The following is a 72,089-nucleotide window of genomic DNA, read 5'->3' on the forward strand; positions in this document are numbered from 1 at the left end:
CCTAAGGAGAGGGACACGTAGAGTCGTAGGATACAGCCGGTGGATGTGATGGTCTTGGCTGGTCCCCTCAGGTTCCACAACAGCTGGGGCACGATGCTGGTAGTGAAGGCAAGGTCAAGAAAGGAGAGATTAGTGAGGAAGATGTACATAGGTGTGTGGAGTTTGGAATCCAGATGGGAGACCATGATGATGGCTGTGTTGCCCACAGGGTCAGAAGATAGGATATCAAAACTACCACGAAAAGGATGATTTCCAACTGGGGCTGGTCTGAGAATCCAAGCAAATAAAACCTCCCCCATGGGTTTCATTGTTTTCTTCCATCAGTCTTCAAAGGTAAAAGAGGAAAATAGAAATTCAATCTAGGGAATTATCATTATTACTATTTACCCACAACATTTGAGAGAAAATCTTAGGTAAGATTCTTAACCAGTGAAATTACACAAAAAAGAAAAGATAATTATTAAAAGACATTTAGGAATTTCTTTTAATGCAAAGGCATTTTTGTGTCATTTCTTGGTCACATTAACTATTTGACACCTCCTCTTTTTTTCATGAACTCTCTCTTCCCCCTAATTGTCAAAAGTTATTATTAAAGACAATCTACTTAAGAAAAGCTTCCATGTGGTTGCAGTGACAAAAATCTGACTAACATACCACTCAAACCTGATAATAACAACGTAGAGGAGGAAAAGTTCATTTTGAGCCTATGGTTTCAGAAATTCAGGCCACAGTCAGCCAACTCCATGTTTCTAGGCTTGAGGTGAGATGGAACATCATGGAAGAAGGGCATGGTGGAGGAAACATGCTACTTCATGGTGTCTGGGATGCAGGGAGAGAGAGAGAGGAGCCAGGGGGACAAGGTATAATCCTCAAGAGCACATCAACAGAGACCCACCTCCAGCCATACCCCTCATACCTACAGTTACACCCAGTACAATGGACCTTTCAGTGATTCATTCATAAAATAGATTAGGCTACATTTCTAATAATCTAATCATTTCACCTCTAAATGTTCCTGTATTACCACAGGAGATTTTGGAAAACTCCTCATATCCAAACCATAACAGTGGCTATTTAAGTGGGAGGGGAGTAACAGGTGCATGTTGAGACTAATTTTAAGCTATCATTGAATGGATTTTTAGTTATCATTGTTCATAATAATAGAAATTGCAATACAGGAAAATAGTGGATAACAGTGAAGAATTTGGTCAGGAAAATAACTGGAATGTATTTTGTGTCTTTTTTTGTCTCACAGACAAGGTGATTGATGATAATTTTTCTTACATTTAATTATCTGATATGAGTGACATAGGGTTAGACTCAGGTGTCAATATAGAAGGAAACTAAATAAAGCTACATTTTCTTTAATAACATACTTAGGAGTGCTTACATAAAATCTTTTACCTCTTAAATGTGATAAAAAATAGGTCCTATATACATATGAAAAAACACAGGTACAAAATCTCAAATGTGCACTCATTTGTTGAGACAGATAACCATGAGATATTTTTGATAAAAATAAGGGGAAACTATAACCAATTCCTTTAAATACAAGGTGCTGGCATTTAAAAAAAATCATGAGACAGCAAATCATATCTTGTTCAACTCACTTTACATTGCTCTGCTCAATAAATAAAAGGAGATTGGATCATAATGCAATCCTCCATGCCTCTTCACTTACTGTTTTTTATGATGTTATCGTTTGTGCTCCCAAATTTTCTGCTTTCATGGTACCATCTTCTTGAATCATTTACTTTTAGGAATAATGAAGGATTTTTTTTATTCAGATGTGTTTATATTCAAACAGTAAAATTGTGTCTGGAATACAGGGGGAATAATGTCTTAATGCTTTAAATTCTGGACCTAAATGTTTAGATATGCATTGCTAATAAAGAATTCTACTCAGAAAGCCTGAATGATATGCTATATAGGATCTCACATTCTGTATATTCCTAATGCTACTTAACATAAACTGATAATTTGTATCATATTGGTATGTTTTTAGTTTTAGATACTAAAGTAACTAATTCAGAAGTTTAAACAAATGCTTAGCTCTAATAGAAGCATAAGCTTTTCCTTTTGCCTTAAGAAAATAACATAATGTACATATTTTTAAAAACTTTAGACTCATCTTAAATTTGAACTCTTTTAGAATGTAATGTTCTCCTAAATATGAGTTTATTCATAACAATAAATCCAGGCATTGGCAATTTTCTAGTATTTTAAAATCACATAATTTGATAGGATGTTTAGAAGCAACTTTAAAGATAAAATTTTATTTTGTTTCCTTTTTAAGATTTTAAATGCAGAATGAAGTATGTAACACATCTGTTGAAATTAATAGAAGAATTCAAAAGTGGTGTTAAAACCAACTGAATTTATAATCTGATTATATAATATTAAGAACATTTCTGTTTGTGCAATACATATTCCACATTATTTACAGTGAATCTGGTTTTAAAGCTATACTGAAGTACTATTGATAAATATAAATTAAATATATTCATAATATACATTATGTTTGGTTCATGTAGCCATTGTAATATGATTACCACAAAACAGCAATTTAATTTTAATTTTATATAGAGAAATAACGTTTTTGTATGTGCTTATGAGTCTACAAGAATCTTAAATATGTAGGAATAATATAATTATGCCTCTCACGTTTTACTATTACAATACTGAAAATTGTTAAACCATTGGGATTATAAGTAATTTTTCAAGAAGAGCTTTCCACTTGTACACATCAATTACTCTATCTGTTATTCTGATTAGGTGATTAGGTTGAAGAGTAACTATTTTATCCAGTCTTGTGAGAACCTGCTCATACCTCTGAAATGGGATGTTGTGGCGAGCCGCTTCTGCGGACTGTGGTCGCCATTACAAGATGGCGCTGGCCTTGTGGTGGTCTGTGATAAACAACTCCTTCTTTGGGAGAGTTGGCACATGGTTCTTTGACACCCTACGAGAAAGCTCCACGTGGCAGCTTCGCATTGGGTGTTTGGATACTTTATTAAGGCTGGGAGGGGCTTCTGGGAGATTAGAAGAACTCTCGAGAGCTTGAATAAACAGCTGTAAGAAGATTCCCGGTGTTGCGTCTTCCTTGCGGGCAAGGGGGTCGCGACAAGTGGTGCCGAAACCCGGGAAAATCAAAACTTGCAAGTCGTCAGAGGTGGTGCACTGAACAGTCCCGGTAAGTGGGACCCCACAGTCCCGGTGAGTGGGACCCGATAGTCCCGGTGGGCGGGACCTGATAGTCCCGGTTAGTGGGACCCGCGACCAAAGCGGAATCAGCTCCTCTACTAAGAAAGAGAGAGCCTCATATTTTATTGCAGCTGCACTGTGTACTTTCACTTTTGTTTTCTGTGTTTCTTTTGTTGCTGTGTCCTGTTTTATTTGGCTACTGTCTGAAAAGATCAGCACTCCAGGCGCTAGACACTCCCTTACTAGTTTTTCACACAAATATGTAACAAGGCCTCTGGCCTTGAGCTGGGCTTCACAGTGCTGAGTACATTTCTAAGATAAGGGAGTTACTAACTGGGCTCCATGGTAACAGCTGGCAGGAGGAGGAACTGGAAAGGGAGATAGAGGAACTGGAGGGTCGAATGAAGAAGTCAAGATTTAAAGCATCTACGGCCCCGATCCCTGTTGCGCTCCCTCCTTATAACCCCGATTGGAACGAGGACAACCCCAGAAGGCAGGGGGGGTGTTCAGTGGCAGCCTAAGATATCCCAAACTTTTCCAGTAATTGAAAACCTGGATGCCGATGGACAGCCGGCCAGAGTGTATGTTTCTTTAGCCTTTAAGGACATTAAACAACTAAAGGAGGCAATTACTAATTACAGACCCCATGCCCCCTTTACATTGACTCTCTTCGAGTTTTTCTCTGCCAATCAGCTGACACCTAGTGACTGGCAACAACTTTGCAGGGCTGTATTGTCCGGAGGGATTTTTTTTGTTGTTGTTGTTGTTGTTGTTGTGGAAAAGTGAAAATCAAGAGAGGTGTCGTGAGCTAGCCTGAGTCAATCAGGACGCCGGCTTCCCACAGTGTAACCTTGAAATTTTAACAGGCTCAGGACAATATGCTATCATAAATCAGCAAATTAATTATGGTCCTGGGGTCTACGCTCAGATAGCTACAGCAGCGAGCGTAATTCCAAGTTTGATGCTCAGGGACGCCCACTGCAGCCGGGAAACGGGAACAGGGGCCCACCCCGGGCCCCGGAAGCCAGAGTGTACGGGGCGGTCCAGAGACAGAACAAGCTGCTACCGCAGTAAGATCTTGGCCAGGCGGGGAAAAATGCAGACAAAATCAAACAAAATGCAATCGGCTAGGAAACCTTGGGGAACTTTTGCCTCCAAAATGAGCAGCGGACTCCATGTTGCTTGCATCACCATGGTAACCATGGGGTGCCTAGCCAGAAGAGCGGCTTCCTGGTCCCACCTCCCACACTTTTGGGGGCTGCCGATTGGTTCTTCCACAGTCACTCAGACAGGACTTCTAGTCCCGCCTTCCAGCCACTGACCTGTTTTGCTGTGTTTCAGATTTCTACCGGAGCTACTCAGAGCCTATATTTTTGAAACATGCCTGCCTATCAATGCTAACAAAAGATATCTTTTTCAGACAAAATTTAATTCCACAGCTTTCTATGTTACAGTCCTAAATTTAAGCTAGTTCCAAGTTAAATAACCTGACTTTTCTCTGTAGTTGTGTTACTAAATAATGTTCTATTGATGAGAGATATCAAATATGCTTCTTTATATTTTACTTTTAATTTTGGAAGTTATGAGGATGCATTTGCTTGCCACAGGAACAAGCCGGCAAGGTTCCTGTGATGACCAAAAAATCCTTATTCTAATTGCTAACTATAAAAATAAAAATGTATACTCAAGGATCTTATTTCAGTACATCAAGTGACGTCACATAGAAGAGTGCACTCCTAGTTAAAAATAAATTAACATGGATCCAAATATTTTAAGACCACGTGGTTACATAAAGTTAATACAATTATAAGTTAAGTTCTTATTCTTAGTATATATTTTTTTTAGATATTTACATCGCCTATATTTGTTAATCTATAAATTAATTAGCACATGCCTAATTGATTAATTAATATATATTTGCCTAATTGTTTTTCTTCAACAGAAAACCCATAATTTATGTTTTATATTTACATTTATCAGATACTCTGCCTTTTCAGTTACAGATATTTGAGATAAATGTGTTTACTGTAAATTTGCTTTTAAGTGAAAATGCAATCACGTAGTTTCTCCTTCTCAAAGTTACTGTTTAAACTCATAAGATGATAAATTATTATAATTCTTTCTACAAAATATCTAAGGGTTTTAACTATATTTTCATTGATATTTCTTATCAAAGTATAATAATTTGTTTATGGATCCTAAGGTTTTCAGAAATTGTTCCACAGTGTATTTTTTTTAAAGAACAAGATGTTCCAACAAAGACAAAGCACACATGGATCCTAAGAAGAAGAAAGAAATCATCTTTGGGTAAAATAAGGTCTTTCTATTCATTTCCCTAAGTAAAAAGATTTTTATATTGTTATCTAAACAAAAAAGAGAGAAAAAATTTCATATACTAAACTGACTATAATTAACTTAAAGATATTTCAGTTTATTTTCCTAATTTAACCATACTAATGTGAGCTAAAATTTTGTCCATATTTTGACATGACAAACACCTATTGGAATGTGAGTTTATTTCTTTACAGAAAGATCCTTGTTGCCTAACAATTCTTACTGTTTAAGATAGGGATTAATTTTGGTAAATAAATTCACATTGTTGATTAAACATTAAGTATATTAAACTACTAACTTAAACCCCTGTATGACCTTTTGAGAGGAGGCCCCTCACCCACCTCCCTGCGAAAACCTACTCCAAAAGCCTTGAAGGCACTCAGGTTAATAGAAACAGCCTTACAAGAGATGCAGGTTACCCAGATAGATTATTCTATACCCCTATCATTTATAATCCTGCCATCAAAATTAACTCCTACTGGAGTGTTTTGACAGACTAGTCCCATCTATTGGGTCCATTTACCTGCTTCTAACTCTCGGGTGATAACTCCCTTTTATGAACTGGTGATAAATCTGCTCTGGAAAGCCAAATATTTGGGTGATGCACTATTTAAAAAGACTCTTGACATTCTCATTCAACCTTATACCCAAGATATGATTTTAAAATTACAACAAAAACATGATCTTTGGTGTCTTTTTCTTTGTACTTTCAAAGGTAAAATTGATAATCACTTTCCCCGACATAAACTTCTAGAAGGCCTTAAGAGATGTCCTATCATTTTTCCTAAAATTATTAAAAGAGAGCCTATTTCGGGAGCTCAAACTGTTTATACAGACGGAGCAAAAAGGGGGGTTTGCTGTTGTTTTTGATGGATCTCAAGTAATTTGACACCCTGTTCCTAAACTGTCTGCCCAAAGATCAGAAGTTGAGGCTCTAATTATGGCCCTTAAACTATACAATTCCATCCCACTTAATGTGTATACTGATAGTCTCTATGTTGCTAAGTTAGCCTCAGTTATTAAAACAGCCCCTTATATTGGCAGGCAATCCACTATCATGGAACAATTACAAACGGTTCAGCTCCTTGTTTGGGCTAGACGAGATCCTTTATTCATTGGACATATCCGAGGACACTCGGAGCTTCCTGGGCCTCTGGCGGAAGGTAATGCTAAAGCAGATGCTGCCACTCATAATATGGGCCTAGTATACACTATAACCAAGTATGATGAGGCCTCACAACTCCATGCTAAATTCCATCTAAATTCACAATCTTTACGCTTCCGCACAGGATGCTCGCGTGATCAAGCTTTACAAATTGTCTCCCTGTGCCCAGTATGTGCTCCATTTCTTCATTTCCCCAGTTTGGGTGTTAATCCTAGAGGCTTACACCCCAATGATATCTGACAAACTGATGTTACCCACTTCCCTAGTTTTGGTAAGCTGTCTTTTGTACATGTTTCTATTGATACATACTTTGGCTATATCTTTGTTACATTACACACTGGAGAAAAGGCCAAAGATGTTATTGGACATCTCTTAACAGCTTTCTCTTGCATGGGCAGTCCACGTTGTCTCAAAACAGACAATGGACCCACATATATAAGCCAAACAATTCAACGGTTCTGCACCCAATGGGAGATTGAACACAAAACAGGCATTCCTTATAACCCCCAGGGACAAGCAATTGTGGAACGAGCCCATCAACATTTAAAACTTTATCTACAAAAAATTACGGAGGGGGAAATATATAGATGCTGCCAGGGACCACAAACGTTATTATCCATAACCTTGTTCACTTTGAATTTAGAAGGATTCCTATCCCCCTTGTCGGTTCTGATCATGGTATTTATGCCCGGGACGACAACGTACTTGGAAGTGTGGAGGACCTGAGGCCTATTATTGTGCCTCGTGGGGATGTGAAACCCCTAGTAATGGGTATTGACTTAAGAATTCACCTAGGAATGACTATGCCCATTTCTGGCAAACAAATATTACTATTCAGTTTACTTCCAATGGAAGACAACAACCAGATTGGACTTAAGGATATCTCTGGGGGCTGAGTATTTACACCCCCGGACAGTACAATCCTGGCCTGCTTTTTCGGCTCAAATTGACCACAGAACAGCCTACTGGAAGTCTAATAGGACCTAATCAGGTGCTCGGAGACCAAAAGGCCTCATCTAGACCCAAACAGCCCATAGCCCCAACATTAAAACCTTCCCCCAGTGGTCAAACAATAACTATGGGCTATCAAATACCCCTGAGCCCATACACCCTGGAACTGGAGATCGCCTTCTTAATTTGGTCCAAGGAGCCTTCTTCGCTCTCAATGCCACTAATCCTAACAGGACCCAAGATTGCTGGCTATGCTTGACCTCCAGGCCGCCCTATTATGAGGGGGTAACGATACTGTCTAATTTATCCTCTAATACCACTGCAGATCCTAAATGTTATTCTCTGCCCAGCTGTAAGTTAACTATCACGGAGGTCATGGGACAAGGGGTTTGCTTGGGAAAGGTACCGCTTTCACACCAACATCTCTACAACATCACCCGACCAATAAATCAATCTCAATCTGATTATTTGTGGGGTCCCAAAGGGTCCTATTTTGCTTGCAATACTGGGTTAACTCCCTGTGTTTCCATGGCAGTCTTAAATACAACTACTGATTTCTGTGTGTTGGTACAACTATGGCCGAGGATATCTTATCATGGGTCAGACTACACCCTGGGACACCTTGAGGGACATACTCGGCTCCCCAGAGAACCCATAACTATGACTATTGCCCTCCTACTGGGCATAGGCAGAATAGCAACCGGAATAGGAACAGGGACAGCCACCTATGTCCAGGGAGGTCAATTACTAAATCTACAAATGGCTATGAATGAGGATTTAACAGCCATGGCCAAATCAATTACCGCCTTGGAAAAGTCCCTCACCTCCCTCTCAAAAGTTGTGTTACAAAATAGGAGGGGACTAGATTTATTGTTCGTAAGGGAAGGAGAACTATGTATAGCTTTATAGGAACAGTGTTATGCTTATGCAGATCACACTGGGGTAATCCTAAAACTATAGAAAAGGTCACGGAAAGATTGGCTAAAAGACAAAAGGAGTTTGAAGCACAACAAGGATGGTTTGAACAATGGTTTAAAAATACCCCATGGCTGACTCCTTTGATGTCCACTGTAATGGGACCGCTTTTCGGTCTCCTTCTTGTAGCTGCTGTAGGCCCCTGCCTTGTCAAGAGAATGACACAATTTATTAAAGACCAAATTAACATTCTGACTTCTAAGCCAATACAGGTCCATTATCAACGCCTACAAACCAAAGATGATCTTACTGAAGTTTGTCTCCGACCAATTCGAAGATGATTTTTCTACAATGATTCCTGCTTCATGCCTTTCTCCTTTTGCCCCCTTTTCTTCCTTATTTTTATTATTCCTCTCCTCTGACTCTATGCCCTGTTGAACCGGAACCAATTAAAGACCTAATAATGACTGGCTGAGTAGATACCATTAAACGCCTTGGCAACAACGAGCTGATCTTGTAGTACCCAGAGACGGGCAACTTTCACGCTTGCACTGCAACCTAAGACAGGGGAATGGGGCCTCCCCAAAGACGGGTAAGCAATGTAAGGGCAGTGAACGACCTAAGACAGGGGCTACTTGATTCCCTTTGACGTGCTATAAACAGAAGGAAAAAACTGCTGGCAGTGGATTCCCCCCGGCCCCCAGGGCTTGGATCCAGCCCTGATTTGTATGCACGTCAAGGAGGCCAGCTCACAGGGCCTTAACAGCTTTGTGGTGTCTGTTTTCATATTCAGCCAATAACGGTCATGTGGGAACGTCCTGACCTGCTTGGGTCTGATGAGGTTCCTGGTTGAAGGCTTCGTATGAGTAATGGCGATTCACCTCTACTCTTGCCTGTTTTGTTTTTAGTAAACGAAAGGGGGAACTGTGGCGAGCCGCTTCTGCGGACTGTGGTCGCCATTACAAGATGGCGCTGGCCTTGTGGTGGTCTGTGATAAACAACTCCTTCTTTGGGAGAGTTGGCACATGGTTCTTTGACACCCTACGAGAAAGCTCCACGTGGCAGCTTCGCATTGGGTGTTTGGATACTTTATTAAGGCTGGGAGGGGCTTCTGGGAGATTAGAAGAACTCTCGAGAGCTTGAATAAACAGCTGTAAGAAGATTCCCGGTGTTGCGTCTTCCTTGCGGGCAAGGGGGTCGCGACAGGATGTGTAGGAATTTGCATTCTCCACAGTTCAAGTCTGACTTGTGGCTTGAATGGAGTCACTGAACAGGATCTAGAAAGGAGAGTGGTCAGAAATGTGTGTGTGTTTGTGTGTGTGTGTGTGTGTGTTTGTGTGTGTTAAAACCAAAATAGAATTATAAAAACCTATCTTTTCAAATCTTATATTAAGAAAGACTGAAGTACTATTTGGAAAATTATTGTTTAGAGAAAAATCCTTTGTCTTTTTTTAAAAAAAATCAAGAAATTTATTCTCTCCACCTTTTTTCCTGATTGTTCTTTTTGTATGAACACATTTATTTTTAATGAATATACAGAGGGAGAGACACAGTAACTCAATCAGGAAAGTAGCTAACTGTATTGGTGCTGACGAGTGTGACAGGAGACAGCTCAGAATGGGAAAGACATGGTGATGCAAGACATTTAGAGGATTAATTACATCCCTTTCACACTTATTGGCATGTAGAGAATATTGCTGGTGGTATGACTTGAGCATAATAGGGATTTTCTCCTGGAGTGAATATCACTGCCCTACACCCAGGTGAAAGTAAATATGGCTTAAGTAATTTTCCCTGGAGAAACATAGATTAGAATAAGTGAAAAATACACAGGATACAGATTCTCTAAAGACCATTGAGATCTATATTTTTTAATTTCTAATTATCATGGAGTTGATTAGCGTTCAGAACTTTGCTCTCTCAAGAGAGACACATAAAGGAAGGCATTTCTTGCAAGAACATTTTTTTTTTTGTTTTTCCTGACAGACAATATCATGGGAAAATCCTCTTACCATATTCAGACCTCTTACCCATACCTGATCTTTAGTTCATTGCTATGGGTGCTGCTATGGGTGCTGTGGATGAAGTCTATGTCATTGCTATTGGAAGATAACTACATAATTGGGTAAATGAGTCGTATCTCCTTTGTAGGCCAGTTACTTTCACTAACAAGTATAAATAGTGTTTCAGCATCAGAAAATATTAACCATAAGATCATTGCCTCAATAACATTTCATTATAAGGGTATACAAAATTATTTGAATAAATCCCACATTTAGAGTCACTAGATTTGCATATAATTTCACTGTACATTATAAATTATTCCCATAAAATATTTCTTATAATTAAGTATATGCATATTTTATTGTATATTTAATAAGGGAACTTATGTGTTATCTGCCTCAAGAAAACTTTTCAAATACCAACTCTACGTGCATATTTATGCAAGTATTATTTCACTTAATTTTATCCTTATTCCTTGATATTCTTAGTTTAAAGTAAAATCTTTATCTGTTTTATTCTTTAATATATATTTGTTAAACTGGAATGTCAGATATCTAATGCTGTCATTATTTTGGTGGATTATTATTTGATCCACTGAATAATACATTTCCTCACTAATTTGAAATACCAGTTGTATGGCATGTTGTTATTTCAGATATTTGTATTTTTATTACAAAGCTTATGAATTTTTCATTATGTATTTTCAGGGATACACACAATGATTACATCTATGGATACAAATTTTATGTTATTTTTGTTACTGTTGCCATTTTATGATTTAATTTTTTGAGGAGTACTGGGGATTAAACCTTGGGATGATTAATCATGGCCACTTTTTATATTATTTGTTTATTTTTATTAATTATTTTAAAAATAAATGACAACATAATGCATTACAGTTCTTGTTACACATAAAGACCACAATTTTTCATATCTCTGTTTGTATAAAAGTATGTTCACACCAATCCGTGTCTTCATACATGTACTTTGGATAATGATATTCATCACTTTGCATTATTATTGCTAAACCCCTGCCCCTCCCTTTCCCTCTCACCCCTCTGCCCTATCTATAGAGTTTGTCTATTCCTCCCATGCGCCCGCTCCCTACCCCATATAGTGTCAGAGAAAACATTCACCATTTTTTTTTGGGGGGGGGATTTGGCTAACTTCAATTGGCATTGTCTTCTCCAACACCATCCATTTACCTACAAATGCCATGATTTTATTCTCTTTTATTGCTGAGTAACATTCCATTGTGCATTTTTGCCACATTTTTTATCCACTCATCTATTGAAGGGCATCTAGTTTGGTTCCACAATTTAGATATTGTGCATTGTGCTGCTATAAATATTGATGTGCCTGTGTCCCTGAAGTATGCTGTTTTTATGACATTTGGGTCTATACTTAGGAGAGGGTTACCTTTGTCAAATGGAGGTTTCATTCCCAGTTTTTCAAGGAATCTCCATACTGTTTTCCATATTGGCTGCACCAATTTGCAGTCCCACCAGCAGTGTGTGAGTGTGCCTTTCCCCTACATCCTTGCCAACATTATTGTTGTTTGTCTTCATAATAACTGCCATTCTGACTGGAGGCATATGGTATCTCAGAGTAGTTAGGATTTGCATTTCTTTAATTGCTAGAGATGATGAACATTTTTTCATATATTTGTTGATTGATTCTATACCTTCTTCTGATAAGTATCTGTTCAGGTCCTTGGCCCATTTATTGATTGGTTTATTTCTTTTTTTGGTGCTTAGATTTTTGAGTTCTTTATAAACCCTAGAGATTAGTGCTCTATCTGATGTGTGAGAGGTAAAGATTTTCTCTCAAGATGTAGGCTCCCAATGCACCTCAAATATTGTTTCTTTTGCTGAGGAGAAACTTTTTCATTTAAGTTCATCTCATTTTGATTCTTGGTTTTAATTATTGCACTATAGGATTCTTATTAAAGATGTTGGGGCATAATCCCACATGATGAAGATTAGGGCCTACCTTTTCTTCTATTAGATGCAGAGTCTCTGCTTTAATTCCTAGGACCTTGACCCACTATGAGTTGAGTTTTGTGCATGGTGAGAGATAAGGGTTTAATTTTATTTTGTTGCAAATAGATTCCCAGTTTTCCCAGCACCATTTGTTGAAGAGGCTATCTTTTCTCCAATGCATGTTTTTTTTTTTTTTTTGCATCTTTGTGTAATATAAGATAGTTGTAATTTTGTGGGTTAGTCTCTGTATCCTCTCTTATGTACCATTTGTCTACTACTCTGTTTTGGTGCCAATACCATGCTGTTTTTGTTACTATTGCTCTGTAGTATAGTTTAAAGTCTAGTGTAGCGATGTCAGACTTCACTCTTCCTGCTAAGGATTTCTTTAGCTATTCTGGATCTCTTATTTTTCCATATGAATTTCATGATCACTTTTTCTATTTCTATGAGGAATGTCATTGGAATTTTGATCAGAATTGCATTAAATCTGAATATTGCTTTTGGAAGTATGGTCATTTTGATAATATTAATTCTGTCTATCCAAGAGCAAGGTAGATATTCCCATCTTCTAAGGTCTTCTTTGATTTTTTTCTCTTTAGGGTTCTGTAGTTTTTATTGTATAGATTGATCACTTCTTTCATTAAGGTGATTCCAAAGTATTTTTTTTTTGAGGTTATTGTGAATGAGGTAGTTTTCCTCATTTTCTTCTCAGAGGATTTGTCACTGATATACAGAAATGCCTTTGATTTATAGGTGTTGATTTTATATCCTGCTACTTTGCTGAATTCATTTACTAGCTCTAGAAGTTTTCTGGTGGAGTTGTTTGGGTCTTCTAGTTATAGAATCATATCATCAGCAAATAGTGAGAACTTAAGTTCTTCTTTTTCTATACATATTCCTTTGATTCCTTTCATCTGTCTGATTGCTCTGGCCAGTGTTTCCAGAACTATGTTGAATAGAAGTTGTGAAAGAGGGCATCCCTGTCTTGTTCTGTTTTTTAGTGGGAATGCCTTTAGTGTTTTCAAAATTTAGATTGATGTTGGCCTGAGGCTTAGTGTAGATAGCCTTTACGATGTTGAAATATTTTCCTGTTATCCCTTAGTTTTTCTAGTGTTTTGAACATAAAGGGGTTCTGTATTTTGTCAAATGCTTTTTATGCATCTATTGAAATGATCATATGATTCTTATTTTTAAGTCTATTAATGTGATGAGTTACATTTATTGATTTCCATATGTTGAAGCAACCTTGCATCCCTGAGATGAATCCCACTTGATCATGGGACACAATCATTTTGATATGTTTTTGTATTTGATTTTCCAGAATTTTATTAAGAATTTTTGCATCTATGTTCATGAGAGATATTGGTCTGAGAATTTATTTCTTTATGTGTCTTTGCCTGGTTTGGGGATCAGGGTGATATTGGCTTCATAGAATGTGTTTGTAAGTGATGCCTCTTTTTCTATTCCTGAAATAAATTGAAGAGTATTGGTATTAGTTCTTCTTTAAAGGTCTTGTAGAACTCGACTGTGTACCAATCTGGTACTGGGCTTTTCTTGGTTCATAAACATTGATTTTGGTCTGTTTAAATTGTGTATATGTTCCTGATTCAATCTGGGCAAATCATATGACTTAAGAAATTTGTTGATGATTTCATTCTCTACTATTTTATTGTAGTGTAAGATTTCAAAATAATTTCTAATTATCCTCTGTATTTCTGTAGTGTCTGTTGTGATATTACCTTTTTCATCAAGTATGCTGGTAATTTGTGTTTTCTCTCTCCTACTCTTTATTAGCATAGCTAAGGGGTGTCAATTTTATTTAATTTTTTAAAGAACCAGCTTTTTGTTTTGTCAATTTTTTTAATTGTTTCTTTTGTTTTGATTTCATTGACTTCAGCTCTAATTTTAATTATTTCTTGCCTTATACTTTTGCTGTTGATTTGTTCTTCTTTTTCTAGGGCTTTGTGATATAGTGTGAGTTCATCACTTTGTTGACGTTTTCTTCTTTTAAGGAATGAACTCCATACAATGAATTTTCCTCTTAGTCCTGCTTTCATAGTGTCCCAGAGATTTTGATATGTTGTATCTATGTTATCATTTACTTGTATGAATTTTTTAATCTCCTCCTTGATGTCTTCTGTAACCCTTGTTCATTCACTAGCATATTGTTTACTCTCCAGGTGATGGAGAAATTTTTTATTTTTTGTCAATGATTTCCTACTTCATTCCATTATGATCTGATAAAATTCATGGTAGTATCTCAAATATTTTGTATTTGTTATGAGTTGCTTTGTGGCATATTATATGGTCTATTTTAGAGAAGTATCCAATTCTGCTGAGAAGATACTGTATCCATTTGATGCAGGTTGAAATATTCTATATATGTCAGTTAAGTCTAAGTTATTGATTGTATTATTGAGTTTTATATTTTCTTTATTCAACTTTTGTTTCAAAGATCTACCCAGTGGTGAGAGAGTTTTGTTACATCACATTGTGTTGTGATCAACTTGACTCTTGCACCTGAGAAGAGTTTGTTTGATGAACACAGCTGCACCATTGTTTGGAGCATATATATTTATGATTGTTATGTCTTGTTGGTGTATGGTTCCCTTGAGCAGTATGTAATGTCCATCTTGATCACTTTTGATTAACTTTGGCTTGAAGTCTACTTTATTTGATATGAGGATGGAAACCCCTGCTTGCTTCCTCAGTCAATGTATGTAGTATGATTTTTCCCAACCTTTCACCTTTAGTCTGTGTATGTCTTTTCCTATCAGATGAGTCTCCTGTAGGCAGCCTATTGTTTGGTCTTTATTTTTCTTTAATCCAATCTGCTAACCTATGTCTTTTGATTGGTGAGTTTAAGCCATTAACATTCAGGGTTATTATTGAGATATGGTTTGTAATCCTAGCCACGATTGTTTATTTTTGTTACTTAACTTGACTTGGTTTTCTTCTTTGATTAGTTTTTCCTTTAGGATACTACCTCCATCTGTTGCATTACATTGTTGTTTTTTGTTTCCTCTTCATGGAATATTTTGCCAAGGATATTTTGTTGTGCCAGTTTTTTAGCTATGAATACTTTTAACTTTTGTTTATCATGGAAATTTTTTATTTCATCTTCAAATCTAAAGGTTAATGTTGCTGGATACAAGATTCTTGGTTGGCATCCATTTTCTTTCAGAGCTTGATATATGTTACTCCAGGATCTTCCAGCTTTTATGGTCTGTGATGAAAAATATGCCATTATCCTAATTGGTTTCCCCCTATATTTAATCTGATTCCTTTCTCTGGTGGCTTTTAAAATTCTTTCCTTATTCTGTATGTTGGTCATTTTTATGATAATGTCCCTTGGCATGGACCTGTTGTGATTTTATACATTCAGCATCCTGTAGTCTTCATGGATTTGGATTTCCAATTCATTCTTCATGTTTGGAAAGTTTTCTGATAGTATTTCATTGAATAGATTGCTCATTCCTTTGGTCTTTCATGCCTTCCTCTACCCCAATAACTCTTAATTTTGGTCTTTTTATGCCATCCCATATTTCTTGAATGTTCTTCTCATGGTTTCTAACCATTTTCACTGTATAGTCTATGTTCTTTTCAAGATTATATATTTTGTCTTCATTGTCTGATGTCCTATCTTCCAAGTGGTCTACTCTGATTGTGATGTTTTCATTTGAGTTTTTAATTTGGTTTATCATTTCTTTTATTTCAAGGATTTCTGTTTATTATTATTATTATTATTATTATTATTATTATTCATTTTTTATAACCTCTATCTCCCTGTTGAGATGATCTTTTGCTTTTTGGATTTGTTTATGTAGCTCCTTGTCAAAGTAATCTTTCAACTGTTTGAATTTGCTGTACTATGTCTTCTTTGAATTCACAGGACATTATAACCATGTATATCCTGAAATTTTTCCTTGTAATTTTTTTATGCTGTAGCTGCCAATGATTCTAATGATGTGTTGTCTTGATTTTTTTTCTGGTACTTTCTTCTCTTGCCTTTTTATGTTGCTCATGTGTCTTCCTTTCTAGCTCTGTGGGTTGGTGTATTATTGTTTTTACCCTATGGATTTGTAGTGCTCTTATAAGGTTCCACGATCCCTCCTTTGTGGGGAAGGACAATGTTAACAGATCTGAATGTAAGGAATATATCAAATATGAACAATTTGTTGTTATTAATACATTTACAGTTTAGTCTCAATGTCTATAAATATTGGATTCAATTATTATCTAAAATATAATCAGTAATTTCATAAAAAGTTTTACAGTTTCTGGTAGTGGACAATGAACTGGTGATAGGGCATAGGATGATATACTAAGGGGAAAAGATGTGATGGTATAGAGTTAACATATCTTAGGAAACATGAAAGAGAAATCTAATGAAGAAGGTTGGGAGCAGGGGAATAGACAGGAAGTAATTTAGGGTAGACAAGTACATGGGAAGACAGTAGAGTACATAAATCAAACACACATATGTATTTAGAAAATTACAGGATTTAAAAGTAGTAAAATTTGGAGTTGGAAAGAAAAATTAAAAAAAGAGAAAGAAAGAGAGAAGAAGGAAAGAAGAAAAAAGAGAGAAGAAGAGAAAAACAGGGCATATGCAACTTCTGTCTATTATACTATTCAGATGACTCAGTCCTCAAAGTCCTATTTCATGCAGAGTTCTTAGTTTCATATATGTTGGGGATGTGAGGGCTGGAGGATACAAAGATAGAAGAGGAAGAAAAAAACTCAAAAGAAATTACCAGGGTTGTTTCTAGTTTTAGAGATCCATTTCTTTCCTGCTTGTCATCCAGTAGGTGGGGTTGTCTGTTTTAAGCTGATATCTCTGCCTTCAGGGTGGTGTAGGTAACCAGGGTGAGAAGACTGGACTTAATGTAGAGCATCTGGGAGTGGGGAGTGCTGCCCACCAGTCACAGCAGGAAAATTGCACCTCACAGGTCTCTCTTGGGGGCTGCTTCTCTGACTTGAGAGTCCAGTATCATCTCCCTCTCATGTCTGGAGATTTCCCAGATCCTGGTCTCTCTGTTATTCTCCAAACTTTAGAGCCATCTTCTCTCTGACTTAGCAGTTCCCAACTGTGAACCTCTCACCCCCAGGCTCACATCAAGTGGGCAGTGCCCTGGTTGCAATGCACACCTGAACAATTGAGAGCTGTTTTTGTGTTGGGTGGTCACTGTGCCAAGTTATCACCACTGGGGAGAGAGGGGAGTTGGGAACCAGGTACCTGGCCAGATGGAGATCTAATCTGAGAGCTGCACTCACCAAATATGGTGAGAAATGTTATCCAAGATGGAGTGGGTCTGATTCCAACTCTGGGGTATCTGGTGAGGTGGGGGGAGTTGGACGATGGCCTTGTGCTGTGGGTAAGTAGCAGCTGTGTGACCTACTTGGGAGCAGAGCTGTCTGGAGTTCTGCAGAGGTGCTGATATGTGATTCTGCTAAGCTGCTTGAGAGCTGTGTTTGGGCTAGAACTGCAGGCTTTCAGTCTGGAGTCCTGAGTCCTACTGGAATGCTGAGGCTCTGATTCCTGTGCTTCCTGTGCAGGTGTTGCAGTGCTGGTGAATTCTGATAAAATCCACTGTATAGGGGTCCTCTCACACTCTCTGTGATGCTGTATTTTGACTAGGTGAGACCTGGGTCACAGAGCAACACAGGATGCTGCCTCTCTGGTGCTTTTTCTTCTCCTTATTCATATTTTAAAGTAACCTTAAATAGCACCTAAATAATACCTAATGTGACTATGAGCTTTAAAATACGAAGAAAAAATGTTTTAACCTCTTTTCTACATAGAGCATCTCTTGTCTTTGCATAAAAATCCAGTCAAGATGTGTTCTGTCTTAAAGCAAAATTCCCATACAAACAGATGTTAAGGTTTATTTGGGTTCAATAATGAGTGAACCAGCAAAGTATAAAATAACAGGAGATCAGGGTTTAAACGTAAAGGGATATAGATAAAGAAAGGGTTTGCCAAAAGGGGTTTATTAATTTTATAACTCTTAGGGTTATTTCCTGTACCAAGTAATAAAATTATCATATCTTATTAATTTCTACAAGTAAAACTTCAGTTTATAGATCTGTAATCTAAGGGTTGATATGCAAACTAAACCACAAGGCAAAATTTGACCTCTTGCCTATTTGTATAAATAAAATTTTGTTGAAACTTAAGACACTCTGAATTACTTTCTGTGGCTATTTTTATGCTATAATTAGTTTATTCATTGCTATAGAGATTGTTGTGGCCACAATACCTAGCATATTAAATATCTGGCCCTTTACAGAGAATGTTTTCTGACTTGTGTTATATATTAAAAAGTATTCATGAAACATACCAACAAATACGAGGTATAGACCTTGTTTGGGTCTTGATCTGAACAAACCAAAGATAAAAGTTCATTTTAAGACACTTAGGAAAATCTCAAGTTGAACTGATAAGGAATATTGAGAAAATATTGTTAATTTTTGTTTTAAAATGTTTATGATTTAAATAATATTATACATGGGGTTTACTTCTTTTAAAAATACAGCAAAAAATGTTACAGAAAGTAGATAAGTCACAATTAGCAAGATAGTGATAAATTGTTAATGTAAAGTTGCTGCATATGTGGCTGATCTTGTTAATCTATCTGCATTTCTCTATGTTTGAAGTTTTTATGTATTAAGAACACTTAATTAATGTACTATATGTTATTGATTTCTATCCTGATTTCACTTTTTTACATATTTATTTTTTAGTTGTAGATAGATAGCATGAATTTATTTCACTTATTTATTTTTATGTGGTGTTGAGGATTAAACCCAGTGCCTCACGTATGCAAGGCGAGTGCACTACCACTTGAGCCAAATTCCCAGCCCCTTATTTCACTTTTGTCAGGAAAAATGCTCTATGCTTCAAGATTTTGAAAGCATTCTTTCTTGATTTATTATTCAATATATGGTCAACTTTTTGTGAAATTTGTGTATGATTGAAAGAAAAATTTTTATGTATTTGTTGGTGTCAATACAACCTCTATATTTATTAGGTAATTTTTGTTAATTGTGCTATTCCAACTTGCTATTTCTTTGTTTATGGTTGTATAAGTTTTCTGTCAATTATTCTTCCAATACAGGTATGATTTCATCTATTTCTCTTTTATTTGTCTTACTTTACTTCATATTTTGAAATTATGTATATAATTAGGATTATTTTAAAATCCCAATTAGCTAACTATTTCAACATTATGAATTTCCCTTCTTAATCCTAGTAAGTTTTTTCCTTAATATGTATTTTGTTTGGTATTAATATGATGGTTTTCTTTTGTATTATGTTCACAGGGTACGTCTTTTTCTTATTGTTCACATTCTCATATGTAGTATTTACCTTAGTATTTTTAAATATACTCTGAAAATATTTTTATTTCTTCAGATAATTAATAACATTTAACATTTATTTAATTATTGTTATATTTGGGTTTATAGCTATTATTCTTTTTGTTTTCAATTAATCCAGTATTTTGTTAATCTTTCATTCTTCTGAATTTATGTCTTTATAATTAATGAGGTATTATTTTAATATGATATTTTTATTTCCTATTTGCTCATTGTAAATACATTATTTTACTCTTCTTTTAGTGATTATGTCAGGAATCACAAGGTCCCTCTATTATTGTATAATTTAAGTTAATGCTTTAACAATTTGTTTTTATAGGAAATAACTTTGAGTAATATCCAGGTTCTACCAAGTGAAATAATCAAAATACAAACAAGTATCTTTAGTAGTCTGCCCTTTTCATAAGAAAAACAGTAATAAAATATGTGTAGTGTCTTATTTGGGCAAAAGAAACATGAGAAGGAGAAACCAGAAACTGATTAGTGATTCCATGCAAGAAATGGGTAGAAAGGGATGAAATAGACAGGAGAACTGGAGCAAGTTAAGAAGGTTTAAGAGGTGATGTTTTTCTGAATATATCTTTCTGCATAGTTTTAACTCTTAGAAACATAGTCATGTTTGGCATACTTCCACAAATGAATGAGTAACTAAAACCACTTAGGATGTGAGTGGGGCCTAAATGGGATATGTTATAATAAAATTTAAAAATATATAAATAAAATAAAATAACTATACTTAAAGGATGAGGAAAAAAGAGCTAAGATATGTACCCCTGGAAAATTGTATTTCTCTAAAATTTATATATTGAAGATCTAACCACCACTATCTTGGAATGTGACTGCATTGGGAGAATTTTAAAAGAGGGAAGTAAGATTAGATGAGGCCATGGGGGGGCTCTCTAATCCATTACCACTGATGTTTGTTCTTATAAAATGAGGAGATTAGGATATATAATAGTACAGCGGGAAAGCCAAGTAAAGACACAGGGAGGAGGAGACAAAAATCTACAAGTCAGGAAGACATGTCTCAGCCCAAATAAACCTGCTAGTTCCTTAATCTCAGACTTCTAGTCTTTAGAGTTGTGAGATGATAACTTATGTTTAAGTTTAAAAACTTGAAAAAAGTAATGTGGATATTGCAAAGCTAAAGATAATTTTTAAATCTACAAAAATCCTTTTCTCTAGTTCATATCTGCTTCTCAATGAGTTAAGATTAACTACTCTGAAACTACTTTGCTTACCAAAATTAAAAATAAATGAGAAAATAAGAAAAGAAAGAATGATGGCAACAAGAATGAGAAACACTGGGATGAACCTTGTGATATTGAATTTCACTGGTACTGGTATGATTTCGTGGTTTCAGATTTGTGTGTATGTGTATGTGTGTATATAAAATTCATATGAAACATGTATTCACATCACATATATCTACTGAGAAAGAGAAATGAAATGGCATACATGTGTGTGTGTGCATGGGTTAGCATGTCATATATATTTCCTGTTTCTCTCTGCTAAACAGGTATAGAAACAATGACACTCAGTGACAAACAGTGCATCTAGTGCCTAGATATTTGGTTTCTGTGCACCATTCTCTAATAAAAGGTACCAGGATTTGTTTGAGAAGTCTTAGACTCCAGGGATAAAGCAGAAAAAGATGAGATAATCCTAGAAAATATGGGGTACTAGAAAGTAAAGAAGAGTTTGAGAAACAATGGGGCATATTGAAAGGACACAGAAGTCAACATGAAGGAGCTCCCCATGGCCAATGTTGAAACAATTTGAGCAAGAAAAAAAATAATGATACTATTGTGTTATAACTCACAAAATAAAACAAACATTTGAGTCCATATTTAAAGAGCATCCCAATTAACAATGGATAGGGAATGAAGGAAACATTACCATTAGGCTAAAACCAAGATAGTTGTTACAGCAAGACTCACCAACAGATGCTAAATATCTGGGTGACATTTTGAGGAGAATAGTTTCAAAGTTTGAAAGTACTTCTCATTTTGGATAATGTCGGAACCACCCTCCGAAAGAAGTAGTGAAGCACACTAGACCAGTTAGTGTCTCCAGGGCTGAGCAAGATGATGAGTGTCGAGACCCAGCCCACCACCCAGCCTGGCCAAGAATCACACTGAGTCAGGAGTTGAGTCAACCATAGAGGTGCCGCAATCTCAATTTTATTGTGTCAGGGACAAGGTTATATAGTGATAGGAGGGGGTAAGAATAGACAGCAGCGAGAACTAATAAGGGGCAATTACATACTATCACTAAGGGGCCTAGGCAGATTTCAGATTAAACCATTAGGCGGGGCTAAAGTCAAAAAAGCCTGTTTGTGGGCTTTTAGCCTGCTCATGCCAATCCAGGCAGGTTACATATACAGAAATGCTCTGGAAGAACCCATGAGGCCACCTCAGCCAACACCCAATAATGACCGCGGTCCCAAGGGAGGTAAGAGGTCCCAACAGGATAAATACCAAGGAGTGAAATAGTTGGGTCATATATGGTGTTTCTATTCCTAGTCTTTTGAAGAATCTCCATGCTCCTTTCCACAGTGGTTATGATAATTTGCAGTCCCACTAAAATCAGCCTACTAAAGTGAAACAACCACATCAAAGCTCATAGCAGTGCAATTCACAATACCCAAGTTATGGAACCATCCCAGGTGTGCAGCAACAGATAAATGGGTAAAGAAAATGTGATATATATATATATATATATATATATATATATATATATATATATATATACATACACACACACACACACACACACACACACACAATATGAAGTTTACTCAGCCATAAAGAAAAAATACAATTCAATTATAGAATTTTCTGCTAAATGAATGGAAATGGAGAACATAATGCTAAGTGAAGTAAGTCAGTTGTCAAATATTTTCTTTCATATGCATAAGCTAGAGAAAAGTTATGGGGGAAAGGTGGGGGAATTCCATAAAAGTAGAAGGGAGATAATTGGAGTAAAGGAAAGGGATTGAGAGAAAAGGAGGAGAGATAGGAAAAGGAACAGTGGTATAAAATTGACCAAGTCAAGGCTGGAGATATGATTCAATTTGCAGAGTGTTTGCCTTGCATGCACAAAGCCCTGGGTTCTAATCCTCAGTACTACATACAAAAAGGAAAAAATGATCAAGTCATGCCATACACATACATGTAAAAAGCAATAAGTAAGTAGAAGGAAGACCAGTAGAAGAAGGGGAATAAGGGATAGAGGAAGGGAAGAAAAGAGAAAGTACTCGAGACTTAAATGGAGCAAATGATATTCCACGCATGTATGATTATTCAAAATGAATCCCAATATTATGCATAATAATAAATGCCCTAATTAAAACATTTAAGAAGTATTTCTCCTAAGTCATTTATCAGTTACAAATGGAAAAATAGTAAGCTTTCAAACCTGAAGATACCTCCCTAATCACATGGTTAAGAATAACACACTTGGAGTGGGGATGTGGCTCAAGTGGTAGCGCAATCGCCTGGCATGCGTGCGGCCCAGGTTTGATCTTCAGCACCACATACAAAGATGCTGTGTCTGCCGATAACTAAAAAATAAATATTAAAATCTCTCTCTCTCTCTATCTATCTATCTCTCTTTAAAAAAAAAAAAAGAATAACACACTCTACAAAGATATGAGAAGGGTCCAACATCACTTCTGTGGTTTTTATGCCAAAAATGCATAAGATTAACATAATCATGATAAAGCACTAGGTAAATCCAAAGTAAGGGATATTCCATGAAACAATTGACCAATGTTTTTCAAAAATACTAAGATCATGAAAGACAAAATTTAAAAAAAAAAATAGCTAATGAACTGTTATAGAGTGACAGGGAAGACAAACTGAAAATAAATTGGTATTCCAGATTGAATTCTAGAATGGAAAAAAGAAAGTATTAATTTAAAAAATAGTGAAATTCTAATTCTGTAATGCTGTACCTGTGTCAGTTTCCTGATACTAAGAATTACTATGATGGATATTTATAATGTTAACATTTGCTAGATGACAGTTACATGGAAATTCAATTATTTCTGTGAATTTCCTATAAATTTTAATAAATTTCTATAATAACAAGTTTAAAACAGCATAGAAACAATAAGGCTCTGCCTATATAATTAATTCTGCTTAGGGCCTGAATACATGCACAGGGAAGGCTTCCACTTTGTTTATAATGTTTTATTTATCAATACAGATGTTAGTAACAAGAATATTTTCCTTTTGTGGAATTATACTGAGTTCTACATATAACAGTTGTGTTTTGAAATACTATATTACAAAGTTAACTAAAGACTTGCCATCTTCCAGTATTTCATCAAAATGATAGTCACAGAGGGAAAGAGAGGTAGCTGATACATGTTCTCTAGGCCTATTAAAAATCATGGAGTTGTTCCTTTGGTCACATGTGTGTGAATCTATAAGATAGATAGAAACCATGGGAATGTGTGCTCCAAATCTTACCACTACAAAATTGGAATAGTCTACAGTGTTACCCAGCATGCTATTGGTACTGTAATAAACAAACAATTAAGGACAAGATTATTTCCAGGAGAATTAATGATTGTTGAAAATAGTAAGCACTCTAAGAGTCAAGATAGCTTCCAGAAAATGTGGAAAAAAACAATGATTAGATAAAGGAGGAAACAAAAGAAAACGGTACCTGAGTCCAACTGCATCTTCAGCCTGCCCTGCCAGAAGGAGCATATGTTGTGAAACACAGTGGGAAGGAGCCTGGGCTGCTGGAACAAAGTCCCTATTAACTTATGGCATAATAGGTGTAAAACAAATGGACTGAAAAAAAGTTAGATAAAATGTTTACTAAAAGTACAATGAATGCATTAAAATTATTAAGAGCTTTCATTTTCTTGTGGATATGAGAATATAATTTATAGTGGATTTTATATGTATTGTTTGAAGGTTTAAGATTTTCCATTATTCAGATAATTGTAGTGCTTATTAAATACTTGACTATCCTAATCCATCAATAAAATTTAAATTTAAATAAGAGTAGTAAAGATTACTAATGTCAATTGAATTATATTTTAAAATTTAAATTTAAATAAGAGTAGTAAAGATTACTAATGTCAATTGAATTATATTTTATGAACAGAGAAATGCAAGGTTTACAAAGATAGTGCCTAAGTTACCTTATTAATGTCATCTAACTACATCCTAGTCTTCTTTTGCAATCTGTTTTAAATACAGTGTCTTCTAACTACAACCTAGTCTTCTTTTGCAATGTGTTTTAATACTATCCACTCTATTTATTATATTCCCTAGAATTACCTGTCTGTACTTAAATTATTCTTCAGCCTTAATCTCTGTTAAAATTATTTATTTTTAATAAAAGAACACCAAATAATAACATGCTTCAAGTATAAAAATTTAATAAGAATCAGAATAAAACTTTGCAAGTAAATATTATGAATATTTGGAAAATAAGTTGAATTTAAAAAGATAGATTACCAAATTTTAAATATCTCATTAGAAGTGTTAAAATCTTGAAGAGAAATCGTCTCACAAATTCTAAAAAAATTATTCTATAAATAAAAATTGTACATAAACAACAAACATCTTTGTAAAACTATGTTTACTTTTAAGTTTTCAGACTTATTGACAATACTTTATATTTAACCAAAAGAGATTGTTATTTTATGTTGACAAGATATGGATGAGAGTTATGTTCAACTTGGTTTCCAAAAGCTGTACCAGAGAGTGACTCTAAGAACCACATGTCTCTTAATTACAACCAAGGAGTCCTAAGGCTGGAGGGAAGACAAACCTTAAAAATAAGTGATCAGTTTCCTTTGACTCTGGCAGCAACCTAGGGCATCACAGGGTGACTTTCAGGCTTTGTTCTTTATCCCAACCCAACGACTTTGGAAGTCGGAGGCCATCTTTTCCTCAGCTGTCAGTCTCCACTTAGATCAGAATCTAAAGTATTTCTTAGAAGCTTGGAGCATCATCCTCTTGGCTGTCTCACCCTGATTCTAGAACATAAGAAAAAATAGGAATATTATCCCAGATTCCTGAATCCTGCTTAGTGTCTGGGTTTTATGTTCTCACCTCACAACTATTGTCCTGTCCATTCTTCAGTGCCCCATGCAAAATGTCCCAATTAACTGAGTCTTATCTGCAGATCCCCCATTGACATACATCACCCACCACCCCATCTCTGACCATGAGGTCACCCTGATGTGCTGGGCTCTGGGGTTCTACCCTGCGGAGATCACCCTGACTTGGCAATGGGATGGGGAGGACCAAACCCAGGAAATGGAGCTTGTGGAGACCAGGCCTGTAGGGGATGGAAAATTCCAGAAATGGGCAGCTGTAGTGGTATCTTCTGGAGAAGAGCAGAGATACACGTGCCATGTGCAGCATGAGGGTTTGCCTGAGCCCCTCATCCTGAGATGGGGTAAGGAGGGATGAGGGCACAGGGTCTGTGGTCAGGAAAACAGGAGCCGTTCTTTGGAGACCCTCAGCAGGGTCAGGGCTTAAAACTGAGAGCCAGGGTCATTTATCTTCCCTTCCTTTCCCAGAGAGGTCTCCCCAGGTCTCCATCACCTTTGTGGTAATGGTTGCTGGCCTGGTTCTCCTTGGAGCTGTTGCTGCTGTTATGATGTGGAGGAAGAAGAACTCAGGTAGGGTAAGGGTGAGGTCTGAGTTTTCTTTCCCAGTGGGGAATTCCAAGCCCCAAGTACTTTTTCTTGACTTTTTAACTAAGAAGGGTTTGACCTACAAAAGACATGATACTGAAAGCCATAATCTCAAATATTTAAATCTCCAAAAGATTAAAACTCCCAAAATATAAGTCTGAGGAAAAAAAGTAATTCACTGAAAGACATTTATTTGCATTTTCAAAAGGGATTTATTTTAGAGACATGACAGAACATGTCAGAAACTACTTTACACCATAAAATATGCAATAAAATATTTTTGTATGAAAAAATGTTCAGCTATACTAACAACAGTTGCACAGGTATAATAATTATAAGCAGATGAACCATATTCCTAAATAGGTGAACAAGCAAAATGTGTGAATATCTATCACTATAGTTAGTAACTGTGTATCCCAGCTTTATACCTACTACTGTATACTGAAATACCGTATTAGACAACCTAAATCTTTTGACAAGGTAAATCAGAATGCACAAGAAATCAACATCAAATATGCAGTTATCAAAAAGAAAGTCAAAATCTTGAGAAGTTTTTGTCTTTCACAAATATAGATATGTAAAAAAGACATTTCTTCATTTATCAAGAAAGTTTCAGTGTTTTTACATACATGTTACAATGCTTACACACAGCCAACATTCTGATAATGTACTTTCACAGTCACATTTGCAAAAACCATAAAATAAATTGAGACTCTCTGAAAGCCTTATACAGTTTATACCTCCATTATTAGATGTTGTAAAGATGAAATAAAAAACAGGAAAAAAATTTTAAATAATGCTGATAATTTTAAATAGTGGGGGAAAACTAAGAAGAACTTGAAATATGAAGAAAGTATATTACAGGGATAGAAAACAATAATTAATGGACATAGTTCATAAAAACTGGTACACTTTCATAATCATTAACTATATTCTGAAGTCTCGTATCATAATGAGTAGTGGCTCTTTTTTTTTTCTTTTAAGCTGTGGCTTTTCTTGGAGAATATGTTCACATTCGTTTTTTATGTGGCAATACTGCTTTTAAATTCTTCCAAAATTTGATATACACTGATATAATAATTACTTATTAATTTTTGCAATCTGCTGTGCCACACTTCTGTAGTGTTTGGGGTGTGTGGAAACCCATCTGTATGCACTCAAAAACACCATAAACTGAGCAGAAGCAATACTGGTGATTGAACACCATTAAATAAATGTCTTCCTCTGCACATAATTATCAGTAACATCACTGGCTCCTTCAGACAAAAACATCTTTAATTCATTAAAAGCTTCTGCAATTTCATCAGCTGAAGAGATGCCAATGTAGACAAATGACACACTCTTTTTTTTTTTTTTTTTTTTTTAGAGAGTGAGAGAGGGGGGAGAGAGAGAGAGAGAGAGAGAGAGAGAGAGAGAGAGAGAGAGAGAGAGAGAATTTTTAATATTTATTTTTTAGTTCTCGGTGGACACAACATCTTTGTTGGTATGTGGTGCTGAGAATCGAACCCGGGCCGCACGCATGCCAGGCGAGCGCGCTACCGCTTGAGCCACATCCCCAGCCCAATGACACACTCTTATACACATTTTTGTTGTAGCTTGTATTGCTTGGCCAATTCCCCAGAATTTGGCTTTCTACCCCTCTAATATAAGTAGCCTTTTTCCCACAAAGAAATTTACAGTGGGAAATCAGCTTTCAGCATTTCAACATTTGGGATTTTAATTGTTGAGAGTTATGATTTTTGAGATTTTAGACTTTAGAGACTTTAATATTTCAGAATTCAACACATAAGTTTCTAGCATTCAGGATTGTGACTTTCAGAATATGATCAGCACAGACTGGGAAGTACCATCCATGTACAAAGACTTACCCAGCTTGGAGCCTGTTTACTGATGTTTACATTACCGTAAAGCAATGTGAAGATGAAGGACAAATTTATCACCCGGTTATTGTAGTGACGCAGACCTGTTTCCCAAAAGCCAGAGGTCAGAAGAGAAAGCCCTGCTGAGGTCAGACTTTCAGGAGGACAACTGGTTCAGTTCCTGCACATCTCCTGTCCTCATGCCTTCTGATCCTTCCCTGGGTCTGCAATTACAGTTCTGAAAACTTCCCTAGGTCTAGGATTTGCACATCCTGTACCCTTTTGGCCTTGCCTCCTCTAGGCCTCTCACAGGATTTTTTTTTTTTCTTTTTAAAGGTAGAAAAAGAGAGAGTTATGCTCAGCCTGCCTGTAAGTTTAAAGGGGTTGATCCTAAGACCTTTGGGATAGTGTATTTGGGAGTCCATGGGGGAGTTAACCCACTCCATAATCTCTCCTTTAGCCATATCTCCTGTGGGATCTGATAAGTCACTCACAATTTGAAGAGGTGAGTCACTGGAAAGCATGAAGAGGGAAAGAAGGTGGGGCAAAGAGGACATGACTGGGCTACAGGGACTCTCTAAATTTTAACCTTTCAGAATGTTGCCACTTATAGGTACTGATCTGATTTGTTCATGATTACTTTATTCTACAGCACAAGACAGCTGTCATGGGTAGAATTGAACCATACAAGATTTATTCACATCTCTCCATCCTGATGATGGTTTCAAGAGCTCCTGATTTCTCATTGTGCAGTTCACATCTGACTATATTTATGTGTCTCTGTTCCTATCAGCATAAGTAAGGAAATAAGAACAGCTCATCCCTGAGAATCAAGACCCCTGCCCCACACTGATCTGTGTTCTCTTCCCCTGTAGACTTTCCTGTTCTAGCAGACACAGGGCTGGGATGACACTGTGTGGACAAGTGCATGGAGTACTGCATACATGGCATATGCTAGGCACGTAAGTGACAATTCGCTTACCCTATAGGCACAGCCCTGGGTGTGAAGCTGCAGTTGCAGTCCCTGTGCTTGCTCCAGGGTCTGCTCTTTGATTGTTCGCTGCACGGACAGTTGGCCAGAAATTGTATTGGTGGCTGTCTGTAATCTACTTAGCTACTTCCTGAGTATATATACATGGTAACTGCTGCAATAAAATCAGACCTGCTTCCTGCTTGTCTCTGGAGGTCTTGATTAGCGACTCCACAGCCACACTCTCCTCTACCCTGTTCAGTGGACCTCCTCACTGGATGAGAGAGAGCCCATGCATGCTTCTACCCCTGTCTTAGCTTTACGGTGTGCTGTGCTGCCACTTCTTACTTCCCTGTTGAAAATGAGAATCTGAATATGGATTTGTTCTGTAAATTCCAGCTATGAAGTGTGGTTGATGGGTTCAATAAAGGAGAGGAACATTCTCCTTTGAAAGAGGAAATAAAATCTGAAAACTTTGAGAATACATGTTACTTGTTGTACTGAGTCCATTAAATGTAGGGGCAAGAGAAGGCTGTCAAAACCCAAGTGTGGACCAGGCTATGTCCTTAATTTAGTCTGTTATGGGCTTAGATATGGTTGCTTCCTGGCTGGGTCATCTTCATCTCCTTTGTCCTTGTCCCTCATTAGAACATTATTCCACCAGGACCTGTGATTATAAGGATACAGAGTTTTGTCCTGTGTCTGGTACCAGAGGCAGTGAGGGATTTATGTGGCTGGCTCAATCTTGGCTCAAGCCTAAGCCCTGACCTTAAGTCTCCATCTTTTATGTGTTTTCGTTTTATATAGGGGACTATGCCTGTTCTTGTTATTTGTAGAAGTTTTGATCTCATTCTCCTATGAGTGTGCCTATCTCTATAGCAAGAGGAAGCACTTTGTCATTGGAGGGGCCCAGGACAGCTCTTGCACAAAGTCTCTGGTGACAAGTGGTGAATTTTCAGACTCCTCCATCTTGTGACTTCCTTCAGGAGTAGTTTCTGGGTTGTATTTTTCATCTTTTTCTCAATATTTTAAGGGAACCCGATTCTAAAATTAGCAGAGAGAATGGATTTTATAATATCTCATCTTAATATATTTTTAATATCTCAAATTCCTATTAGTTTTCTGTCTTTTCTGATCACCTCTCCTTTTTTCCTGTCTTTAGCTATAACTAGCCTCGCCCTTGTTTCAATTCAACCTGTGCATTTATAAAGCAGAGTCTAATTTAGATTTTTTTTTGTTTGGAATATAAGATGTATAAGTCAAGAACTGTGCTATTTTGAAGAGAAAAATGCAGTCCTATGCTGTAGAGTGTGAGAAGGGTGATATGAAATAGCGGGAAGAAGGGAGTGAAGGAGGAGGGAGGGCAGCACTTGTAAGAATAGCCTAGTTGGTCCTGACCTCAGTGTGAAAATGAAGGACATTCACTACAGCTGCCTCAGAGCAGTGTTTGCTCCTCTGAGACTCCATAAATAAAGATAGTGTCTCTAGAATAAGGAGGTGTTCTACAGGAGTCATTCATTCAACTGTCATTTATTGAGCATAGGCTATATGATATGCTATATTTTCATCTATAATGCAGCAGGAACTAAAAAAGAGTTTAAAACTTCCAATGTTTTAGAACATGGGTTCTGGTGGGAAGAGGCAGATTTAATAAATATGATTAAATAAATGCTCTGATTAAACAAATAAGAACACTGTTCAGGTTAGGAGATTGTAATTGTTATAGGGAAGGTGATCCTGAGTGTGGGTGTATGGAGCCTGGGAAGATGGCTATTTTACAGGACTGGCAGAGTGATCATCACTGGCAAGGTGGCCTTTGAGGATATTTGAAAGACATGAAGGAATTTGTCAAAGAGTCTAAAGGAAGCTTTTCCTAAGCCAGAGGAGATTTGGGGGATTCCTTACATGCTGATACCCCTAGGGTAGGATCCTGTCTGTGTGTTCTGGGGAGAACAAAGAATCTAGTGTGTCCTGAACATAATCATTGAAAAATTAGATGTATGGCCAGATCCTGGAGGTATGGCCAGCTTCTAGGTCTGGAGGATACTGAAAAAGTTCTGTTACCACCTCAAGAAGGGAGTCACAGACATTCCTGTGCACAGCGATCCCCTGAGTGTCACCTTGACACATGGTCTAAGGTACAGCAGGAGATTGCTATGTATGGCAAGGTGTTACTGATGCTGCTGGTCTGCAAATCATACTTGCAGGAGCAAGAATATAGAAAAGGTTTACCCAGTTATGTTTCTCCCCTGTAAGACTTATTAAATAAGTAAATCCTAGAATCTAGAATCAATATTCTGACACAGTGGGTGTGTAGAGAGACCTGAGAATTGTTTAATAAGCTTTACTCCAGCAATCCTGGTATTCAGATGGGAATTACTGAATTCAGTGATCAGAATGGCTAGAGTGGAGATTCCACATTTAAATGTTATTTTTTCCTGGGAAAGAATAAGGAATAAATGTTTTGCCAATTATGAGACATGTTGTTGAGAGAAAAATGCCATTTTCTCTACAGGGGTGCAGCCAAGTGGAAAATACAGAAAGAAGCTCTCAGCTTAGGATAATGTAAATCTCTAATTTTGCTGTCCCAAACCATTTCCCAGATTGATCTCTCACTCACAGCTTGCAATAAAGAATAGAATGCTGGTTTTTCCCATTTAAACATAAAGGATTTTATATATGTAATATTGCAATTCATTTTATTTTGGAAAATTCCACAGAACCAACTGGCCTTAAGGCTACACAACTAGAAACAGATCCATAATACCACTCTAGGTCAAGTCCCATTTAGGCTTCACCATCCCTACTGCCAGACACAGATGCCACTACTCACACCACTGACATCTTGATGCTGGACACTGGAATTGCAGGTGGGACTACTTTCCTTCTGCTCCTGAAAACTAGGAATCACTATTGCCATTCACACTACCCTTGCTAAATCATTCTGCACAGTCCCAGCCTCTCTGTGTTATCAGGTTGAGGGACAGAGTTCAGCATGTGGTCATCTGACCAGTGGAATTAAAGCTTCATGTAGTATCTACTTGCAAGAATGTTTAAGAAAGTGAGTTGCATCCCTTATGGAGGGAAGAGGTATTTGCCTCCTTACCAAGACTCTCTAAGTTTGAAGTTTCCCTAAGGTAGAAAGAGAGTCTAGGAGCTAGAGGTAAAAGAATGAGGGATGGAAAAAAATGGTAAATTAAGGGCTGGGGTGCAACTAGTGGTAGAGTGCATGCTTAGCATGAACAAGGCCCTGGGTTCAATTCCCTGTATGAAAAAAATAAAAAGGATAAATAGAAGACAAATTAGGATTTAAAAAAAAACAGGTCTGTAAAATACCAGAGGATCTATCCACTGACGTTTTGTGTTAATTTTTATGTTTTGTTGTACTTGCACATATTTATAAGGAGAGTTGCCAGAAATTTGTAAGTTTTCATATGACTTCCAATAAAAGTCTAAAGCACTGTCCTAATGTTGAGATGTTATGCTACTCAAATGTGTATCCACAGCTGAAGACCAAACTGTTTTTATATGAGGAAAAAAAGTAGAGGTCAGACAAAGTAAAGGGAAAAGGTGACTACAGTTATCCATTGCCCTTCCTGGATAGTGTTTCCAGAACACAGTGCAGGAAGGAGGATCCCTAAATATCCCAGGTGTCTCACTGAGTTAAAGGTATAGAGTTTATAAATTTGGAGAGGCTAAGATAGCCAGAATATGCAAAATAAAGACACATAGAAAAAAAATGAAAATAAAAAGCAATAGTAATCCTCAGATAGCACATCTAAGGTTCTCAGCTCATCAGTGAATGAAACTACTCAAAGATAGAGAAAAAAAATAGTAATTCAAAAGAATTACAGGGGATGATGGTATCTAAAGATTCATAGGGTTGGAAATAGTGCCAGTTACCACTAAAATACTGAAAAGCTTTGTAATTTGCTAGCATTGGATAGAGTATTCATAAGGTCTTCTTTTAGTAGTGGTGGTTACTTAGTCCTAAACTAAATACTTTCTAACTTTACCCCCCCAAAAAAAGTGTTAAAAGTAAGTCACAAATGAGTCAAATAACTCCTAATTAGCCTCATTTGTCTCAGTAATAAAAGTTCAAGAATACTCATGAAATTCAAGAATGTTTAGCAACAAAACTTGTAAAGTTATAATGTCAGGCATTGATGCCCAACTAGCACAAAAAGAAAATACTGTGGATAAGACAGAGAAAAGTAATCAATCTAAATTATTCTACTACTGACACAGAAGTTAAAATAAGCAGACAATGACATTAAAACAGTATTCTACATATTCAGAAAGTTGCAAAAGAGACATGAAAGGTATATTGGCTTATACAGAGGGGAGTGAAAGGAGGGGCTGTAAGGGTGGGAAGGACAGTGGAATGAATTGGACATTAACCCTATGTACATATATGATTACACGACCAGTGTAATTTTTCATCATGTACAACCAAAAGAATAAAAAGTCACACTCCATTTGTGTATGATGTTTCAAATGCATTCCATTGTTATGTATAAATAATTAGAACAAGTTTTTTAAACAAAAGTGTCTGAGATATAAAATATACTAGATGTGATATAGGATTAATGGTAGATTCTGTATTGCAGAAGATCAGGAATCTTGAAAACTTAGAAATATTCCAAAACTACATAAAGTAAAAATCTATTACAATATATTGTACAATTTCAACAACCCAAAGAAAAATAGTTAGAGCTATGGAGAAGAACATCACTGTATCACAATTAAATTAAGTTAGTATAATAATTATATTCCAGATTTATACTTCCTGATAAGACAGGACATATATGATAAGTCAAAGAACAACCACTAAGAAAACTATAATGAAATATTATTAAAGGAGTTATCATATTACAATAATAAACATCCATTTAACATATGCATAATCAGTAAAGAAAAATATAGAGAAAAAGACATGAGAAACTGTGGTAGCTTTTCATTACTATGACAAAATTTCTGAGGAAAAAAAAACATCTTAAGGAAAGACTTATGATGACTATAGTTTATAATTATATATTGCATATTTCAAAATTGTTGAATAAATTTCACTTTTCTTACTAGAAAAAAAATGTTAAACATTTAAAGTGATAATAGTGGATGTCAGGTGGCAGGTTAGAAGAAGGTTGCATTTCCAGTTGCTACATAGCACAGGAATCAAATAGCCAGAGGACTGATTCTCAGAAAGGTGGGTATGAGAGATATTGCACTAAATTTCAATATTGAATCATCAAAACCTCTTATGGACTCAGAAATTCAGGTACATTGAAAAATGACAAGGAAGAATATGTTATAGTCAAGCCAACGGCAGCAGTGACAGTAATGCTATTTCACCACAGAGGGGAGAAATAACAGAGAAAGAAACAAAACAGAAAGATTTAGCATGAAAAAAACCTGTAGATAAGAAAAGCAGCCCCAACTTTTCTCATCCAGAGGTAGCAGAGTGAACTGGTGTTTGAAATCTGCTCTTTATTTTACAGCTGACAAGGCTGCAGGAGCCCAGAGATTCTAGCCTTGGGGCCTCATGTGATCCAATGAACAGGGCTGAGAATCAGAACAGGTGGGCATAAAAACACTCAGGGACTAATTCTGGAAAGGCTGAGCTCATGGACAGCAGAGTGTATGTGCTGGCTCCCTTTCCCCACAAGTAGAATTCTTGGGAGGCTCCTAAGATCCAAACTCTCAGCAGATATTGGCATCTGCTGGGTTCTAAGGGTGTTATTCATCTAATATCTCCAGAGCAGAAACCACTCAGCAAAGCCCCTAATGCCTGATTAAACCTAACCTCAGAGAACTCTGCAGCCTTCCTACCTTGGGAGTTCACCAACCTCAAAATTACAATTGACAGTACCTCCCATTCTCTCCTGCCTTATATTGGTGATAAGAGAAGCTGAGAGATATTTCAAAAAGCTTTATTTTTAGACCATTCCAACTGGAAGTTTGATTATCACCACAAAAAAAAGGAAGTAGTTAACAACTGCCCGCTTGCTTTCACTCTCTCTCTTTCTCCATAGCCCAAGAAGAAATAGAAAGAAAGAATGTTGGGCATAGTCAGTGACCACTCACTCTCATTAACTGTTTTGACACCCTCAGTGGGAACAATTCTTTCATTTTTTTGAATTAGATCTTTTTCCCTTTTTCATATCTTTTTGGTGATCTTGCATCAATGGTTGGTTTGCGGGAATGAATATATATGTGTATATGTTCTCCCACTAAGAGTAAAATTCTCTTGTTCTCTCTCCTTTTATTTTGTTTTCCCTATTTTGCCGCAGTCTGGCTGGGCACAAAATAACTGAACCACCACAAAAACTTGTAGATTCCAACAGCAACTCTTTATTCCCGAACTCTCACCGGCACTCTACAGGCACGTTCTGGGGAAAACTCACCTCCACCGGGCTCTGCATCCCAAATACTCTCTGAATCCCGCAAGAACTCAACGGGAACTCAAGGAGTGGGCACCTGAGGCAGCAGGATATGCTCTATTCCCAGCAGGATCCACCTTAAACCCGGATCCACCCTAAACCCTGATTGCCCTAAACCTGGATCTGCCCTAAACCTGGATCCGCCCTAATCCCTGAGCAAGGTCACCTTTCATGCAATGTCACTGCAAATGACCTGGGTCCAATGCAAGCCCATTTCCACAATGGAGAGTCCTCCCTCTAAGTAACATTGGGTAGGCTGACAAGGAAATTGCCATGCATCATTCCTACTTGGCTATGGCTCTCAGCACTATTTTTTTCTCTTACTTCTTTGTAACATCATTTACTCTCTTCTGTGTTATCTCTGTTCACATTTTGAACATTCTAAACTCTTTTCTACCTCCAAAACACATTTTCTTTTTTCTTAAGGAACTGTTTTTACTATCTTTTAGAACTATTTTGTTTATGTAACTCTTGTCCCCACCATTTATGTTGTTGCAATTATTGCTTCTGTGGGTGACATACTAGACACCTGCAGTTACTTTAATATCAGATCTAGTTCACAGTTATTTATTATTTTTATGTCAGCAATTATTGACTCCAGCTTTCCTTTTTAGTGGTAATTAGTGTTGTAGATATCATAGGAAGCACCAAGTGTTTATTTTAACATTATATATTTTTTGCATCAGTTGCTGCTATTATTTGTTTCAACCTTTTCTGTGAGGGTGCTGAGAATCTACAGAGATACTGCAAGTACACAGGGTAGATTTTACTCCTGAACTAAACTCAGTCAAAAGAAAATACACCTTGCTTTACACACAAATTAACAATACCCACACTTCAGCTATATTTTAATACAAAGAATAAAAGAGACAAAAACCCAAACTAATGACCAGGCCACAAATCAGAATGTCTGGGGAGAGGTCCTCAGGTCCCACTCATGGACATTCGCTCCAACAGCAAAAACACCTTCAATGAATTCTCTTGTTCTGTTATGAAAAACATGATAAGTCAAATAAGCTGTATACCTTAATAAGTCTCTAAAATACACAAGACCTTGCTGATTATGGAATCCAAGAACTGGAAGATTAAGTGACTAGCCTTAAACATTCAGAGAGTATTAAAGAAAAGAAAATGAGTAACTGTGTTCAGAATATACAAGAATTTTGGGACATTAAGAGACCAAAGAATCATTAGAATTAAAAGGATTGTAAGCAGCTAATGGAATGGATAGACTTTGGGGGAAATAACAGAAAAATTATCAAGCCTTGAGAAGGAGATGGTCATCCAGACACAGGGTGCATTCAGAACCCCAAATAAACAAAATCAAAAAAGAGCCTTTCCACGACAAATAATTAAAATGCCTAACATACAGAACAAAATAAAATTTTAAAAGCCTCAAAATAAAAATATCATGTCACATATTTTATTGATTTAAAAAAATAAATGCAGAGGAATGCATTACAACTGTTATTACACACATACAGCACAATTTTTCATATCTCTGGTTGTATATAACATATGTTGACACCAATTCATGTCTTCATACATGTACTTTGGATAATAATGTCCATCATATTTCACCATCCTTTCTAACCCCCTGCCCCCTCCCTTCCCCTCCCACTCCTCTGCCCTATCTAGAGTTTATATATTCCTCCCATTCTTTCCCTCCATACCCCACTATAAATCAGCCTCCTTATATCAGAGAAAACATTTGGCATTTGTTTTGGGGGGATTGGCTGACTTCACTTAGCATTATCTTCTCCAATGCCATCTATTTACCTGCAAAGCTCCACCAGAAAACTTCTAGAACTAGTAAATGAATTCAGTAAAGTAGCAGGATATAAAATCAACACCCATAAATCAAAGGTATTTCTGTATATCAGTGACAAATCCTCTGAGAAGGAAATGATGAAAACTACACAATTTACAATAGCCTCAAAAAAAAAAAAAACTTGGGAATCAACTTAATTAAAGAGATGAAAGATCTATACAATGAAAACTACAGGACCCTAAAGAAAGAAACCAAAGAAGACCTTAGAAAATGGAAAGACCTACCTTGTTCTTGGATAGGCAGAATTAATATTATCAAAATGGCCATACTACCAAATTGACCACACTACTACAGACTTAATGCATTTTGATCAAAATCCAAATGTCATTCCTAATAGAAATAGAAAAAGCAATCATGATGAAACTCATCTGGAAAAATAAGAGACCCAGAATAGCTAAAGCAATTCTTATCAGGTCATATTTAGAGGCAAACCAATCAGAAATACTTTTAATTTTTTCAGCATAAACTCTAAAAGCCAGGAGGGCTTGGAATGATGTTTTCCAAGCCCTAAAAAAACAAAACAAAACAAAATAATCAAACAAAAAATCACTGTAAACCAATATTGCTATACCTAACAAAACTGTCCATGAAAACAAAAGAAAAATTAAAAATACACCCAAGATAAGCAGAAACTAAAAAAAAAAAAAACATGACAACTAAGCTGGCACTACAGAACTTACTTATAGAAATACTTCCCACAAAAGACATCAAAACCAAACCCCACAAATCTCATGAAAAGAGTAGCTAATCTAAGGAAAAATAGGATCAAATTAAACATTAGAGATGAATCAAACTGGGAGGAATCAATAAACATTCTCTGTGCAAACACTACATATAAAATCTCTAATTAAAAACATAGATTGCAAGAATGGATTAAAGAACAAGATCCACCTATATATTACTTGCAAGAGACTCACCTTACAAGCAAAGACAGACACAGGCTAAAAGTGAAAGGATGAAAATTGATACACCATGTGAATGTAGCTCAAAAACATGCAAGAGTAGCCACTCTTATGCCGACAAAGAATTCAAGCCAAAATTAATCAGAAGAGACAAAGGAGTTCATTTTATATTGGCAAAGGGGACAATCGAACAAGATATAATAATAGTAAATATTTATCCCCCAAATATTGTTGAACCTAAGAAAGACACAACTTAAAGTCTCACACAGACTCCCATATGACAATACTGGGTAAATTCAACATTTGTCTCACCATTAGATGTAATGATGAGACATAAACTCAGTAAAGACTCTTTGGACGTGAAAAAATATTAAAAATCAAATGGACTTAACAGACATTTATAGAATTTTTCATCCGATAACACCCGAATATACTTTTTCTTCTCAGTGACTCATGGAACATTCTTCAAAATAGACCATACTTTAAGGCATAAGGCAACTCTTGGCAAATACAAAAAAAAAAAAAGATATAATTCCTTGCATCTCATAAGATCACAATGGAATGAAATTAGAAATCAGCACCAAAAATTCTTACACAAACTATAGAAATATATGCTTATTGAACAATACACTTTTGAATGATGAGTGAATGACAGAAGAAATCAGGGTAGAAATTTAAAAATTCTTATTATCAAATAAAAATAGTGATATGACACACAAAAACCTCTGGAACACTATGAAAACGGGGTTTCTTTTATATTTTTTAGAGCATTACAGTTTTAAATAGTAGTTGAGTTCATTTTGACAGAATTATACATGCATAAAATTCAATTTCAGTTCATGCTCCCCACTTTCCCTGTCCCTCCTACATATCCCCCCCAACCCCACCAATGGTTCTCCTTCCTCTACTCTACTGTTCTTCCTTTTGCTCATCTATTTATTAATTCTTGGTTGGTTCTTTCCAGTTATGCATAAAGTGAAATTCCTTATGTATATTTATATATACACATAATTTCTTAAAAATTTATTTCACATTTCCTCCCTCATCCCATTCCTCAGCTCGCTCTCTCGCTCTCTCTCTCTCTCTCTATCTCTCTCTCTCTCTCTCTCTCTCTTTCTCTCTCTCCCTTTCTCAATATCCATCTTCTACTCTACTGATATTCCCCATATCTTTATGATATCTGATCACCTCTTCCTTCTTTTCTTTTATTTTACTCTAGCTTCCACATTTGAGAGAAAACATTCAACCCTTGAATTCCTGAGTTTGGCTTATTTCATTTAGCATGAAGGTTTTCATTTTCATCCATTTAGCAGAAAATGCCACAATTTCTTTTTCTATTTCTATTTCTCTAAATAATTCATAAAATGACTGGGGATGTGGTTAAGCACCCCTGTGTTAAATCTCTATTACTTAAAAAATAAAAGGTACAAGTAGCCAATAAGTACATGAAAAAATTATCAACATCCTTTGCAATCAGAAAAATGCAATAGAAAAATACCCTGAAATTCTATTCAATCCAATTAGAATGTCAATCATCAAGAATATAAATAATAATAAATGTGGTGGGGATGTGGAGGTGGGGGGGACTGTTGATGGGAATAAAAATCCCTAATAACATTCACCATGGATATCATTATGGAGGTTCCTCGAAAAGCTAAAAGTAGAACCACCATTCAGTTCAGCTCTATAACTCTTTAGTATTTTTCTAAAAGAGCTAAAGTCAGTAAAGTCAGTATATATATATATATATATATATATATATATATATATATATATATATATACACACACACACACATGCTTATTGCAGCACAATTCACAATATCCAAGTTATGGAACTAGCCTAGGTACCCATCACCAAATGAATGGATAAAGAAAATGTGGTATATACACAGAATTTTATTCAGGTATAAATAAAAAAGAAATTATATCAGTTTCAGAACAATGGAATGGAAATAGAGGCCATAATCTTGATCAAAATAAGCCAGACTCAGAAAGAAGAGTATGTTTTCTTGTCATGAGCCGTCTATGGGCTGTGTGTGTGAGCTATGAGCATTTGAGAATATGAGGGGACTGGCCTGGGGTTAAGCACTTTTGGGGTTATGCAACCCACGTGTGCCTTTTCCCTCACTCTGCCTGTGATCCCACACAGCTGAGATGGTCATGACTTGCCAAGATGTCAATCAATCTGCTGACCACTAGACATCACCAAGCAAGACTCCACCCTTTGAAACCCAAACCCTTGCCTTATTTGGGTGGAACTTTCCTTCCCCAATAAATAGAGGGGTTTGGGGTGTGCTCATTCTCTTGTTTGCCTTTCTTGCTCCCCTTGCCCTCTTTCTGGCATGGGAGGCTGATCTTTGAGGTTGCAGAGTCCTCTTTGACCCATGCAATTGAGAAAAAGTTATTTTCATGTTTGTGTGATTTCTTCACCGTTTTCATAGTTATTGATACAGCCAACTCCTTTGAAAACAGTTCATCTCATCAACTTGGCCAGCTGGAGACATTTTCTCTCATATTTTGAAGGAGAGGGGATGCTAAAAGTTGAAGAGTGACCAGAAGCAACACCCCTGGGAACAGGAGGTTGAGATGAAGTTTATCAACACATCTTGCACTTCTGGATATTATACTCTATTAGTTAACAAGTCAGTAGACAATAAAAAACAGATAATTACAACTTATATCATGAATAAGAAGACAACATTGGGATAATGTTCCTTTACTTTATTCTCAGTGTGGCTTACCCCACAGCCATACTATAAATACAAATTAGGTTGTGTTATTCCTTGGCTTAAAAACTGACAATGATGTTCACCTCATTGCTAGAATATTTCTCTCTCTCGCTCTCTCTCTCTTCCCCCTCTCGCTACCCCTTTGCAGAAAATTACTGGATAATAAGGATTTCTCTGTCAGTTTTATCACATACTATCATTGGTTTCTATACTAACAAAGAACTACACCAACACCAACATTTGGTATAATCTCTCTTTTTTGTTCTAGCCACTATAATGAGTGTGTAGTCAGATCACATCATAATATTAATTTTAATTTCCCTTACAATAAAGAAATTGTTCACTACATTCATTAGCTACTTTTATATTCTCTTTTATCAATTATATGCTTCAGTGTTTTACCCACTTTTTCTTTTAATTAATATGTCTATTAATCAACTTGATATGATCTGAATCTAAATATAAATCCTCAGACAATAGATGGAAAAATATTCCCCTATCCTATGGTTGACCTTTTTATTCTGTTGATAATGTCTTATGATGAAGATAAATTCATTGTGTTTGTTTTTTTTTTTTTAACTGAGAGTTTAGGTTCCAAAAGAGAAACTCTGAAACTTCCTTCCTTTGTAGGTAGGTTTTTCTCTATTAGATCCCTTTCACTATACTATCATATTCAGAGACCTTGGCTTTATCCACTGGCCTCAATTCTCACCTTCTGCTTTGTTTTGGGCTCAGGTCTTTCTTCTGTAAACAAAATTTTCTATAATATAATAATTGCTTGAGAGAAGAGCTGTCTTAACTCTTCGAGGCATTTTTACAAAAGAAGAGTAAAGGTTTGACCTTTAAGATATCAAGACACACAATAAAGTATTATTAATTAAAATTCAGGTTGTTCAATGAAAAAAATAACAAGTGTAGAAATACAGCATGCATTTGGGGGCCTTGAATATTATAAAGATTATATCATGCATTTTTGAAGAAGGAAAAGCTAGTCTGTCTGTCTTCACAGAGACAAAGTAAAGCCAATTCTTTTCTTACAGTATGTATAATGTGACCTCTAAATGCCTAGAGTCGTAAGTGACAAATATTAAACTCTACATCTGATAAATGTGTGGAATTCAGTGCAAGACAAAAAAAATGATAAAATTGAGATGGTTGATGTTTCTAAAGAATGAAGACTATATTTCAGTGATTTCTAGAACTAAATAGCCTCAGTTTTAGTTTTGTAATTTATCACCAAAAAATGGAAGTTTACTTGAATTCTTGAGCCTAGATTTTCTTCTGGTAAATGGTAATGGTTTTAGTACTTCTTTCATTTGGCTTTTCTGAAAATTAAATGAACTACTGCATGTTAGGAACTCAGAACAATAACTTATAATTAAGGAGCATGCAGTGGAGGTTATTTATTTGCATTATATTTGCAGCATATAAAATAACGAGGACCCACTAATGTGATTCATATAGAATGAACTCCTACCAGAGCAACAAAAATAAAAAGCCAGTAAAAATATGGACAAAGTACATTACACATTTATAACTGCTATTAGGTCCATCTATAGATGGCAGATCCACATGGTTACCCCTTAGATTAGTCAGACTGAAACTTTTACCTAAAGATTATAACAAGAAATGAAGGTACACGTTAGGAAAGCCAATAGTATTCCCTAAGCAGAGAAAAATGTAAACTTTTGTATGCCAAAATTAGAGAAAAGTTATTACCAACAGTGAAGAGTCGGAAAAAACAAAAGTACTACTACTTCCCATTACTCCTTTTTCTTTGCTATCCTTAAAATCATAGTAATATCTGAGTAGAATATTAAATATAACCATCTTTCTGTATTAATAGGATATGTGACTCACTGATTAATTTTCTTTACCAAAGTATGTTCTAAGGGAGTGCCCAAGAAAAAAAGTCCACACCTCTATCTTAGGAAATGAAAGGAAATTTGACTAAGAAAGCACATTAGGCTGTTGATACTTGTACTGTCTATGGCTCTGAAATTAAAAACCAAAATGCAGCAAGAAAAGAAAATAGGAAGAACAACAAAACAATAGAACTCCACAGAGGAATGTTATAACACTACCCCCGTCATCATTGTAAGTGTGGAATGGTACCTGTTTATTCCTATAAGAATCCCTCTTTGTATCAGGGGACACACTCTCTCTCAGGATTTTTGTCTAGAGAGCCATGGCTCATTAAAAAGGCCAGCAGATTTTCAGAAAACAAAGAAGAGATTTTGGAATACAAATGATGTATTCTGAAATCTCATCATGAAATGTCACTTTGAATATTTTTCTATCATGTATAATCACTAAGGCTATAAACCTGAAAATGTTTCTTAATTGTTCAGTGATTCTGAACACGCCATCAGGTAAGAGAATGAAATAGGAGAAGGCTGAAAAGTTGCCCATATTTTTTTGTTAATGCATGATCTGTCTGCTTATTGTCATTATCGCTAATGGTTCAGAATTTAAAGCTGGTTTCATATCTTATGATGATTCCTCATCGTATAGATTTTGAAAGCACTTTACTTCCCACATCTTTAGTGATATACCTCATTATCAATTTAGCATGCCTTGTTTTTTAAATATTCCTCAAGGCAAACCTGTAATCTCTAAATACTGAAATTGTAGGGAAAGGAACCAAAGAGAAGTGTGAGAGCTAATATTCTTTAGAAGTTAAATAATTTGTTGTTTGACTTCTTATTGGTTTTATTTTGTTCTGTTATCAAATAGATTTTTGATGCAATTTTATTGGGTCACAGAAGCAAGATTTATGTTTGGCAGATCACTTGTTTATTTGAAAGGGTGATAAAATTTTTGAACTATACACACTGTGCATGGCTATTAAGAAAATTATTCTGAATTATTGGAAGACAGCTCTTCCTGGAGGTATAATAGAAGTTAACTTCCCAAAATCTTCTCCAAAATAAAGCCAAAAGTCCCAGAGGTTCCCAGAAAGGAGTCATTCACTTTTTTACTCAAATCAGCTTCTTCTTTCCTCTGAATGTTCAAACCTCAAATGATTCTCCTTTTTTAAAAAACACCTCGATGTCTGCATCTCTTCAGATTTCCTTATAGTTCTTTTTCTTCTTTCAGTGCCTCCCCCATCTACAAGTTCCCCACATGTCCTTTATCCTCCCTTCCTAATTAGCAAATTAACTCACTGTACATGTTAAAGGAGAAACAAAGAGCTACTTGAAATTTTGTCTGCTTTTCTCAGTGTGGCTAAATGAGATAGCACCAGGTACTTTACAAATGTTATAGGAGAAAAGATTCAAGAGTTTTCTCAGTGAACAACACAATGTAGTCAAATGCCAAATCTCATAATTAATAATTGCAATTCCTCAAGAGTCTCAGCATTCACAAAGTAAAATGCTATTATTTCAATTCTGCAAAAGAAACGAAAATTAATACATTTCTTTAATAGAAGACAATAATTTTATTTAATGGGGAAAAAAAGAACAAACAGAAAACACTTTTGCAATTGAGGAGACCTGGAAATTTGTGACAACTTTGGAGATAGCAGATACAAAGCAGACAGACTTCTGGTGGCATGAGAAATGATATAACTGCTGGTGACGCATTAAAGGAGCCAAAAGTCAAGGAGGTGATTTCCAATTGAGGTACAATATTCTTTGATAGTCTATTCCTGAGGACTGAATTTATTTCAGGCAAAATAAAATAAGACGTAAAATGTGTCAAAAAGAAGATAAGATTTTAAAGGATTAAAGGAATAGATAATTTTAAAAATAACATTAAGTAATGTAAGGTGAAAACTTTAACTCATAAGAGGAAGAAAGTTTATCCAGGGATTTCAGCATCTAAAAAAAAGAAAGAAAGAAAGAGTCTGAGAGCAACTAAACAAGAGAAAAACAATAACATTTGTCATAAAAGAAGTGATTTGAGATCCTACTTGAGAAAATACAAGGCTCAAATTGTAGAAGAAACGAAGCCCATCATTGGATATAGCAGTGATAAAATTTCAAATATATCTAGATTAATAATGATTTGTTGATCTCATTTCCTATTCAAATAGGACTCTGCGACTTTTCCAAGAATGTGGATCAGAAAGAGATGAGCGAGAGAACAGCCTAGCCCCTTTTACTACAGAAAAGTTATTGCCCCTGTTTTAGGGATTGTTCATATATTTAAGAACTTTATGATGCAATAATTCCATCCCTGGCTATTTTTCTTAAGTAAAATTCTTCAGGTCACTTCCCACTCCGTAAGGAAATCACAGGGGTGGTAGAACACTTAAGATATTATCACCTCATGCAGCTGATTTAGGAGATGAAAAGGAAGTTGTTTTGGAATGTAGATGTTCACAGCCAGAGAAGATGGTAGACTGAAAACCTGCTCTAAATTCCTAAGAGAAAGAAAAAAGTATTAATGAAATATTCAATTTTTAAAAATGACTGATCCACAACACATGTAGCCTAAACATTTAAATATTACACAAGATCTGAGGCAGGCTTTCATGCAAAACTACCACACTCTTCCTCAAAATTTTTTGTCTTGGCAAGAAAATCATCAGTTAGAAAGATTGATTCTTATTAGGAATAAGGTTTCAAAATTGCTTCTTCTTTTCTTTTAAGTGATGTTGAATCAGACTTCAGTCATTGAATTTCTTCTCCTGGGATTGACAGACATACAAGATCCACAGCCTTTTCTTTTTGCAGTTTTCCTCACAATCTACCTTGTGAATGTGGCTGGGAATGGAGCCATCCTGATGATTGTCATCTCTGACCCCAGACTCCACTCACCTATGTATTTCTTCCTGGGAAACCTGTCATGTCTAGATATCTCCTACTCCACAGTAACACTGCCAAAGATGCTGGAGAACTTCCTCTCTACACACAAAGCAATATCTTTCATGGGATGCATAAGCCAACTTCATTTCTTCCACTTCCTGGGTAGCACAGAGTCCCTGTTGCTGGCAGTGATGGCATTTGACCGCTTTGTGGCTATCTGCAAACCACTTCATTACACTGTCATCATGAATCCTCAGCTCTGCACCCAGATGGCTGTCACCATCTGGGCCATTGGATTTTTCCATGCCCTGCTGCACTCCATAATGACATCTCGCTTGAACTTCTGTGGTCCCAATCACATTCATCACTTCTTCTGTGATGTTAAGCCGTTGCTGGAGTTGGCCTGTGGGAACACTGAGCTCAACCAGAGGCTGCTCAACACTGTCACGGGGACCATCGCCACAGGTCCCTTCTTTCTGACCCTTCTCTCCTATATCTACATTATCACCTACCTCTTCCTCAAGACCCAGTCCTGCAGCACACTTCACAAAGCACTGTCCACCTGTGCCTCCCACTTCATGGTGGTTATTCTTTTCTTTGCTCCTGTTATCTTCACCTACATTCGCCCTACCTCAGGGAGCTCTAGGGACCAGGATCGCATCATTGCCATCATGTACAGTGTGGTCACTCCTGTTCTTAATCCACTGATCTATACTTTGAGGAACAAGGAAGTGAAGGGTGCCTTGTTTAGGGTGATCAGAAAGAGACCCTGACCTGAAGGGATCTAGAGAACTCTTCTGAAGCATAAATTACCAGGCAATGAGAAAGTTGAGATATATAAGTATACTGCTTCTCAAATTGTTTAGAATGTATATAGCAAAGGAAATTGGATAACAGAAAACTACTAAATGGAATAATGTGCTCTAGTTGTGTTAAACAATGTATTCCTAGGTAACAGAGGGTAAACATTTATATATGGAACACTAACCAGAAACCCTAATGTTGAATTTCTTTTAAAGAATATGATATGATAATATTGTTTTACAATATATTATAATGTGTTCTTGTACATAACCAGGTATAGAAATATGTGTATACTACCTACATTTGGTATATATGAATAATATTTATGTCTGTTTATCTGTGTGATCCTTATAGGCTAACACATTTTTAGACTTATCAATAAAATTATTATTCTTTTATGTTTTTAGAATTTTAATTTAAAGCTATGTTTATTACATTGGAAACAAATATCAATTCACATGTGAGTTATGAAAAATTTTAACAGGTATGTCCTGATTTCTTTTGGGGTTTTGTCCTTTTAATAGATAATGATTCAAAATTCAAAATACATAAAAAGGTAATGTGCATGGCCCTCTCATCTCTGCTTTCAGCTGCAGCCATTAATTCAGAGAAGTCCAGAGAAGAGATGATGGGGGATAAAGAAAAGACAAACAGAGAAAAAGTACATAGAGAAAAAGCTGGGCAGTCAAATTCCACTAGCATTTGACTGATTCAGACCTAGCTCAGCACATTTATTATACAGGTTTCATCAAAAGGTTATTTTTGAGAAAGTTTCAGCAAATCAGGACTGATGAGACATGAGGGTTATCTTAGTATGTTCAGAATTCTCTATTCCCAGGAGCTGGTGCATGAGCTCAAAGTCCAGAGTTATATAAATCTGTGCTTTTGCACAGTTTACTTGGGCAGACATCACCATAGCAACTGAGCCATCTTGATCTGCACCTTCACACAGCAAGTTCCCCATGCTAACACAGCCATGAATCAGTAAAACCATGATTCAAGTCACTGCTCTGCACAATAAGAAGCCCCTCCCTGCCCCCACCCCCACACAGGTAAACCTTATGGGCAACCAACATTAGTGTCTGCTTGTCTGTCCTTGCAGAGAGCTTTTATGCATACAACAACAAGTACAAATATTTACTTTTAGAAAGAATGGAACAAAAATATATTGTTATGTGAATAAATCAGTGTACCAAATTAGGTGTATCTTAGAGATCTTTCCTTATCAGTACATAAAATTTCCCTTTTCTGTTTTAACCTGCCTACTACATGCTACTTCCACATGTGTCACACTTATTAGGTTGGTCCCCTCACATTGCATATCTATGTTAATTCAAGTCTTGCTCCAACACATAAACCTGTACATGGCACATGGCATGTGTATAAAATCTATTTGTAGGATATATATACAAGTCTATTTCATATACGAAAGTCTTTTTAGGATAAATTCTTGGGAATGGAAATGTTAGGTAAAGATATATAGATGTTATAATTCTGATTGACATTAACATAGTATCCTCCCCAGATATTACAACAACTTGCACTCCCACCTGCAATATAAAGACTTTATATTTTACACTGCACTGAATATGAACAGTGCCAATAGCTTACCTTCTACATGCTTCTTCATAAAATATTCTACTTTTGCAGCTGCAGATGTAACAAATAGTGTTCTAAAGATTCTTCTGAACCATAGAAATCTGCATAATTTTATTATTGCTATGAGGATTTTCAGGCTATTTGAAACCAAGAAAGAGAGTAACTGAAAGAATAAGCTGAGGTTAAGACAATTCTTAGTGACATACACACAATACAAAATGTTTCTACCCACTGCAATGTAAACACTTAAAACATCCCACTTCCACACAAAGTGCATTCATGTGAAAAATTAGCCAATTATGCTCTTTATTATTTTAATGCACAAATTCTTCACAAGTGCTAGATTTACCAATGCCCTGTCCAAGAGATTTCTAGTAAATAAAGACAGGGCACCCAAATGTACCCATGTGGCAGAAAAAGACGAATTTCACATAAAGGACATGCTGAAGAGAGAATGAGCTAGAGAAACACAACTGAAATGTTCCATCTCCTTCATAATAAACAAAATTAAATTAAAGAAAGGAGGAAAAATTTTAACTAAATGAATTGATGATTTTATTTTCACATTTCACAATTCAAATGAAAATTGCTTTTTTTGGTCCAGTAACAAAAATAAGTAAAGTAAATGATATTATAGTAAACTGCTTAACATAAGTAAAATGATCAGTAGTTTACCTAAATAGTTATGGCACCTGTTATCTTCAGAGATGTTTAAGAAGTAAAATGACCAAACTGTCAAAAATTACCATGAAATATTTAAAACAGAACCAAGTCAAAAAGAATCTCAAGAATCTCTTTTTAATCTCATTGGTGTGTTATTTTCCCTTCATCCCCTTGTTCATGGAAAAGAAAGATATTCAAAAGTATTCCTATTTTTGTATTTTGTTTCTCTATTTCTATCTTTGATAGACTGCAGTGTAATATAAAGAAAATATGAAGAATTCATCAAAATTTCCTTTGCCTTATTTGGCATCAAATTCATACTAAATGAAAGCAATGAAGTTATAGCTTCTAGGTCTTCCTAAAAAAATAGACAGGACATATATTTCTCTCCATCTCTAAATACTTAGAAGAGGCTGCTGGCTCTGAAAGGATGTGGGTAACAACATTTACAATTATTTAAAGATACATAAGGGTAAGAGTATGCAAGCTATTTTGAGCTGGTACACTGACTATTCAAAATTTCTACTTTCACTTTGGCAAACTCAATTTGTTTCTGACTTCTCTTTTATGCTTTCTCTATCTCCTAACTAACTCAACCTTCTTCAGTCCTTCAATTCCTGTTTTGCTGAAGATAGAACGTATATGTGGAGAAGGCACCATACAGCCAGAACTGACTTAGACTTGAATTTCTTTAGTTTTAATAACTATAGAGAAAGCCCTTGATGTTCTGTTTAGCTATTGCTGCATAATACTCCAAAATTTAGTGTCTTATTCAATTATTTAAATAAGTAACATGATTCTTGTGGGTCAAAATTGAAAAGGGAACTGAAGGGAAGGGTTGATTTTTGCTCAATAATGTCTGGAGCCTTTGTTGGGATGACTTACACATCTAAGAATAGAAAATCCAGAAGCTGACAAAGTCTATTTCTCTCTATCCTGTTCCATGTCATTATCATGAGGTTTTCAATGGTAAAGACTTTCCTAATGGGAGCCAGTAGCTCAAGGCAAAAGCTACTGGTTGTCTAAGACAAAACTTGGTTCAAAGCCAAGAACCAATATTAACATAATGTTCTATTTGCCATATTCTGTTGGCCAAAGCAGTCACAGGTAAACCAATTTTACAGGGAGAGAAAAGTCTCTACTTCTCAATTTAAAAAGGATCAAAGAAACTGGGAATTGAAGTTGATCAGATTATACTAGGTATGTGTATGAATCTAAAACAATGCATTCCAATTTCATATATAACTATAATGCATCAATTAAAAAATAACTAAGTAACAAGAAGGAAGATCAATAGAGTAGAAAACAGGATCGGGGGAAGGGAAGAAGGAAGGCAAGGGATAGTATTGGGGATTGAAATGGAGAAAACTATGTTATATGCATTTACAAATATGTCAGAATTAACACCACTGTTGTGTACAATTGAATAGCTTTTATGCGGTCGCTCAGGCCAAAACATTCAACAAATAAAACTTGGAAAAGGAAGTTTATTTTGGCTCACAGTTTCAGAGATTCAAAGCATGATAGAACAACTCTGGGCCCAAGGTGAAGTAGATCATCATGGCAGAAGGCCATGGTAAAGAAAAGTACTCAGGGCTTGGCAACCAGGTAGCAGAAAAGAGTGGGACCACAGGGAAGATGTACCTTCCAGGGCACATCCCAAGTGACACCTCCTCCAGTCATACCCCACTTGCCTACACTTACCATCCAATCAGTCTATTCAAACTAGGATGGACTGATTAGGTTACAGCTCTCAAAATATAATAATTTCACCTGTGAACATTCTTGCATTAGCAGAAACTTTTTGGGGGACACTTTACATCCAAACTCTAGCATTCTGCCCCTGGACCCTGGAAACCCATGCCCAGCTCACAATGCAAAATGAATTTAGTCCATCTCTATGGGCCTCCATAGTCTTATTAGTTTCAGTTTTATCCAAAAGTCCAAATATAAACTCTCATCTGAGACTCAAAGCAAACTCTGTAAAAATCAAAATATTCAGTGGCACATAATAAACATTCCAATTCCAAAATGGAGGAAGGAGATATACAAAGAAGGGGTGAAGCCAATGCAAGATGAAATTCCAGCTGGACAACCTGGTCCACTAACTCCAAGTACAGCATTAGGACACACAGTGGCAAAATGTTCTCTCCAAAGGGCTTGGGCAGCCCCACCCCTTTGGCCTTGCCAGTTGCAGGACATAGGGATTTTGTAGCCTGGCTCTTTCCACAGCCAGCAGCTTTTCTTGGCAGAGAGACTATGAGATCAGTGCACAAGTGCAGGGCAAACTGAAGAGATATTGTGTGGCTCTGCCCTGGCTCCACCTCTAGGCCAGCCTTTAGCAACAATCCCTCCATGAATATTAATACTCCATTCCAACAGGTTGCTGTCTCTCCCTCTGGAAATAGCCTTCATAATCCCTTGAATGGGTTTCCCTGGCTTTACCTACAAAAGTGGCTCTGTCTTGAGATCACACCCATTCCCCCTTGAATTTGCATCTACTTTATAAAATAAACTTCTATGTATCTGAAAAAAAATATGCTACTGGGATTTTGACAGTAATTGCAATTAATATGCACATCATTTGGGGTAGTATAAAATTTTACTAATATTAATTCTTCTAATTTCTAAGTATGAGTTGTCCTATCAATTGTGTCTTCAACTTGTTTCATATATGTTTTATAGTCTTTAGTATACAGGCTTTAACATTCTTAGATATACTTATCTCTCAATATTTTATTATTTTTTGCTATTGTAAATAAGACTGCTTTAAAAAATTTTTTACAATAGTTTGCTATTAGTGTATAAAAATGGAAATAATTTTTACAAATCAATTTGTATCCTTCAACTTTAGTGATTTTTTTCATGAATCATAGGAAGTTTTATTGTTTTCTTTTTTGAGTCTTAAGAGTTTTTGACATATACAATCGTATCATATGCAAACAATTTTACTTCTTCTTTCCAAATCAAATTTCTTAGATTTAGTTAAAGCAGTGATAGTAGCATACAGACATATAGATCAGTGCAACTGAATAGAGAGTCCAGAAATAAATTCATGTGTATGCAATCAAGTGATTTTTGACAAGAGTACCAAGAACACACAATGGGAAAAGGACAGTCTCTCCAATAAAAGGTGCTCAGAAACTAGTTATTCACATGTAGAAAATGAAATTGGACCATCTCTTACCACATCTACTAAAATCAACTCAAAATGGATTAAAGATTTAAATAATAAGGCCTGAGACTATAAAAGTCCCTCAAGGAAATAGATGTGGTAAACCTCTTGACACTGGTCTTAACAATGATTTCTTGAATTTCTTAGAAAAAGACCAGCAATTAAATAAAAAATTGTAAAATGGGACTTTTACAAGCCTCTACATAGCAAAGGAAGCAATCAGCAGAGTAAAATAGCATTCTGTAATCCCATTTCCCCAAAGAAGACATTTGTCCAAAAGACATATGAAAAGGTTCTCAACATTAAATAAACACACACACACAAACACACACATAATTATGATTATGATTAATTAATTAAAATATAGTAAAGCAGAACAAGCAGATAGGGGAAGTAATGTGGGAAGCAAAAGAAAGGTACTGGGGAATGAGATTGTTACAATTTGAATATGGGATGTCCCTCTAAAAACTCATGTGGCAAAGCTGAAAAGTTCAGAGGGGAAATTATTAGATTAGAAAAGCAGTAACCTTTGAAGTAACTCATTAGATGGATTAATAATCTGAATGGATTCAGGGTGGTAACTAGCAGGACATGGCTAGAGGAAGGAGGCCACTGCAGGCAGGCCCTTGGGAATTCATTCTCTCTCTCTCTCTCTCTCTCTCTCTCTCCCTCTCTCTCTTTTCTTCTCAGCTGCCATGAGCTAAGTAGCTTTTTCCAAGTAATTCAGTCTCACCTGAGGTCCAGAGCAATTTAGTCAAAAAGCCATTGACTGAACCTCTGAAACTGTGAGCTCCAAATAAATTTTTTCTCCTCTAAGTTTTTCTAATTAGGTATTTTGGTCACAGAAATGAAAAACTGACTATCACAGAGATTGATCCAATTATGCTATATTCATGTATATATGCCGGTTGCATTCATGACTAAAACACTCAGGGGTCACTCCAGGGGAACTGGGCTAACTGGGCTGCTTGAAATAACCACACAAGAGAAGAAATATCTTTTTCTTTAGGGTTGCTGTGATGGCTCCTCTGACCTTAATGGTACGCAGAAAGAAAGAGAGAGAGCCAGCACGTGCTAACCCCTTTTATTGAGGAGAAGCTATTCAAATGAGACAAGGGGTTAGGTTTCAGGGGACTGAGTCTAACTTCATGATGTCTGCTGTCAGCAGGTTGACTGACATCTAAATAGGCCACACCCAAGGGTACAGTAAGATAAGGGGACACACAAATGGTGTTTCCATGGAACAGTCTATCCCAAACAGGGAAAGGGGTAATATTACAAAGGAACAGGTGAACATAGCTCCACCCATGGGGCTGTAGGAAGGTACGCCCATGCACGAAGACAGGGTCTCTGGAACCAAAGAAGGGCAGGGAAGTCTAGCAGCATCTGCCTGACACCTTAATCACCCAGCTAGGGAGTGACTCAGTCATGTGCAAGGTTGTTCTCCTATATATATATATATCATAATTAATCACACTATTATGTATACTTATAATGTACAAACAAGGAAAATATGGTTTACACATATAATAGAATTGCTCAATCTTAAATTAGATTCTGCAGTGACAACATGGATAAATTAAAGAAAAAAATATGTTTAGTAAATAAGATAGGTATAAAAATACAAATATTGCATTAATTATACATATACAGTGTCAAAAATGTCCAACTCATAGAAGCAGAGAATAAAATGATGGTTGCCAGTGGCTGGTGGAAGGAGGTGGTTTCTCTGTGCGTATAAAGTTTCTGTTATGCAAGTAAAGATCAAGAGATCCGATCTCAACATATTCCCTATAATATACACATTAACATACATTAAGATGAGAATAAATCTCATGTTAAATATTCTTATCAAATAAAGGCAAAAAACACAAGGAGATGAGGGACAGTGATGAATAATTTTAGTACCTTGGTAATGGTGATGGCATCCTGAATGTATAAATGTAGAAATATATACATCAAGATGTTGTATTAAATATGAACAAATTTTATATGCTAATTATAAATCAGCAATGCTTCAAATGATTTCTAGAAACATTTTTACATCTAGTTGAAATTCTTTACAAGGTGCCTACTTAAGATTCTTATGGACCTGTCTAACTATAAGGGATAGACCTGCCATTAAGATTTTTAGACTATATTCTAGATTTCCCCTTAATCTTTCTGAGACTTCAACAAACAATAATATAGCCACATCCTTGAGATATTTACCTAGTATTCATACTTTCGTAGCAGCATGCTGGAATTTGTCCTTTACTCTGTGGCCATTTCTCATTTTGAGAATTTCCTGCTATCTTAATGTATCCAAGACTGATAATATGGTTTACTCTTTTGAATCTGGGCAGTCCTGAAACCTTTAATTTTCCTCTGAATTCTGAGTGAAAATTGAATGGCTTGGTTTTCAGTTCATCTCATTGGATTTTATAATGGTCAGCTAAAAGAAGTCTATTAAACTTTCACTATTTTGAAGTTTAGTATTGTGTGACAATTAACTGAGCCATTTTGATTGTGTTTGTGATGATGTTTCTGGCTGAGATTATCCTTCAATTGGTGTACTGAGTAAATCATATTGTATTTCATAATGTGAAAGGCCTCATCTAATCAATTAGAGACCCAAATAGACAAAAAATGATTGTATCAGTCAAGGTCTAGAGCAATAGAGAACCAATGGGATAAGCATATAGACATATATGAAAAGCAAATTTTGAGGGTAGTTGGTTCACAACATTACGAAGACTGAAAATTTTTGTCACCCAAAATTAGTCACCACAATGAGTAATAGAGAACTGTGGCTGACTGCTTGAGCTATTTGTCTTCTTTATGCAAACTGGAACTTACAGCATTGATTCTCCATGTACTCAGATCCTCAGAATTGGGCGAAAACTACACCATTGTCTATTGGGTCTCCAGCCTGCCAACTGCAGATGTTGGGATTTTTTAGCCTCTATAAATATGTGAATCAGTTTTTACACCAGATGAGTGGTAGATACATGATGCATAGATAGGTAAGTAGGTAGATACTATATGGAGGGGGAGAAATGATGATAGACTATAGATGACAGAGAGAGATAAAGTCATATTAGCTCTGTTTCTCTGTAGTATCCTGACTGATGAAATTATTTTCCCAGTAATATACTTAAAAAGATCCATGAGTTAATTAAAAGCACTTTCTATCTTCTGCATTACCATAAACAAGAATGTATGTTTCTCCTGACTGCCAAGCTAAAAATTAGAGTTAAATTCTTGCATAAATTAAGTAGAAATGTGCTCAGGCTGTTAAAGAGGACCAAGATTAACCCAAAGTATCTGAAATTATTAGCTGGCACATACTGAGATATTACTATGGGATTGAATTTTGAGTATGTTTGATCTAGGGACTGGAACATTAAATTGGATAAACAAAAATTCATTAACTTGGGGACATGAAGTTTAGATTTAGGAAAAAGATGAAAAACATAACATGCAAGGGTCCAAGTATCTTTTACATTCAATGTACTGAAGGAAAAAAATGGCAAACAAGAATACTTTTCCTAGTAAAGTTATTTTTCCAAAATGAGAGAGAATAAAAACATTACCATGCCAAAAAAAAAATGAAGGGACTTCATCATCAGTAGCCCAGCCTACAGAAATTACTAAATGAAGTTCTTTAAGTTGAACAAAATGTTATTAACTTATAGCATAAAAATTAGAAAAGTACAAAGCTCAATAGCATAAGTTAGAACATTCCAAGGCTATAACAGTAAGGTATTCAAGAATTTTGTCCCTAATAAAGAGTGTGAAACTAAACTATTAACAAAGGAATACATTTTTTAGTTGTTGTTGGACACAATATTTTATTTTAGTTAGTTACTTTTTATATGATGCTGAGGATGGAACCCAGAGCCTCACACATGCTAGGTGAGCGCTCTACTGCTGAGCCACAACCCCAGCCCTAGGAATACATATTTTTAAATGATGTAATTCTGATCTCAAAACCTAAAACGGGAATATAAAAGTTTAGTTGTTGATGCTATCACCTTGAAATACACTTTTATAATTGTAAGATAGTCTGCATAAGTCTCATGGTAACTACAATACCAATACCTACAGTTGATGCACAAAACAAAAAGAGAAAAAATTCAAAGCATTCCACTACAGAAAACTATCAGATCACAAGTAAAGATAGCAAGAGATGAAGAAAGAAATAAAGGATCTACATAATGCAGACAACAATTATATACTGCCTACAAGATTCACCTCACTTTTAAGGACACATAAAGACTAAAATCAAAGGAATTAAAGCTGGACAATAGGTCCCAGAACTCAGTTGCATAGAGGTAATAAGTTCTAGTGTTCAAACAACCCAGTAAGGTGATTATATTTCACGATATAACTTATTATATATTTTATGAAGAACTAGAAGAGAGGAGCTTGAAGCCTCCAACGATAAAGAAATGAGATGGAAATATTCATTACCCTGATTTGATCAGGTCAAACTGTATACATATATTGAAATATAACACTGTACCCATAATGTGTATAATTATTAGATGTTGATAAAAAATAATAATAAAATAATAAGGACCACATCTACCCCTTCCAATGTTAAGATAAGAAATAGTAAAATGGAAGAATGGGCTCAATATGAGGAAGAAATTGTGTTCACCTTTCAATTCCTAGAATCTGAAGTCCGAAAGTTATAGTAAAGTCTTAGAACTGAAGCATTCAAACAGAGAATGACAAACTACATAATTGGAAAAATGTATCTAAAATTTTGATACGATGTTGGTTGGCCATGATGATATTACAATTTCTTCTCATGCTGTGATTCTTTGAGGATATGGTAATATCTAAATTGGAAGCATGTGAAGGCCAAACAACCTCTGCTTTGTAGTTGTGCCCCACATTGCCTTGAGTTCCCTATATATGCATTTACTTTCCAATGAACAAACTGAACAAAGGAGTTAACCTCCTGGTATTGGGTGTTTCTTAATCCAAAGCATAAATCACAATGCTTTGGTCTAATGGACACAAATAAAATGAAATTCCAATTAAGTAGGTGTGATTATTTACTCAAATTGACCAAAAAAATACTCCATGGGAAAAGATCACAGAATTGCAAATTTCAGTCCCAAGACAGTTACAATGGGTCCCAAATACCCAGAGCATTCAGGGACCTTTCTTATAGGACCTTTAGTCCTCCAAAGACATATATAGCTTGGGCTCCAGTGGCCAGAAAAAGAACTGAAACACCTTATTTTTCTATTTATTGTCCAAATATTACTGGATGGGAATGAATTAGGAAAATCTGGACCTTTTGCCAAATGGTAGTTGATACATTGATAGAATTACCCCAGGTTTAGGCAAGAAATTCCTGGATGTGCTAAGGTGAGTTTGCTTGGATTCTCAGAAAGATATTTAATGAATAATGTGAAGCAAATGAATTATAGATTTCGAGTAAATGAGATAAAGACAGACATTGTCATTTAGCTTAGAAAAACTAATTAAACATTCCTTTTAAATTGACCAAGCACTGTGTTGCACATTTGTAATTACAACTACCAGAGAGGCTGAGGCAGAAATATAACAAGTTTACAGCCAGTCACAGCAACATAGTGAGAACCTGTCTCAAATTTTTTAAATATCAAAAGGATGGGAATGTAGCTCAGTGGTTGAATGCTGCTGGTTCAACACCAAGTCCCACACACATGCAAAAAAATTATCAACACTAGATTTTTTAAAATAAAAATTATGAATCAATCTGGCATGATGGCACCCAACTGCTTGGGTGCCTGAGGCAGGAGGACCACAAATTCAGATCCATCCTCAGCAATTCAAAGAAACCCTAAGCAACCTAGTGAGACCCTGTCTCAAAATAAAAAGTAAAAAAAAATTTTTAAATGGGCTGTGGATATGACTCAGAGATTAAGCACCCCAGTGTTTAATCTCTAGAATCAACAAGAAAAAATTAGGAATCAAGGAAAGAAAATTTTAAATCCTTTATAGTCCAAAAATATATTTTCAGAGAATTGTTCCCATCTCACAATATCTCCTTTAAATTAATCAATTTTGTGTTCAATATTTAATTAAATAATCTCAATAATGGGTATTTAAGGAAATTATTTTCATTAAGAATTATTACATGATGTAACAAAAATTTATCAATCATTTAATGGTCAAGTTGAGGATTCTTGAATCATTTATCTACATAATAATAATTTTAGTGGCATGGGTTGGAGATGTAGCTCAGTAAGATTACTTCCTTAGCATGCACAAGGCCCTGGGTTTGATCCTCAGCACTTCTCAAAAAAAGAAAAAAAAATTTAGGTGGCATTACAATTATGATTAAACTGTTTTTAATTAGATAAATAATAGTGATAATAATAACTACTTTGGTTTTTAAAAGAATGATACAATATATAAACCACCAGTAAATACATAAAAATAAACACAGTAAAAATAATCTAAGGAAATATGGCACATAACAATAGTAATTATTTCCTAAAGGTTGATTATCTTAACCCTTTAGAGACACAGGGACAACTGAACTTCCTATGCTAAATCCAGAGATATGCCTGAAATAGATTCTGTGAAAACTTTATCAACCTAACTGCATGATTAAGATCACATATGACTGCATTCTCAATAGTTCAGAGAATTGTGGGTTTTGGATCTTTGCTAATTTGACTAGAATAAAAGTTGTACCTCATTGTTACTTTAAACTTATTTAATTAAAAATTAGGGTAGGTAACTTTTCCTGAGAATATTGGTCATTTAATTTCTTTTTCTAAAATGCAGTAGAAAAATTTTGACCTTTCATCACTTAGAATTTTTTCACATGATTTTATATATTTTATGATAAAGACAATGACTGTATTTCATAATTTTACATAGATGCTATTAATAAATGATGTATCTTTAATGTTATTTTTCCAAAGAATGCATGGAGAAAGAAAAATATTAAGAATTTGTTCTCTTATATATGAAACAAAATTATGAAATTGCAATTAAAGGATCAGGTAGTACCAGTGGTGATATAAAAACAGATTATCGGAGTTGGGGTTGTGACTCAGTGGTGGAGGGCTCGCCTGGCACATGTGAGGTACTGAGTTTGATCCTCAGCACCACATAAAAATAAATAAAGGCATTTGTGTCCATATACAACTAAAAAAAATTTAAAAATCAGATTATCACACATTGCATGCACAAATTAAAAATAAACATACTTCATAAAATGTACAATTACTGTGTTTCAATGAAAAATAATAAGATTTAAAATTAGGAAGATTACTGGGAAAAAGACAGACACCTCAAAAATGTCTCTAAAAATGTGTTTGTGCTGTGCTCATATGAACTGAATGAAACCTTTAGTGTGTATAAAACTTGGGTGCTGTAGGTTCCATTAGTTCAATTATGCATTATTTCTTCCTTTGATTAGAATGAGTGACACTAAATTATATTATCTATTTTACTAATCCTCCTTATGGCTGAGTCAAAACATTTAAAATTACTCTATGTAATTCTTAGTATGTAAAGCTATTTCATGCTTAAAATGGTGGGCTGATGGTCCAATATTCATGCTTCCATTTTTCCAAGTAAGTACATTAGATTCTTGAATAACAAACATTGTATTTTTAGGATTTTCCATTCTTCCTACAGTCAGTATCATTCTTAGAAATCAAGAAGGAAAATGGCTAATTTCACTACAATGAATGGATTTCTTCTCATGGGTTTTTCTGGCAAGCCTGAAATAGAAATGCTATTTGCTGCTCTTTTCTTAGTCTTATACATAGTGGCTCTAATTGGCAATATTCTCATTATTACCACCACTTCCATGGACCACAGTCTCTCCTCACCTATGTATTTCTTCTTGAAACATCTCTCCTTTCTGGATCTGTGCTACATTTCTGTGACAGTCCCAAGGTCCATTTGCAACTCTTTCATGCATAATGGCTATATTTCCCTCTGGGAATGCATATTGCAGTGTTTTGCATTCACTCTCTGTGGCTGTGCTGAGATGGCATTACTCACAGTGATGTCTTACGACCGCTATGTGGCCATTTGCCTTCCACTGCGCTATGAAGTCATCATGGATATCAGTACCTGTGTTCATGGACTGTTAGCCGTCTGGGCCAATGGAATCCTTGGTGGAGTCATGCACACAGCCGCTACTTTCTCCATCCACTTCTGTGGTGCCAACATCATTCATCAATTCTTCTGTGATGTCCCCCAGCTTCTGAAACTCTCTTGTTCCAATGAATATGTGAGTGAGCTTAGGGTTAGTGGCTTCTTGGCCTTGGTGGCATTTGTTTGCTTTATCTCTATTGGAGTTACCTACATGCATATATTCTCTACTGTGCTGAGGATACCATCTGCTGAGGGCAGAGCCAGAGCCTTTTCTACCTGCCTGCCCCACCTATCTGTTGTCATATTATTTGTCTCTACTAGTGCCTTTGATTTTCTAAAGCCACATTCAGAGTCTCCAACTGTGTCAGACTTTTTACTCACTGTTTTTTATACTGTTCTGCCCCCAACACTCAATCCAATAATCTATAGCCTGAGAAATAAGGCCATGAAGGAAGCCCTAAAAAAGATTTTTGAAAGAAGAAAATACTTCTTTTTCTGGATCACATCTATTAATTTGTTTTGAGGGAAAAGTAAAAATTTATTACAGAAAAAAAAAACATAACCAATCAAGAAATTAAAGTTAAAACAGAATTTATTATAGGGAGATTCATGAGAAAGTCATTATACAAATGGACTCTATGCAACAAAAACAGTGAGTACAGAGTTATGTATAAATTACTCTTATAAATACAGCTGATTAAAATCTCACTAAACAAATTCAGGTGTGAGAAAATTTCTTCCATTTTAAAGAAAAGAATTACTCTTTGTCACTCATTTTTATCAGTGTAATGGAAATGTTAATTTGAAATGTCTTCCTCATTTTTTCCTGAATTACACTAGAGTGGGAGCCACCTGATTCTCAATGCCCTCTGGTCATGTAGGGGTTCACTACAGTTCTATCAATGTCTCAGAATTTCAGTCAGCAATACACAGTGCTCACACTGGAACAGTCACATCATTTGCTCTGCCCCTTCAGATGCCATGGACTACTTTGCCACTTATGTGGATGAGATGTTTAAATGAAAGAATAATTTGATCAAGCTCAGAAAATGAATCGAAGAAGAAATCTGAAAAGAATTAATAGAATACCATGTTAGAAAAAAGAGACATAAATGAAAATATATACAAATATAATTTTAGTGATTGAAATTTGGAACTAAAATATGTGTCAAACAGCAAAAAAAAAAAAAAAAGACAAACTTAGTGAATTTAAATGTCAAAGATTTCACACAGAATGAGATAAAAGAAATGTATGTCTTGGGCTGGGGATGTGGCTCAAGCGGTAGCACGCTCGCCTGACATGTGCGGGGCCCTGGGTTCAATCCTCAGCACCACATAAAAATAAAATAAGGATGTTGTGTCCACCAAAAACTAAAAAAAGAAATATTAAAATATTATCTCTCTCTCTCTTTAAAAAGAAAGAAAGAAATGTATGTCTTTAAAAAAAATCTGAAAAAGGTTAGCAATTACAAGATTAACAAGAAGAATCAAAAAGTTATTCAATCAAAATCTCCAAAAAGATCTATTGCTCTATTTGCCCATGCTTTGAGGAACTATGTTACAGATGAAATTTAGAGAAATAATTTCTAAGAGTTTTTTTCAGATTAAAAAACAAAGGACACAGATCATCAGCTTTGAAAAGCACAACAAAATTCATCAGTACAACTAGGATCAATACACATGTAATTATATCATACTAAAACTAAAGCATTATTAAAAATAGAAATTTCTGAAAAACAAAATAGAACAAGATATTCTTAAAGTAATACAACTTTATAGTCTAGAAGTTTTATTATTTTGCCATACATATTTTGATCTATAATCCATTAGAAAATAACAACTGTGAGGACTGTGTTGTAGCTCACTGGTAGAGCGCTTTTCTAGCATGTGTGAGGCGATGGGTTTGATACCTGGTACAACATAAAAAAATAAAATAAAGGTACTATGTCCATCTACAACTAAAAAAAATTAATAAAGAAAATAACAACTGTATCTCGTGTGAGGTAGATGTCACTGTTCGTTTTACCCAGTGATACCAAATTTTATTAACATCAATATAGAAATATCTTTTCCTCCAATGATCTGTCATGAATTAGGTGACCCTATAATGTGAGTCTCTAATTTGTTCTGTGTTCATATTTACAATAGTGAGTTCTATCATTTACTGTAGCTATACAGCAGGATTTTTTAAATATCTAGTAGTATAAGTTTTCTATCTCTGTTTTTTCCAGATTTTCTAGGCTTTTGTAAGTCTTCTAAATATGCTTCCGAGTTTTAAAATTAATTTTGTAATTTCCAAAAAATATCTATAAAAATTTTGACTGGCATTCCAAATTGAATCTATGATCTAAAGAGTGGAGATTTGTCTTCTTTAAAATATTTTATCTCCTCATCCATAAACAAGATTCTTTTCTATGTTTATTTGCATTTTTAAAAATTCTCTCAGAAATTATATATATTTTAGTGTAATTGTTTATGCCTTTTATTAGATTTACTTATATGTATTTGATGTTATAATGTTTAAATTTGTCTAATTTTGCAGCCAATATTTAAAGAGAGCATTGATTTTTGTGTATTGACCTTATATTTGGTGATCTTATGAAATTTATTTATAAATTTTATATTTTTATAGATTTTTAAAATTTCTATTATATATTACATAATATGTGAATAAAGAATTTCATTTTATCTTTTCCAATTTCTGAAACTTTATTTATCTTTCTTATTTTTGTGCTGGCTAGGAACTGTAAGCCAATATGAAAAGAAGTGATGATAGTAGTATTTTCACTTCTTCCCAAGCTCAAGGGAAACTTATTTCAAACATGCTTTAGAGATGCTACCAAAATGGTCCTCAGTCTTAGAGTATCTGGAATGGGCTCATGAATGTGCCCAAAGGAAAAAGAGTTGCTTTAAATGTCTGATATGAGCAGAGGAAAAGATGCAAAAGCATGTCACTCTGCTACTTAAATATGACCATTCTCACCCTTCACATTTTCTTTCTCCCAGTTTCAACCACAAAGGAACCAGAGGAACCTAGAAACAGTGGGAAATAACATAGAAGTTGGAAGCTGGTAAATACAGAAAATGTGGCAATAGGTCCTGCACACTCTAAAGACCACCATCCCAGAATAGGTTTTAGTTAGGTAAAGGAAGATGATTAATTTTCATGAAGTTAAGGGCTTTTGATTATGAAATTGACTTAGTTATAATAACTGATAAAGTGATATTTTTCTTGATACCAAAAATAATTGGAGAAGTTTTGTAAAGATTAATTTAGGGTCCCAGTAGCATAGGAAATATCAATTCTACAGAATATTTTCAAATGTCCCAGTCCAGGAGGCATGGGGGTAGGAATGACAGTAGAATGAATTGGACACTATTACCTTATGTGCATATATGATTACATGACCTATATAACTCTACATCATGTACAAACAGAAGAACAAGAAGTTATACTCCATTTATGTATGATGTGTCAAAATGCATTCTACTGTCAATGTATATGAATTAGAACAAAATTTTTTAAATGGCTGAATAAAATAAATAAGTGTCCCAGTCTATTGTCAAAACAGCTAAGATTACTGGACATTAACAGCTATGCATAGAATCCTTATAAATACAGACTAGTGTGAAACCTAAAGAGGAAAATCTCAAAGAACATCCCACTGAAACCAAAATTCTACCTAGTTTTCCAAAGTCTCTGCAAAAGAGCTATCCTCTCTAAGAAGTAACCAGAATGAGAACTTGTGAATTACTAGACCCTGGCTGACTACCTAGCAAACTCATGAACTCTCCAAACAGTGAAGGCAGTCTCCAAGCCTCCCACGTATTCAACAAGAGGTGAACGCTTTTCTTGTTCAGGACACTTAAACACAACCTCTGACCAATCACTGGCTGAATACTAAACCGAACTGACCCCAAGTAAGATAAGATTTCAAGGTAAAAAGAAAAGCAGAACTTATCAGGAACATCAGAGATTTTACACAACCAGGTAGATAGAGTTTACTGAATTAGTCTAGGAAAGTTATTAAAGAATCAAACAAAAAACAATAGCAAGTCATAGGGGGTTAGGGAAGGATCAGCACCCAGAGTGCTACAACATAATATTTTAATATCCAGGTTCCAGCAACAACCAAAAAATGGGGAAAAAAAAAACAGTGAATTATGACTCATCTTGAGAAAGGAGAAAAAAAAGCAGGCAACACAACCTGTCCATGAGTGTGCTCAGATGCTGAACTTTGGGCTGTAAACTTACTCATACTCATCCGGTACTTCATGATTTTCTTCAAGGCTCAATAGAGGAGGTGAGCTTCATTTCGTCTAGGGCTATCAATCCTTCTTTAAATATTTTAGAGTCCAAGGAAAAACTCATGCACATTCAGGTTCTAGGCAGATGATATTAATGACAGAGTGGATCGGGTCTGAGAAAACAATTGCAGTAATGTAATGATGGATGGCCAACAATATTTAGCTAAGACCTGCACTCAGTTCTAAAAGAGTAGCAGAAACAGACAAACTTCAAGCACATACAGAATCTGAAGGAAACAACAACTGTTCGTTCACTTGATCAATTTTCTGTGCATCAAGTCCCAGGACTGAAAAATATTCATAATCTTCAATAGAATCTGGATTTTTGTTAAAAGGGGATAGTGGAGAATGGGATAGACAGCAGAATACATCGGTCACTAGAAAGGCAATTTATAAATCAATGGAAATGTAACTGATGTGACACAGCAATCTGTATACGGGGTAAAAATGGGAGTTCATAACCCACTTGAATCAATCTGTGAAATATGGTATATTAAGAACTATGTAATGTTTTGAACAACCAACAATAAAATAATATAAAAAAAAAGAATATTGATGAGGGCATTGGGAAACCAGCGTTTCAATCTCAGATGTGGCACTGGGTAACTACAATTCCCTGGTCAATTTACTTGCTGTCTCTGACATTCAGTCTCTTTATATGTAAAAATCAATGAATTAGACTAAATAATAATAACACAACCAATCATTTATCAAATAGGAATCGTGACAGCAGATGCTGGATTTGGAACATGCATACCATACGATTCAATCCTCGATAACTCTAGAGTTGTTATTGGTGTTTTAGAGATAAAGAAATTGAAGCTCAGGGAAGGCAAGTAGAATTTCCTAAAGTAACTCAGCTTATATATCATGACATTTAATATGCTATCTCATATAATATAAAATATTTTCATGTAATATGTAAAGTAAATTTTTTTCTTATTTAAAAAAAAGCCAATTGATTCTTAAAATATAACTTATTCATACAGAAAAGTAAACACTTCATAAAGATGCAAGTTGCTCAATTTTTATACTGTGAACACATCTTGATTGAGAAATAAAACACAGGAACACTCTAGAACAGACCTCAATTCATTTTTATATAATACTTTTACTTGTCCTCATGTAACCATTATTGTAATTTTAGAACTGTATACAAACACAATACATTACTTTTTTTGTCTCTGCCTTCATTCATTCAACATTGTCTTTGTGAGATTTAATCATTAAGGTGCTTATACAGTAAATCACAAATTTTATAGCAACATTGTATTTCTTTGTGTGAATATTCCATACCATATTTATCTATAATAGTATTGATAGGCATTAAGTGTATCTAGGGTTAACTTTTATGAGCAATGCTGCTATGAATAATTTGCATATATCTTTCAGAAAATAAAAATGTAAGTATTGCTTTTGAAGAATGTTTAGTCATAAAATAAGTACACATATATTCAGCTTTAGTAAATACCATTTACTCAGAAAACTTGTATAAACACCTACAAAACACAAGCGGTGTGAGAATCCCAACTGCTCCGCATCTATACCCACACTCAATGTTCTATGTTCGTTTAATTTTAGCCATCTGCTAGCATGTAGTGGATATCTCATCACAATTTAAAATTTGTACTCCCCTGATAACTAGTAAATTTGACCACATTATTTTGTTTATAGATTATTGGGAGATCTTATGTATCATACCTGTTCAAGTATCCAGGTTTTTTCAAATTGATTTCTAGAAAATCTTTATATCAGATGTTTGAAAAATAAAAAGAAATATTCAAATACTTGTCCTAGGGAAGTATAAATTTGGGAAAAAGCAAGGGAAATTTTGTGAAAGCAATTGTAAGATCAATTATACTCATTGCCCAAATTGAAGTTATTCCAGAACCTAAAAAATTAGTAAGTATATTTCACCAAAATAAGGGAATCAAGGGAAACACTTAAATAATCATATCATTAAATCCAAAATCAAGTATTTGATAAAATTCAAGGTTCACAAAAATAATTAAAAATTTTTGTAAACTATGAATAGAATGAAACATGGTAGATATGGGCAGTAGACAAAGGTAGGTCCTTTTAGACAAATTTGGCATTTCAGATCAATAGAAACAGTAATTTTTATTAGATGTTACTGCAATAATTAATCACTCATGTGGAAAAGAAGACAGGTGACCACTATCACACCATCCACAGACATCGTTGCCAGATGATTGTACATCCAATGATGAAAGAAAAAAAGCTATATGTTCATTGCATCATCACAGTAATGATTTATTAATTAATCAATAAGTTCTTGTAATCTCAAACCACAAGTGAGTAGTTTGATTAATTTAACTATGCTGAAATTACTGAAAAGTTTTGTAATCTCCCTTGGGCTGAATTCCTATTCCTAGGAAATACCCTGCTGTTTCCTGAAATACCATACTTCTTCCTTGGAAAGTCTTCCTACTGTATGCACATCTGTCCCCATGCTGGTTTACACTCCTTTCCTTTCCTCTAATGTCTTTCTTTAATTCATTCAGATTCTCTCTCTCTCTCACTTTCTCTCTCTCTCCCTTTCTCCCTCCTTCTCTCTCTGGTTTGTATACCCTCCTGGGTTTCTGTCAAAAACCCCACACTCAATGCCTGCCAGGCTAAAATCCCTTCCTGCTCCAAATGAGTCCCAAAGTGTCTGGAAATATGTTCCTGTTCTGAAGTATGCAGTGGTTCACAATGCTCACTTATTATTTTTATTCTATTTAGAATTTATAATAATAGTGGCTATATTACTTTTACTACTGATAATGATTCCTTGGGCTTTCCTTCTTTTATTTTTTTCTTGAACCATCTTACCTGCCATTTACCAATTTTACTAAATTCTTTCAAAATTGTACTATTGGCCTTATCAATTTTCTCAGTTATAAACTTGTTTCTATTTACTTTCTATCTTATATTTGTGGCCTGAAAACAGGTGACAACTATTTCAATTATTGGTATGAGAATACTTTACTAGAAAAGTCACCTCTCTTACCATCTAAAAATGACCAGAAAAATCAGTGTCATTCTAAAGCTGCTCTCCAGGAGCATGGAAAGAGCCATGCCCCTGGTATGGGCAGTAGACATAAAAGAATAATGTTTCTTCTGATTTAATAGTGCTCCTTGAGGAAAATCACCAGTAACAGACAAATGAGTGTTGAGCTTTGCTACATGCCATACACTTGTCAAGCCTGTTATGTATGTTGTCCCCACTCCTCACATTAATATCATGAAATTGGCACTGTTACTCCAACTCTATAGAGTTGGAAATTAGGGAACTCACTTCAGGAGTTAGAACTAGGTTGGTATGACTCTGGTGCCCAAGACCTTATACAAAACAAGATATTCTTCTAGAACTTGTAGTAATGTCCAGCCTCATTCACATAACATACAAATCCCTAAGAAATTTGGTTCATTTCACTCTTCCAAGCATATCCCCTATGATTTCTGATTATATTCTTTCCCCCTAACTATAACAAAGTATTTAAATTTGAGTTTAAATAGAATGATTCTCTTTTCTCATACATTTATAAATTAATAATACATGGCATGGCAAGTCAGAGGAGAAAGAAGTTATTATTGAATGAGGACATCTTTGTGGAATAGGTGAAATTTAATTTTGGCTTTGAGAAGTTGTCATGGTATAAAGTGCTAAGGTTAATAAAAATAAAATGTTCAGAAATTGCTGCTCCAATAATAGGATAAATGAGAGCATAATGAGGAGATAAAAGACAAATTCAATCAATATGGTGGAAAACCTGAGATATTGTGCTACTTTAGAATTCATTCTGTAATGATTTAAGAGGCATTTATAATTAGAATATCATAGTCATAAATAGAGTTTAATTTTTCTAGAATAATCAAAGTGTTCATTGAAAACACAAGTCATCAAGAGAATAGTTTGAAAATTTAAAAATACCAGTCACAGGTACCAACATTTTAAGTGCCTTGGAAGCTAGAAGTAGACCCACAAGGAGTCCATGGACCAGGTATGAAAGGCTGTAAGGCAGAAAATATATTGCACATCTGAGGGCATTCACAATCATTAAATTATAGTTTTCCCTCCAAACCAAAGATGCACCAAAATCCATTCCTGCCCAGAGCTATATATTTTCAGTCTTTGTTAGGGTCAAGATAGAGGATCCTATCTTGGGCAGTGCCAATGTGAATGTGATGGATGAAATGGGTTAAGACTAGAGATAGCTTGGAGAAGAGTTTCCTTGTCTGCAAGGGTAAGAGAAATCTAAATAGAATGCAGGATCTGTATTCCAATTTTATGCTGAGTTAGAGGAGCTACCAAAAAATAGAGCATGGTTGGACACAGTTAAAAGCTGTTGAAATATCCTAGAAAGTGATTGAAGTTATAAGGGAGATCATTACATGGGTAATGTCAATTGAGCTATGAAATTTGGAATAGTGTAAGTGATATAGATGTAGCTAAAAATAGGTGGGTAGTTTTTCTTAATATATAATAGGTAGCTCTGAGCTAAACTCTTATCTAGAAGATAAGATTTACTTATCACAGTAGCCAAGCAAATTTGGAACTATTGTTACCACTCTTGTACAGTGGAGGAAACTGTGAATTGGTATAGTATAGGTATGTACTTAAACACTATCCTAGTTAATTAGCTTCATAGGACTGGGCTTTGAACCCAAGCACTGTGACTCAAAATTTCAACAATATTTTTAGAGCACATATTCCAAAGTCAAAATTGCTACTGAAGTGCAAATTGGTGCTGATACAAAGAAGTGTAAGGAAGATTTTGATTGGCTTTAGTGTTTCCAGTAAATAACAAATTAAATACCATGCAATATAAAATACAAAACAACAAACACCAACCAATGAAGCACATGTTGAGAATGATAGAAATTGTGTGTGAAGACTATGGAGATAGCTGAACACAATTATGTTTTAGAAGAGTATTTTTACAAATTGTTAAGATTCACTCAGCATTTACCAGTGCCATGAATGACTTTCTGACATTTTGCATCAGTTAATTTATTTAATCCATACTGAATATGTAAGAACTGATTGAACTGAGAAAAATAGGTAAAGGGCAGAGAGAATCATGAATGGCAAGTATGTAAAACAAAGCTTTGAACCAAGGCAGTGTGGCTCCACAGTCCACATGTTCAACAACCACAAAGACACTGGAGAAAGCAAGTGACTGTTAAATGGAATTGAATGCAAGCTTTTGCCAAGAAGAGCCTGAATCAAAACTATATTACATTAATGTTTCGTATTTCATTAAATTATTTAGTAATTACTTATAACAATTATTTTAATTATTACTTGTTAAATAATAATTCATTCTCAATAGCAGTTTAAGGAGATTCATCGATCTGGTCCTTTATGCCAACAAATTCCCACTTTTTGAAGTTTGGTTTTGTTATTTTTTTTTCTTGAAAGAACTGAGACAATAGGTACAAAATGTTTGCAACAATGTTATAAGAGAATTCTTCTTAAAAGGAAATACTACAATAATTTATTCATACTAATATATACTTTTCAACTTTGCAAACATTAAATATTATTTTAATTCCCTAATCATGTTTGCAAGCAAATATGTATTTATGTGTGGGAAAGTCTTCCACTCTTTCTATATACTTCAACCTTTTAAATATATTTAATGAGAGAATTTGCGAAAATATTTGTGACACATATGTGAGTTTTCATGTGCTACAGAAATTGAATCTAAATGTTTTTTTTTACACAGTATGGGCCACACTGTATGTAAATGCAGCCACACATGCACTGCACATTAGGGAATGGTTATTTATTATTATGTCTCTTCAATAAGTCTCTAGTACAAAACGTCCATTAGAAATGTTGCTCTCTCCTCAGCAGTCTCCTCAGGGCTCCTTTCACATCCTTGTTCCTCAAGGTGTATATGAGGGGGTTGAGGGTGGGAGTCACAACAGTATAAAAGAGTGTGAGGAACATGCCCTGGCTGTGGCCAAAGGATCTATGTGGTTGGATGTATATGACTGAGCTGGTCCCAAAATAAAGGGACACCACTAGTAGATGAGAGCCACAGGTCCCTAGAGCCTTGCGCCAAGCTTGGGATGACTTAATTTTTATCACAGAATGTGCAATGAATCCATAGGAGACAGATATCAATGTCATGGGAAGGAGGAGGAGAACTAATGTAGCCACAAAAAGCTGGACTTGGTTTGCATGGATGTCAACACATGCCAACTTGATCATGGCAGGCACTTCACACAAGAAGTGGTGGAGATGACAGTGCCCACATCGAGGAAGCCGCAGGGTGATGGTGCTTTAGATCAGAGTGTTTCCCACTCCACTCAGCCAAGCTATTCCTGCCAGGGTCTTGCAGAATGATGGGTGCATGACAGTCGTGTAGTTGAGAGGTCTGCAGACAGCCACATAGCGGTCAAATGCCATGATAGTAAGGAGAACGCACTCAGTGGAACCTAAGGAAAGGGACACATAGAGTTGTAGGACACAGCCGGTGGATGTGATGGTCTTGGCTGGTCCCCTCAGGTTCCACAACAGCTGGGGCACGATGCTGCTAGTGAGGGCAAAGTCAAGAAAGGAGAGATTAGTGAGGAAGAAGTATATAGGTGTGTGGAGTTTGGAATCCAGGCAGGAGACCAGGATGATGGTTGTGTTGCCCACAAGGGTCAGAAGATAGGATATCAAAACTACCACGAAAAGGATGATTTCCAACTGCGGCTGGTCTGAGAATCCAAGCAAAATAAAACCTCCCTCAGAGGTTTCATTGTTTTCTTCCATCAGTCTTCAAAGGCAAAAGAGAAAAATAGAAATTCAATCTAGGGAAGTATTATTATTAGTATTTACCTACAATATTTGAGATAAACTCTTAGATAAGGTTTTTAACCAGTGAAATTATACAAAGAAGAAAAGATAATTATTAAAAAGACATTAATAAACGCAAAGGCCTTTTTCTGTCATTTTTTGTCCCAGTAAATATTTGATACCTCCTTTTCTTCATGAAACTGTCTCTTTCCCTTACAAGTCAAATTTATTATTAAAGATAATCTACTTAAGAAAAGCTTCCATTTGGCCAGAGTGACAAAAATCTGACTAACATACCACTCAAACCTGACAATAACAACTTAGGCAAAGTTGATCTGGAGCTCACAGTTTCAGAGGGTCAGTCCATGGTCAGTTGACTCCATAGTTCTGGGATGGAGGTGAGGTGGAGCATCATGGAAGCAGAGCATGGTGGAGGAAATTGCTCACCTCATGGTGACTGGGATGTAGAGAGACAGAGAGGAGCCAGAGGGACAGCATATAATCCTCAAGGGCACATTCCCAGTGATCTACCTCCAGCCA

At 35.6% G+C, this 72,089-nt stretch overlaps 3 protein-coding genes and 2 pseudogenes across 5 annotated transcripts in view; 3 read left to right on the plus strand and 2 right to left on the minus strand.

Moving 5' to 3' along the window:
* The window catches only part of LOC308649330 (olfactory receptor 2G3-like), a 935-nt pseudogene extending 614 nt beyond the window's left edge, over nucleotides 1-321 (minus strand). Inside the window, exon 1 of the transcript in view lies at nucleotides 1-321. This exon is cut by the window's left edge and continues 614 nt beyond it. The product of the transcript in view is annotated as an olfactory receptor 2G3-like (transcript).
* Nucleotides 322-17,916: 17,595 nt separating this feature from the next.
* Nucleotides 17,917-26,763, plus strand: LOC308649331 (putative HLA class I histocompatibility antigen, alpha chain H; the record flags this gene model as incomplete). Its single annotated transcript, XM_081294945.1, has 4 exons — nucleotides 17,917-17,933; nucleotides 22,286-22,389; nucleotides 26,092-26,367; nucleotides 26,492-26,763. 4 exons carry the CDS (start codon nucleotides 17,917-17,919, stop codon nucleotides 26,761-26,763), a joined length of 669 nt encoding a protein of 222 aa, XP_081151071.1.
* Nucleotides 26,764-45,941: 19,178 nt separating this feature from the next.
* On the plus strand, nucleotides 45,942-46,868 carry LOC308649033 (olfactory receptor 12D2-like; the record flags this gene model as incomplete). The annotated part of the gene is made up of 1 exon (XM_081294300.1): nucleotides 45,942-46,868. The coding sequence occupies one exon, from the start codon at nucleotides 45,942-45,944 to the stop codon at nucleotides 46,866-46,868; it is 927 nt and encodes a 308-aa protein (XP_081150426.1).
* Nucleotides 46,869-60,005: 13,137 nt separating this feature from the next.
* On the plus strand, nucleotides 60,006-60,965 carry LOC308649332 (olfactory receptor 14J1-like; the record flags this gene model as incomplete). Its single annotated transcript, XM_081294946.1, has 1 exon — nucleotides 60,006-60,965. One exon carries the CDS (start codon nucleotides 60,006-60,008, stop codon nucleotides 60,963-60,965), a length of 960 nt encoding a protein of 319 aa, XP_081151072.1.
* Nucleotides 60,966-70,589: 9,624 nt separating this feature from the next.
* Nucleotides 70,590-71,525, minus strand: LOC308649333 (olfactory receptor 2G3-like; annotated as a pseudogene). The gene has a single exon. The product of its transcript is annotated as an olfactory receptor 2G3-like (transcript).
* Nucleotides 71,526-72,089: the final 564 nt, after the last annotated feature.

The sequence above is a fragment of the Spermophilus citellus genome (assembly GCF_964194105.1).
Source record: "Spermophilus citellus genome assembly, chromosome: 5".
Taxonomy (NCBI): domain Eukaryota; kingdom Metazoa; phylum Chordata; class Mammalia; order Rodentia; family Sciuridae; genus Spermophilus; species Spermophilus citellus.